The sequence below is a fragment of the Populus trichocarpa genome, chromosome 14 (genome assembly GCF_000002775.5).
Source record: "Populus trichocarpa isolate Nisqually-1 chromosome 14, P.trichocarpa_v4.1, whole genome shotgun sequence".
NCBI lineage: Eukaryota > Viridiplantae > Streptophyta > Magnoliopsida > Malpighiales > Salicaceae > Populus > Populus trichocarpa.
Window position 1 is genome coordinate 45405 of NC_037298.2, and position 71395 is coordinate 116799.

Consider the following 71395-nt stretch of genomic DNA (forward strand, 5'->3'; position numbering starts at 1 on the left):
CGGTTCTTATGGAAAGATGCAGTTGACTCGAGAAAAATATATTTTTGAATTTTCCTTTTTCTTAATTTTTTTGGATTTTTATAAATAATAATAGAAATAAAATAACATTTGAGAAAATCTTGGTGGATCCAAAATTGGGTTACAACAGTTGCCCCCTCTTTACAATGCTTACGGTGCAAAGGCATTGGAAAATTCATTTTCTTTTGACTTTGCATAGTAAGTTTTGTAAAGAAAAACGATGGAAGTGTTGAAAAATACACAGATTTTTCAGTTGGTCTAATTCTTATGGGCGACCTGCCCAAATGAAAAAAACATGAAAGTGTTTTCAATATTGATCTTGTGAAATACATGAAAGTGATTTCAGATTAATGTTGTGAAATACATGAAAGTGAAAGTGATTTCAGATTAATGTTGTGAAATACATGAAAGTGATTTCAACAATGATCCTATTTTCCAGATGACCAACCCGATGATAAAATACGAGGAAACTCGCAAGTGGTCTAATTGTTCCAGGCGACCTGCCCGATGATAAAATGCGAGGAAACTCGCAAGTGGTCTAATTGTTTCAGGCGACCTGCCCGATGGTGAAAATGCGAGGAAACTCGCAAGTGGTCTAATTGTTCCAGGCGACCTGCCCGATGGGAAAATGCGAGGAAACTCGCAAGTGGTCTAATTGTTCCAGGCGACCTGCCCGATGGTGAAATGCGAGGAAACTCGCAAGTGGTCGAGGTGAAAATGCGAGGAAACTCGCAAGTGGTCTAATTGTTCCAGGCGACCTGCCCGATGGTGAAATGCGAGGAAACTCGCAAGTGGTCTAATTGTTCCAGGCGACCTGCCCGATGGTGAAAATGCGAGGAAACTCGCAAGTGGTCTAATTGTTCGGCGACCTGCCCGATGGTGAAATGCGAGGAAACTCACAAGTGGTCTAATTGTTTCAGGCGACCTGCCCGATAATGAAATACTTGAAAGTGATTTCAATAATGTTTTTGTGAAATACATGAAAGTGATTTCAGCAATGTTTTTGTGAAATACATGAAAGTGATTTCAACATTGTTTTTTTTTTTGTGAAATACATGAAAGTGATTTGAACAATGTTTTTGTGAAATACATGAAAGTGATTTCAGCAATGGTTTTGTGAAATACATGAAAGTGATTTCAACATTGGTTTTTTTTTGTGTGAAATACATGAAAGTGATTTCAACAATGTTTTTGTGAAATACATGAAAGTGATTTCAACAATGTTTTTGTGAAATACATGAAAGTGATTTCAACATTGGTTTTTTTTTTTGTGTGAAATACATGAAAGTGATTTCAACAATGTTTTTGTGAAATACATGAAAGTGATTTCAGCAATGGTTTTGTGAACCGACCCGTCTGTGAAATACATGAAAGTGATTTCAACAATGCATTGTGAAATACATGAAAGTGATTTCAACAATGAGCTTCAGGGTTGATGAAAAATTCTAAAGGAAGTCATACCTGTATGGTTGAGATCTGATTTGTAAATCGATCTCAGAGATGATGAAATCTTCTCAAGAAAGTCTTGTATGTACGGTTGAGATTTGATTTGTAATTGGATCCCAAAGATGAGGAAAGCTTTTCAAGAAAGTCTTGTATGTACGGTTGGGATTCGATTTGTGGATCCCAAAAATGAGGAAAGCTTCTTAAGAAAGTCTTGTATGTACGGTTGAGATCTGATTTGTAAATCCCAAAAATGAGGAAAGCTTCTCAAGGAAGTACTGTATGTACAGTTGAGATTTGAGCTGCCGTTCAAAACGATGGTAGGAGTAAATTCCTTATAAATCACGCAGTATTTGGCAAAAGACATCATCAACTTCTTGCATTTTCAATACTCTCAAAGTTCTCAACTTTTGAAGCTTTAACCATGTCTTCCTCTTCTTCCAATGCTAACCCAAACCCTGTTCCTGCAGTAGAGCCTGCAGTTTGGCGTACTACCTTTGAAGTGAATGGTCGTCCAGTTACAATAGAGGATACTGTAATGGACAATGAAGATATTGTTGTAGCTGTGGCTAGAGACATGATCCTTCCTCGTGATGAAATAATGTTGGCAGCCAGGACCGATATTGAAGCAGTGAATCAGTCACTTGCTCTCAGTATTAGAGCTACTTCGTTTTTGGTGAACGTTGCAGAGCGTCTTCATGCCAGAAGACTTGAGTTGAATACTCAGGTTCTTGATCTCCATCATCAGATTGAGAATTTAAGGAATAGACTCCGTGATGAGAGACGTCACAAAAACAACTTGGAGAGCAGAAACCAAGAGTTAAATACACGTGTTGACTTTTGGAGGGACTATGTTAACACACGACACCTCGAGTTCGAGGAAGAGATGGAGCGTATGCATAAGCAATTTGAGGAATTCTGAGGCATGATTAATCATCAAGATGAAAATATCCCTGATCGTCCTCGCACTGTTTAACATTTGTACTTGTAAACCCCTTTTTCCATGAATAAAAATCCATCTTTCTTGTCTTCATTTATGAATTTTGCTTTTGTGGAATTGCCATATTTGATGTGATTTACAAGAACTTCAATTCATGTAAGTCTCGTTGGATCCCAGTGGGAATTTTGTTTCTTGAAATATCTGCAAAACAAATATGCAATGCCCGTGAAGTTAGATGATATGCAATGCATCTTACCTGTTTTTGAAATATAGGTTCCCCCTCTTTGATGCTTCATCATCATAGGGTGGCTTTGTTTGCATTCCAAAGCCTTCTTTGTTCTTTCGATGTATTGGCTCATTCATGTGCTAGCCACCCGCTCAGCTGTAAATGCAGTGCCCATCTTGGGTTGTCTGCGATAATTACTGCTCTCACTGTTTATCAAGCTTGACAATGCCCCCAAGTGTAGTGTTGCTTGATTCATCATTAAGAAGTTTAACAAATCGTTCATCTCCTGGATTCTTTCAAGAATTGTTCTCTGATTGATTGTGCGCACCGTGCCAACACCCATCAAGATTGTCAATCAGTTATGAACTCGACTTCAGTTGAAACATACCCTTCAAGTATATGCGGTCATCCACTTTCATGGAACTGTCATGTCATTCAGACCTGCATTTCATACTTTGCAGTAAAAAGCTCATCTTTGTATGCTCAGCTTCTTTCTCAATAAGTTCTTCTCAGCTCATCTAACCAGATTGTGAAAAGAAATGCCTCAACCTCATCAATGATGTCGCTTTTATCACCCATACTCATGTGGTGCAGTGCACATTGACTTCAAATCAGATGGTCTCACGGTCAGTCTAGGTGGGTGCGGTGCATTCTTCCAACATTCATGCAAAAGCGATCATGTGATAACATCTTTCAATAGTCATAGCCATATTGGAGATGATAAACCAAGATGAAGATATGAAGATGTCCTTCAGGTACATCTTTGCTCTCAATTGTTGTCGGGGTTTACTGGATCATAAACTGTTCTTGAACATCATTGCCCTTAATTGATATGAATGTGCTCATTCACTGATTATCTTTCTTTGAACCATATTGTCCTCAGTTCATTGATTCATCATTTGATCATGTCTATCCCCTAGCTGATTTAAACACTGTTTTTTTTTCCTTCTCGAAGGTCCATTGTATTGCCCCCAGGAGTGTCGAGGAGAATTGATGTCATTTCTGTCAGGAATTTGCAAACTTGGTCGATGTTTTTCTTGTTTGAAAATCTTTCTTATTTTGGAATCAAATCTCACATTTCAAAGGTCATGTCTATTCAAGTATGATTGTTGAAATGAAATCAGAGAGATGTTAATTTTTGAAAGTATTTTTGGAAATCAAGCTTTATTGATTAAAGATCCAACACACGCTATTCAATGTAGTCCTTTGCTTGTCTTGTACTTTTGAGAGAGAAAAAAAATTGACTCGTTGTAAGATTAAAATGGCTTTTTCCATGGTTCTTTGTATCCATTTTAAACTCTAATTTTAGGTATATCTTTTGTTTGTCTGTGATGAGGTGACCTTTTATGAATTTCAAGAAAACAAGGTACCCGAGTCAAAACTTGAGGCTTTATCAAGAAAGATTGTTTCTTTTTCTTAGCAACAATTTTATCAGCATGCATAATAATCAGTAGCTTGATTCATGAAGTCACGACCTGTATGAAACAACTCTTCAAGTTTTGAGATCGCCATTTATCGGTTCAGATTGCTTACTTGATTAAAAAGGACTTTCTAAAGCACGTAATGTAGGCTATGGTTCCTGGCTATGAAAGAAAGGAATTTCACAAGCTCAAAAGGTGTTTGAGGGTTTCAAGAACCTAGGATCACCATCAATTACTCATCAATCTCTTTTCCTCACGTTGTCTTTGTAGAGACAGTGACATATAACCTTGTTAATCTCAAAAATCAAAATTTGTTTAACATAGGTCATAACGCAAATCTAACTTTTCTTTGATGAATAGCCAATCTAATCTTTTGAAGATTGTAAAGGCGTTATCATAGACATACCAAAAGACATCACACTTGATTTTTTTCGGGTTAACTTTTGGCATTTGTTGTGTCTTTATCAATCTTTGGCTTTCTTCTTCTAGCCATTTCTCAATCGTTGGACTTTTGTTCTAAGCCTTCCCTTTGTCCATCGACTCTAACATTGTCTTTGTCTTTTCTAGGAAAAGATTCTCATTGCCCCCAGTGTGGGGTGTGATCCTAGTCAGGGTTTTTTATGAAAGAAATATTCTATCAGCTCAAAATGGGACTGCAAGGGATATATATTTCAAGAATTGTGAAAGGATGAAACAAAAATGACCTTTTTCTCATTTCAAGCAAGGTCGGTTAGAACCGATAAATTTTGATCTCATCCAATGTAATGATTTAGACTTGTACGAATCATAATTCATGAGTCCATAACTAATGAATCCACTACGTGTCATTATGCATACTGCTAAAACATAGCTACATGGTGTGTGGTTCAATTTCATGTGTGAGCTCAAAATTTTCTTGGTCACCTCATGTCATTTCAGTAAGCATTGAGTCATTCAAGCAACATAATTTTAATCTTCAGGATTGACTAATCTTAAACGCATGTTGGAGTTTGATCAAAATATTTTGTCAAAATAACCTTTGAAAGAAAAATCTCATGCTTTCAGAACAACAAAGGGACAAAGAAAAGACACGTTTCGTTAAAAGATGAGATGTGATCCCAAAATAAAATGCAGAATGACAAAACTCATAACTAAAAGGATCAACAGTTTAACACTCTTCTTGGATCAGCTTTTCTGGCGATATCTGTGTTTTGCCAAGCATTTTGATCACTTGTCAATCTGAGGATGTTGAGGTGACAATATGGCCGATGACGTCATTTTGCACAAACTCAACTTGATTCTTGAAATTCTTGCAACTGTTCAACTGAATGGCACAAAATCCCCCAATGATATTCAAATCTCTTTTCTGGATTATACCACCTAGAAAACGATGGTTGTATGGGATTTGACAGAGTCAGTACAATAAGTCCGGAGTCTAACAGATGCTGGTGGACAAACTTGAGTGGTCGAGATATGTCAATCTTGGCAAAGACATTTGAGTAGTTGATGCTACAGTGAGACCTGGTTGGACCACATAATTAGGGCTTCCCATCGTTAGAGTCATCCCTTGATTCATCTCTCATTATTGTTCTAGAATCCTTGGCAGAATCTTCAATCATTCCCCTCTTTGTAGCTTGTTCAATTCTTTCGACAATCCTCACAACATCATGTCAATCTTTCCATGTTGTTGTGGTTATTTGTGGATTGGTAGAAACTTTCCAACAGCCAGGTAATCTTGGTAGCGCACAGAAACATGCAGCACCACCACTGCCAACGTGTGGAATCATGCGTTGTCTCAACTGGAAGAGAAACTGATGAATCTGAAAACCTTTTTATCTCCTCTTCGATTCCTCACTGGCAGTACATCAAACAAACACCTATAGTAGGAATTCTACTTTGTTAAAGTTGCAATGTTTGCTCTTGTTTTTCTTAGATCAGCATCCGATGCTGCTGGACCGGAATGGTGTTCACAATAGAGATGTCTGGAAAGAAGGCCAATGCACCAGGAACAGAAAGCTAGCGGCTATTATGTGCTCTTGGAATATGCGAAGGCTTTGAACGACTATCAGTGCAGTTGAATGAGAACAAAGGTTGTCATTAGTTGATGACTGAAGGCATTGTTGTCATTGTTCATGATGAAAAAAGAGAGGTACAACTTCAATGGAACGTGGACAAGTAGTGTTCCATGCAAGAGACTGTGCAGACGTTCCCTTTCCATTCTTGAAGCTCAACACTTATTCAAACAAATTTATGAGTTGAGCTACTTCACCTTTACTGCTCTCAACTTCCTTTTGATAACGAGCCTCTAGCTAACCCCTGTCTTGATTTTCCATCTTCATCAGTCCATTAGACCTCAGGTAGGGGAACGTATGTTTCAAACGTGTGCATGCTTGATAAATGAATGAAATGCACAAATGGATGCAAAATGCCATATGTTTTATGCATGCTTGTTATTTGTTGCAAGGTTTCCTTATGACGAGGAATAGACCAGATCAGATTCTCTTAAGAAAGTTCTCACTGAGGACTCCAAACCTACAGGAACTTGAACCGATTTGGGGGGAGAAATTTGATTTTTATTGGATATCCTTTAGTTGTTTTTCCTTCTACTCTCTTAGCAGAAGTAACCCTACCAGGATGTTTCCATGCCTTATTCACTGACTCCAATAATTTCTTTGAGGTCTTGAAATCTTCATAAAATGTTGTGAGTTCGGTAGTCCTTGGAATAAACTGCTCATGTTAGATCCCACATCGGAAGCGAACGTCAAGAGCTAGGGCCTTATAAGTGCATGCTCATCTTGACTAGTAAGACGCGTTTAAAACCCTGAGGGGGACCTGGGTGGAAGCCTTAGGAATGGGTGGACCGGGGGGCCTAGAAGGGACAGTATCTGACAGGGTGAGTGTGCTGCACTACTCTGAAAGAAGCGTTTTCAGGTCATGCGTGGCTGCCAAGAACAAACCCGTCAGGGGGACCTGGGTGGAAGCCCTGGACATGGGTAGACTGGGAGGCCCAAAACGAACAATATTTTGCTAGTGAGGTGGGGTGTTATAGCTCAAATCCAAATTGTCGTAAAACCATGTTAGAACAACAACTAATACAGCAGCAGGCTTCTATCAACGGGACCCATGGATACTCACCACAATATGCCAGATAAGATTTGAAGTAAGAGTATCGACTCCTCCAATGAAATTGAGATTTTCTTAAACTTAGAAACATTGATTCCCATGTGGTTCTTCCTACTTCATGCAAGTGTTTTTCAGCAAAATTCTCCAGCTGAGAATAAAGATGCCATGGGGTGCCAACCAAACCTGAAATCTTCCCCTCAATCATATGACTCATAGTCCAGACAAACAATAATTGCAAACAACATCTTAAACGACCCATTCCGGCTTTTCTACAATAATTCAAGGATGAGAAAGTTTCTGCCAATATTGTTGTAGCCGTTAATTTTAAGGGTCACCACATTTTTAAATACATTGACAGCCTCAAAATCGATCATTCCCTCAGCAGATGGGAAAAGAACAAAACCATATATGCCTAAGGCCAAAATTCTCAATCAAATCTCATTGCTTTCATCATGTAATCTCCTCTTGAATATGGCTTCTAATACGTTCCAAAACCAGCCCTGACTATTTGCTTAGTAGCATGTGATTTTGCTAGTTGACAGTCTGTCTGGGTAATCCAAGCAAAGTTAGAAAGTGCATGCTCTATAGGTGTGTAAAAGTACACCTTTTCTGACTTGGGACAATTTAGCAGGGATTCATACTCCTCGATAGTAGGAGTCATATCCACAGTATCAAATGTGAAGCACCGATATTCTGGATCTCAAAACCCTATCATGGCCTGAAAACAAGCATGTTGGACCCTAATCTTCAGTAAATATGATAGATCCCCATATTGTTTCTGAAAAGTGATTTGATCATGAGAGGATAACTTTTCCCAGCAGTCTAGCAGTTGTCCTGTACCAAGTGGTCTATCATCTAATTTAACATGCTCTGACAACTGAGACTTAAATTCTGATGGCAAACAATCCCCTTCATCATGCTGGCTCAATTCTGATCTGGTCAAAAATTCCTCAATAGTAATGGATTTTTCCATCTCACACTTCCTGTAAGGATCGGTGGAGATTTAATGAGCACATGAAATGTATATGAACATGTATGTTCATGCATTGACATTTGTTCGTGTCCTAATGGGTATATCATACTTGATAGGATCTAGCTCATAAGGTTTGGCTCAGTTTAGTCTATCCTTAAAGATATTCTCCGGTTCTTAGATTGCCCGAATTACTCGTGAAGTAATCGGCCTCTTAACCTTATACAACATGAGTAGGGGAGAAAGACTCCACAGTACTAGTTGCATAGGGTGAGTTACAATCCAAGCAAAAGTCCAAATGAGCATCAGTGGACATAAGTCACACTTGCCACTTGAATCTCTCTTTTCTAATCTTAAAAAGGACGAGCTCGGGTCCAGAGCTTTTATGGGTTCACAGTGAAGTGTGTGAATACACAAATAAATAATATATATGTATGTGATGAAATGAAAAATTGAAAAGAATCACAGTAGATATAGCATAAAATAAATAATGCAAATAAAATAAGTGCCCAAAAATAAATAGCGATAAGAAAGAGCAAATGAAAAGCAAACACAAGCAGTTGACTCAACCCTAAGTCCCCAGCGGAGTCGCCATTCTGTCGATACACGATGTCGGGCGACGGCTCCCGTTTTTTTGTTTATTTAACAAAAAGGGTTTTTTTCTCGATTGGGGAAATAAAGATTTTATTGGAGTCGCCATCTAGTAATTTGAGGGAACTAGAAATCCCAAATTAGACATTGGTCCCAGAGATTCGGGTACGGGGTTAGTTATGATTAAGGGAAGGTAGACACCACCCTTAAAACATCCTTTCAAAAGAAAGGTTACCCTTACTTGTGTGTTTTTTATTTGATTCAAATGCTATTATATTTTGGGTTTATTTGCAATTTTTTTTAAATGATTAACGTCGGTCCCTAAAAATAGAAGACACGTTAAAAATGACATCAGTCCCTAAAAATTAGGAGACTCGTCTAAAATATTGACGTTTATCCCTAAAAATGAGAGTTACGTCTGGGTTACCAAAAGAAATAATGGATATAATCCATTATATTTTGGGTTTATTGGTAATTTGTTTTTTTTCAAATGGTTAACGTCGGTTCCTAAAAATAGGAGACGCGTTAAAAATGACATCAGTCCCTAAAAATTAGGAGACTTGTCTAAAATATGACGTTTCAACCCTAAAAAGGAGAATTACGTCTGGGTTACCAAAAAAATAATGGACATAAGCCATATTTGGTATTTATATTTTTGACATCGGTCCTTTTAAAAAAAGAGACGTGTCGACTTTGGTTTTTGTATTTTTTACAACATGCAAGAAAATTTACAAGCATTTATATATAAAAAATATCAAAAATACCAGTAGAAACCCCGAAAAATTACCTATGTGCCACTGTATAGGCAAAATAATGAAATACCCTTGGATTTCTCCAAAATTTACAAAAATGCCACTGGCGGCGCGTGTGGCCCACGCGCGGTTACTGTTGGAGGAGGTGAAACTTTCTGGCGAGATTTCCGACCAAAAAATGGTTGCTTCTGGTAGATCTGAGGGCGAGGATTCTGATGGCGGTGGTCTCGACGGCCGTTGATGGCTGACGAGGGAGAATCGTCGGTTTGAAGCTTCGGTGGACGACGACAATCGCGGTCTTTTTCCGGCCAGATGAGGCGGCGAAAACGATGAAAACCACCGGGGTTTTTCTTTACAGCAGGGGAGAAACCTTTCTGTGGTGGTGCGGAGGCTGGAGACGGCCGGAAAGTGGAGATCGGATGAGAGAGAGCGCGTCGCCGACGAGAGGAGAGAGAGAGTCCGAGATTATGCTACGGTATGAACGCGTGTATGGTACACCGGTACCGCTGAACACTGTGCACCGTTGGATCTCGGATGAAACGATCGGATGGCTGTGATTGGCTAGATCTGCAGGTTGATCGGACGGTCTGGATGAGCGGATCTTTGATCTGGTGTGGCGCGGTGCACCGAAAGATCGGTACACCGGATGACGTGGCGCAACGGGATCAAATCTTGGAATATTTCAAGGGCTGAGATGTGTCGGGATATATTTGGTATTTTCCATATTGTTTTTAATAAAAATCAATATCTTATTCGCATGAAGAAATAGTAAAAAAACGTGAATAGTGTTTGCAATTCTTTTCTTTTTTTTTTCTTTTTCCTCCTGGCGCACTCACTGGCTATTTATAGCCAATGACAGGTACGTTCAAATCACCACCGATTTTCTTTGAAGAAAAAATGAATCACTTGCTTTCGGTGCACCTGCTTCTTTGACAAAAATTTTTATTTTATTTTATTTTTATTTTTTATTATGTATAATAATATATATTTATATAGGTAAAATTAAAAACTCAATTCAGTATTAGAAAAAGCCCGTCTCAACCGCTAAAAATCAATTTTAATGACCGAAAATAACAGTTTTGACCCAAAATGACCTGAAACTCATTTTTTTACCCTGGTCGACATGGTTTGACCCGTATTGACCTGATGAACTCGGTTTTGACCAGAAATGACGGTTTTGACCCGAAAACGGCCTGAAACTCATTTTTTACCCTGGTCGACATGGTTTGACCCGTATTGACTCGGTGGACTCGGTTTTGACCGAAAATGACGGTTTTGACCCGAAAACTCATTTTTTACTTGGCCGACATGGTTTGACCTGTATTGACCCGGTGGAATCGGTTCTTATGGAAAGATGCAGTTGACTCGAGAAAAATATATTTTTGAATTTTCCTTTTTCTTAATTTTTTTGGATTTTTATAAATAATAATAGAAATAAAATAACATTTGAGAAAATCTTGGTGGATCCAAAATTGGGTTACAACAAACCTGTTGGATTTTTTTATCATCATTAATGTCTACATATTAATTAACACAACTACACAATAATTCACTGTTAAACAAAAGTTAGTTGAGTTACACAATAATTCTAAATCTTTCATATGAAATTCATAGCAAAATACACATCAATTCATCAAAATCAAAACCTATTTCAATTCATATCTTATGCATATAATAAGTATGTTGATTAAATTATACTTAATCATTTCTAGATATTTAATTGAGGAACAATGCCTAGTGTATGTGTAAGAGGAATAATGCTTAAAAACCATGCTTTCTACTTGATATTTTAGTAACAAACAAATCATGTGAAAATAAATTTTAATAAACTACTCTGTCAATGCAAGAGATGCCAAGAATAGTGGTTTTGCATGAATATTAATTTATTCCTTTATAATAAGAAAAGAAACACTTAATAGATTAAATTAGCATATTTAAATATTTATTTTGAACATATTCATATCAAAACTCCTAAATTATTATAAACCCTAATGTTTTTAATATCTAATTATAAAAGAATAAAACTAAAATTAGACAATAAAACAAATAGAAAAGATGAAGAAAATTTATCTAAAGTATAAAGCAAAAAGCAAAAAAGATTAATTGCTTTATTATACTTGATGAGAAATTTGCATATGGAAGAGATATGGAACGACAGCTCATGAAAAGAACAAAAAATACTCTTTGTTAGTCAAGGAAAGATAAAAAAAAAAGGAAAAAAGGAAAAAAATTGAGGCAATGAGCTGCACTTTTTATATATATATATATGAGTCAACATTAATAAACAATAATAATTTTCCTTTCGTATAAGAATAATTCACTAAACTAATATATTAATATTTTAATATAAAAAATATTAAAAAAAAGTTAAGTAGAAAATTCCCCCTTTTGTTTTCACGTGGCTCCACCGCTGCAAGAGTATATCGTAAAGTGCTTGATTTACTAAAAACAGTTGGACTTGCGGCATAAATTAGCTTTATGTTAACTAGCTAGCTACTGATCTTGATGCACATGCGGTTAGGTTTGCTTTTTTTTTTTTTTAATGGCTTTAAAATTTGATGAAGCATCCTAATTAAAGAGACCACCCAGTTCCAAGCCAAGCTGTCTCAAATTCTCCTTTTCTACAACTTCCAATTACAATACAAGATGGTGTTGGCTTGGCTAGGTGCTCCTAACCGATGTGGGGTTCCTCTCTGGACACCAATCCCGTGTCCCTGTCGTTTCCACCGGTCAAAATTTCTGTGGCTTGGAGATGTCACTGATCCTACTACCATTAATCTCGCTTGTCTATTTTGTGTCTTGTTAGCTGAAAGTCATGCAAAGAAAGACTAGAGACATGAGACAGCATTAAACAACTTGAATTAATCCAATTTCAATTTCATAATATGGATGCAGAATACACATGATCGGAAGTTCTTGCTCAATTTCACTAGGCTTACCAGCCGATTTAAGTTTTTTAGTATTTTCATTGAGTATAGAAACGAGGCCATGCCTGCTCTGCCGAGTTAAATGACACCCCCTGTAACAACCCTGATTTTCTACATTCTGTTTCGCGATACATTGGAAATTTTCAGGTAATTTTTTTTTTGATATACAGGTTCCACCAAAATTTCGGCAGAGTCTCCCCTATACTGGGAGGTCCCAAGTTATCGACATATACCTTGTTTACACTTCTAATATCTCACATCTCCTCATAACTCAATTACGACCCAATCGTCTTGGGTCCCAACCCAACTTATTATCATCAACACAACACATCTTATTCAATAACATCATATAATGTAGTTCAAATGAAAGATTCAATTTCAACTATAAACATGCATGGTTAAATAGGTACTTAGAGTTTCAACCATTAGATTAAAGGCATACATTCAGATTTACGGATTGATATTACATCTCAAGTTTTAGGAGATAAGTCTTTTAATTTACAAATAATTTACATGGTCAAAAGCAAAAGACAAACTAAACTAGTATCACTCTTGACACGACCCTGATGGACCTGAAAATAGAAATTAACATGTACACATAATTATAAAAGACAGTAACAAGCAATAACAATGGCAGACAATAATCTCTACGGAATTTCTTTTCATATATAAAATTAGGCATAAACCACTTTTACAACATATATTTTCCATCTATTACCAATATCCATCTAATATCCTATCTCATTTGCCAAGAATAATTCCATTTTGGAAATCTCAACACAACTCAACGGTTTGCGAACACCATCTCCTTATAAATCAATTCTCACTTAATACCAAGATATTCCTCTCTTGGTATCATTAGCTTATCTCATTCTTTTGGAATGACTAATCCATATATTTCCTTTCTGAATCTGTTGTTAAAAGGTAATCGCTGAAACTAATAAATCTCATTAGTATCATTAGTCTTCTAATATTGGGTTAGACTAATCAATTATATTCACATGTCAATATCAATACAACCGATCAGTATCATTAACTATTCCTTCCTTAGAATAGTTAATCAAATCTTATTCATTTCTGGTTTACCATCAAAATTGTCGATGTCAAGAACCGTTGACATCATTAGCCTCCTTACCTGGAGTAGCTAATCACACCAGAAATGGTTGTCGATACCAATGTGACCTATTGATATCGTTAACTATTCTCGACCTGGAATAGTTAATCAATGCCCTTTTGATTCTTCCATTCATGCCAAACCCCTTTCATTTTTCTTATTAACATCATATGCATTGTAACCACGGTTGCCAAGTATCATTCGCACACAATCTTAATTATCGACACTACGATCACTAAGCATCCTTCACATAACTTTGGTCACCATCATCACAGTGCTAAGTATCAATTTATGCCCTTAGCCACCGTCATTATGGCGTTAAGTATCATTGTTATGTATCCTTAGACACCAACACTATGGTAACCAATTATCTATCAATTCCCCTCCAATCTCCAAGTCATTGTGTCTACCCAATAACCAAATTAATTAATTTACTCAATATCTTAGTCATATTTTAATTATTTTACACATAAAATTTAGAATTTACTACTTCTAACTTCAATAAATTAATTCACATAATCTCTTCAAAACTTAACTATCCGGCTACTCATCCCGGTTGCCAATAATTCTGGTAATTTCATATAATTACCCACACATTTGGTTAACCTTCCTCGGTTACCAATAAATCTAGTAATTTCCATACGAATTACCCAGCCTCCAGCTAACCTCTTTTGTTAGCCAATCAATCCGGTAATTCCATACGGATTACCCCATATGCGGTTAACTTCCTCGTTAACCAATAAACCCGGTAATTCTCTTAATTACCCAAGAAATCTGGCTAACCCATCCTGGTTGTCAAAATCAATCTGGTCATTCCATACGAATTAACTAGCATCCGGCTAACCTCTTTTGTTAGCCAATCAATCCGGTAATTCCATACGAATTACCCCATATTCGGTTAACTTGCTTGTTAACCAATAAACCTGGTAATTCTCTTAATTACCCAAGAAATCCAGCTAACCCATGTTGGTTGCCACAATCAATCCGGTAATTCCATACGAATTACCTAGCATCCGGCTAACCTCTTAAGGCATCATTTGCTGAGGTTAACTGTTCACTCACCCCGATCATCCACTTCGGATGCCATTAGCCAAAGCTAATCAATCGTTCGTCCCGATCATCCATTCGGATGCCATTAGCCGAAGCTAATCATTCATTGGTCCCAGCCATCCATTCGGATGCCATTAGCCGAAGCTAATCATTCATTTGTCAACATTTAAGCATTCGACGATCTAATATCTGTTCTAACGCAATATGGTAACATTTATGATAAAGTATTTTATTATTCAACGCATATAAAAAAGAGAAGGTGCAAGTCACCTACCTAGAATAGGTGCATGAGCTGCCACTCCGTGCAATTGCCCAGTCCCCACAGCTTTCCCTGTACCACCAGGGATTCAATTGTTATCAACAATACAACCAACATCACATCTTCATTTAATTCTCATTCAACTAGTATTCTCAAACTAATGTTGCGATGTCGCGGTCGCACAAATTAATTACCCTAGCTTAAAACACACAAGATAGTATAGAGCAAGCAAGGGGTCGATCCCACGAGGAAGGTTTAGTTCAGATTTTTATGCTATACGTTATGTAATTGGGGGGGTTTGATTTGCAATGATCTTAAACTATGGTAGAAATTAAACTAACAAACAAAATCAATTAAAACTGAAATATATCAAGAAAACAAACCTTGGTTGCAAGCACACATCCACCTACAGAAATCAGAACCGATCCTTGAAACGAAACTTCAGCTTATATTCTGAATTTTTTATCTTTTCTTAACATTGGTTAATTAACGGATCCGCCGTATAACTAACCCTAACCAACAAATAATCACAGTGTCCGCACTAATGATTTAATCCAATGGCAGCCTTAAGATCTAGATAAATTCATTAATCTTAACAACCAAGTTGTCAGCTTGTGTTGCTTTGATCGAATGTTCTCCCTAAGTTTAATAACGTAGTTCCGCTACAATTACCAAGCTTAGTTGCTTCACAAGTTTATATATCACAACTCCGGTTTTGATATCAAACTTAGCAATAGATTGTTCACAATAATAACTTAGAGTCCGCTCTAGCAATTAAGATAAACAATCATACGAAATATGCATAGGAAAACAAACATACTCATTCATAATACAAACCAAAAATAAATAGAAGAATAAATCTCACAGTTCTTGAAATCTGAAGGTGTTTGCGTCCTTGCAACCAAGAAAACGAGCTTAGCCTTGCATATCTATTGAAAAACTACTCCTAAAGATGAAAGAATACATGATTTCTGATTTGTAGAAGGGAGAGTTTGTGTTTCTTCTCTTATGGCTGCCACCCTTCTTTCTTTGATTCTACTGCACTCCCTCTCCCTCTCTCTTGGCTCTCCTAATATCATGAACTTAGCTGCCTATTTATACACAAATTGCAAGTAAGAAAAATCAAAGTTCAAGTGTGAACATCAAGAGATGGTGGTAGTGTGAAGGCGGCTGGCGGCTGGCGGCTGGTGGCTGGCAGCTGGTTGGTGGCTTGAGGTTGGTGGCTGCCTTCCTTGACCTTCTGGATTGATGTTCTTGAGGAGCTAAATTGCTGAAATTAAAACTTGGATGTCGGTTTTGATGCTTCGGGATGTAATTTGGATTTGTTTCTTCACGAAACCTGATTGCTGGCAGAATTTAGCTGTCATCTTTGAAAAATCATATCACCCTCATATGACATCGTTTTTGGCTGCAATTTGGAGCGTTTATACAAATTTGAGTCAGGAATCCAAAACAATTGAGTTTGCATCAATTGGATATCAACATCTCCAGATATTGAATTTTGAATGGACAAAGGTCAACACTGGCAGAATGCGAGTTTTGACTTTGAAGGATGTGATTTCCATACTCTTTGTCATTTTATTTTTCTTCACTTAGATTTCCAGAAAGGTATGGATGTTATCTTTCTAATGCCACTGGAATCACTTCGTTTCGATTTTTAGAACTCACGCTCTGCACAAAACATCGACTGAACATCAAATCTGCCAATTATCTCCAATTTACTCCTTTTTGCATCTTTCATCTAAAGGTGCCTTCAAAACATAAAACAAAGAATATCAAGGCATTTTATACATAAAACAATAGGCAAAACACTAGTTAAATGTGAGTGAAACTATCGAATAATATGGTTACATCAACCGGTAATTGGGCGGATGAATTAATGCCCGGTAATTGAGAGTGAATTAATGCATGGTAATTGGGTGGATAAATTAGTACTGGTAATTAGGTGGATGAATTAATGCCTGATAATTAAGTGTGAATTAATGCCCGGTAATTGGGCGGATAATTTAGTACCGGTAATTGGACGGATGAATTAATGCCTGGTAATTGAGAGTGAATTAGTACCGGTAATTTAGTGGATAAATTAGTACCGGTACTTAAGTGAATAACTTAGTGTCCCTAATGAGAGAGCAATACCCCATGAAACGGCTAAGATTGAAATTTAATGGAATGAATATGGAGGTGTAAGATATTAATGTTTCATAATAAAGTGTGTGTGTGTGTGTGTGTGTGTAGTGAAATGATACATTGCATTTATTGATAAAATGTTAATCTTATTTTCAGGACCCTCGCAGCAGTAGAATAGATCCTGCTTGAATACATGCTACTTTTGTTTATTTATTTTGATCAACATGTATTTTGAGAATTATGAATAATGTAAAAGAGTTGAATGAACCTTTATATTTGTAGAACAAAGCTTTTATATGTAATTAATGTGTATGCCATACTTAAGAATATCTTTATTTTAAATTAAGTATTTGTATTCTATCATAGTTGTTCATATGATTAGGAATGTTGGGTTGATAAATTAATGGGGGTGTTACATTCATAATCTAAGTTTTACCATTTTCTTTATATAATTATTATTAATTGCATCTTGATTATTAGACAATACCTGTTTTTGTTTTGTGATGCGTTGTTTGGGATAGAGGTCCAAGATGATTGGACCATGATTATGATATGAGTTTTGACAGGAATGAAGATGTCGATAACTTGGTATAGTCCCGTTATAAGAGAAACTCTGTCGAAAGTTTTTTGAAAAAAAAAATTAATAATAATAATAATAATAATAAAAAAATTTACACCACATAAAAAAATTTTACACTTTTAAATAATTATGTTTTTTTTTCTTTTTTTTGGGATATATTTTTTTTTATTTCATACTTGCACAAGTCATATCAATTAATTTACTCAATTCTCAAGACTTTTATATATATATATATATATATATATATATATATATATATATATATATATATTTTTACCGGGGTTTACATTCTCCCCACCTTTAAAAATTTCGCCCCCGAAATTTAAGTCATACCTCAATATTGAAATAATTCAGGATGTTTTCTTCTCATCTCCGATTCCCTTTCCCAGGTCTCTTCTTCTATTTGAGAGCTCCTCCATAGGATCTTAATCATTGGTATCTTTTTATTCCGAAGCTCCTTTTCACTCCGGTCTAACACCTTTACAGGTCTTACCTTCTTAGACAAATCCTCTTTAATTTCCATAGGGACTTGTAATAGCACTCGAGATTGGTCAACTTCTGCTTTACGTAGCATGGATACATGAAACACATTATGTATCTTGACCAAGTGCGATGGCAAAGCCAATTTGTATGCTACAGGCCCTATTCTCTCTATCACTTCGAAGGGCCCAATATATCTCGGTGCCAACTTTTCCTTCATACCAAAACACAGCATATGCTTCCAGGGAGCAACTTTTAGATAGACCTGATCTCCCACCACAAATTCAGATCGGAAAGTTTATTTTGTACACTGTCTACCCTATCCATCAAACGAACCATGTTGTGCATTGCCTTTTCTTTTTCAATCAAGATCATCAGCTTGCACTGAAATATACAGTTTACTATATCTTCCGAGGCTATACACCAATATACGCTATGAAAACTATACAATGGACACGAATCATAGCAAAGGAAACAGAACGAATATGTTTTTATTGCAAGTAAACAGAGGACGAACAAGAAAAACTTTCTCCGAGGGCGGTAGCAGAGAGTATGATATTTCCTTGCATGAAGCATAGTCAGTCAAGTGTTCTTCTCCAAAACAGATAGTGCTGGTGTCAAATAGTTGTTTGCTTTGTCAGGTAAATGCGCCACCTGCACAAGAAATACATATTGTAGTGTGTTAAATTCTATCCAAGCCTACGAATATATATATATATATATATATATATATATATATATATATATATATATATATAGCTTTTTAGTTTTATTCTTTTGCATTAAAAAGCTATTATATTTGTATGTTCCTTACAAGTTCATAGAGCTCCCTCCCTTGCTCAGCAACGTATTCGTAACAGACCTGCACAATCAAAATTCAGTCTTCCATCTAACTTTAGCTAATCTCAAACCTAAACTGAATGTTACCCACATCAAAGCTCTTGTTTCTTGCAGTCGAATCGTGCAATGCCTTCACGCAGATATCAGCCACATCAGCACAACTAATTCCCTAATTTAAGAAAAAAATATTAGGATATTGAATTAAGTTCAATAATGTCCTCTTCTATGCTGAAGAATAATTAGTTCTCACCTGAGAAATCCTATTTCCTTGATCAAATATTAGTGCACGTTGACCACCTGGCTCCTCCTGCGAAAAGCAAGCTTTCATTATGTTTTCCATGTTGGGGCTGGGCTTGGACTATTCAAACATCTAATTTGCTAGAGATAAAGCAACTCGAATAACTATACATTAAAGAATTTACATCTACAACTACCAGTTGTCCATTGATATTTATCTAGGACAACTTTAGGCAAGACATCAAAAAAAGACTGCAATGACACTTGGAGATATTAATTAGAAGCTGCTATTGACAAAAATGATTTCTTCAGATCAGTTTACAACACAGAAAAGCAGCAATTGAACTTGTGTCTTTCTATGTACAATGACATACTGGTGTCACAAACTCTATAACAGTTTCTCCTCTCAGAAACCAAATGCTATTAAGATATGAGTTTGTTGGATATCAACACCATGCTAGTCAAGACAAAAAAAAATAGCAATGCTTGTAAGCACTAATGTTGATCTTAAAAGAGGTCAGTCATCCACTGCTGTATGGCTAATTAATGTTAGAATTCTGTAGACAAGAACAATAATTACCTGTAGGGGACCAGGGCGAATGATTGTGTATCCAAGTCCTGATCTCCTCAGCGAGTCTTCCCCGGCCTGGAAAATGTTTGACCACAAATGTGACTAGGCAAGAAAATAAAAAGAAAGGACAAAATCAGAAAATGGTGCTAACCCTCTTGGCCTTCAGAACTTGTTCCCTTCTTGTGGGTTCCACTCCTAATCCTGTACATGAGACCAAGACAAAGTCTGTTTCTTGCCCAGTCTGCATACCATTCATAATAGTCTTAATAAACAGGAAAACTTCTAGTTTCCAAATATAACTCTTAGAACAGAAAAGATTATCTAGATGTTTTTTTGAGCAGCAGTAGCAGAGCACTTACAGGTAAAGCTTTTATGTATTCCAATATAAGCTTAAAGCTTCTCAGGTCTTGCTTCGCTCCTGCAGGTGCTTCAACAGGTCTCTGTAGCAAGAATATTGAATAGAATCAGCGTAGCTGGACCAAAACAAAAATGCAAATCCACAAGGTCCATGCTTGTAAAGCACATCATAAAAAAAATCCTTTAGACCACATCTTTTCTGGAAAATCCAATTTTTCATTCACGCAAAAAAAATAGAAAAACTAAAATGCAAAGTTCCATTTCTTGAAAGAAAATAGACAAACTAGCAAATTCACTATAAAAAATAATCCTAATGGAAAAACCAAATTATAGTGACAAACAATGCTTCAAACAGTAATACAGATAAGCAATCACATCAAGAAAATACATGTTACCTTGAAAAGGAAGCCATAACTAGCTAAGATGCCTTACATTACCAACACGTACTTATCGTGCATGAAGTATGTATGGATCTGCTGACCTATAACTTAAGCTTTTAAACCAAATTCTCAAGCAACTTCTTAACAAATTATGTAGTGACAACCACAATGGAAAATTGGAAATTGTGGAACCTTAAAAATGAAGAATTCTCCTCCATGGAAAAGTGATTTTCATGTGATTAAATCTTGTCACGTAGTTGCTTTAACTGTATTTTACCCAATTTGGGGCAATCTTAACAATGAGTGGCATCTCATCCCAATCAATTAAGCCAAATTCAAATAAGAATTGAGATATAAAGACCCAAGGCAAATAAAAAAAACCAATCATCTCACAACCATTGAAAGCAAATGAATGCTGAAATCTCATATTAATGTTACTTTTCATTCTAAAACGAAACAGCATAATATTTCTTTAGTATTTTTATGACAATTCACTGATAGACAAACCTGTCTTCGGGGCTCAAAGCGGATGGTCATTGTGTGTACAAGAAATGGGTCCAATGGCAGATCATCTGGTTTTACAGGGCGGAAGGCAGAAAATGGCACTCTTACCTGCCATTTACACAAAAAAGAAGCTGTTAAAAGAAGAAATTGGAATCTGGATCTGCATAGCACTAAAAGAAAGGTATCAGAGATGCTCACCCTACAAAATCCTACTTTGGTGCTAATTCTTGCAAAATACAATTTGCTTTGAGTTGTGTCAGCTGAAGGACCAGCTTCGAGTATCAAAACATAAGATCTTCCATTTCCACCAACAGAGAGCACTAGACCTTCATACCTAACCCCAAGGAAAATTTTATTTTAGGAGTGTGATAAGCATTCAAGGTGGATGCAAAAGAATAAGCCAACAGGAAATCTATTAACATCCAGCTTCTAGTGATATAAGGAGCTATTGATCTTTATGTATCACGTACCTGTCAAGAGTATAACCCAAAGGAAGTGATAGCTTTTTTGACAATTCAACATAGCCTCCCCTAGTGAAAACATACCCTATAGGCGAGATGAATAACAGAGTAAAAGAAAGCATGCATAGAACATTTAGCAGTTGTATATACAAAACTTTACTAAACGTCAATGTAAATGCTGTCTCTCTCAATTATGTTAGCACATATTTCACCTGAGAAAACTGCATCTCCGGCCTCGGTGAACTCAAATTTAGCATCCATTCCTGCATCATACTTCGAAGCAACTGCATCCTGGAAGTAAGTTCCTTGACGAACTTCCCAGCCATTCAATGAATCTGCGGATTTGAACTTTGCAAGCAAGAGCTTGCTTTTGCTGCTTTTTCCGGCTCGTAGTTGAGCTAGTTTGTTGTTGTAGTCCTGCAATTTTGTAATGTATAATTACTCAAAGACATGACAAGGGAGGTTCGATTCAGCTGAAAATGAATGTGAGACACTACCTGAAGGGCTTTGGTGAGATTAGAAACCCCTTGGTGATCAACTCTGAAAAGATCCCCAGTGATGGAAGAACGAGCAGTGGCACAATATATGATTTTGTTGCAGCCCACCACCGCTGCCTTAAGGGTAGAGGGATCTCCCACATCCCCTATCATGATCTCCACTGACCTGGGAAGCATGTTCACAACTTCCTCATCTGCCTTCCTCACCAAAGCCTGCATTAATTAATTAATTAATATACTAAGAATTAAGGAATCAAGAATATTAACCCCAATAATAAGGGGGAGGGAGAAGAAAGACCTTAACAGTGTAACCCCTGAGCATAAGTTTCCTAACAACAATGCGGCCAATGCGACTGGTGGCACCAACAACAAGAACAGTGGTGTTCTGGGCACCAGGGATAGCAAACTCACACATGGGACCTTCCCTGATGAGCAATGCATCAAGAGCTTCCTTGTCATCTGCACGTGTTGTTCTTGATATCTGTCCCAACCCTGAGAACTTCCTCCACACCTCATCGAATATCTGCCTTGACTTCCTTCCAAGTCCAACAGGGTTTACATCCTCCAAATTCAGTGGTTGCTGCTTTGTTGTGCTTTCCTTGTTATGTTCTTTCATATTCTCTGTCTCTGTCTCCGTCTCCTTCCTGTCCTTGATTGCTCTCACCACAACTAATGTGCTCTTCTTGTGGCTGTTCTTCACTGTTGAGATAGGGAGAGACGTGTAAATCTTGCGGTGTGAGGTGAAGTTGAAGTGATTGCTGTTCGTCAAACTGGCACTCGCATTTGTCGTTGGAGTCACACTTGCACTTGCTGCTGCTGCTCTCATCTTTTCTGTAAATTCTTGCTACCACTGATTAATTATTACTGACTAAATTTGGTTTATGATATAATCAACAAATGATTATCCAAGTCTCTTCAACATGCAATATATAGTAGGGTAGCTACTCCTCTTCTGTCTATGGCAGAACTCGGACAACTGTTCGTTTTCTTCTGACAACTTAGAAAAAAATACTTAATTATATGCATATATGCAGAAATTGAATTTATGAGTGGATAATTGTGACAAGAAAGATTACAAAAACCAGGAAAAACAAAAGGGGAAAAAAATGGTTGGTTGGTGTTTCATGTTTGAGGCTTGAGAGATCAAAATCATAAGGGCAAATAAATGATAAAAAGAAAGAAAAAATGGAGACCACATAATATTATTTGAGGTTTTTCCGACAGCTGCAATTAGAGCCACCAAACCTGCCACGTTCACATCCCATTTTCCTCTCATTCTTTTTTTTTTTTTTTTTTTGAATACTGACCTCATTTTTCTTTATCAAATTTTCTCCTGTGGCCTTGATTAGAGTTAGTGAAATGAATCCGTGTACCTTTCATTTCTAGCAGCAGCTACTAATCCCAATAAATTAAAATGTTGTTTTCACTCTGCTCATGAGAATACATTAATACATATATATGTATAGATTTGGAGAATAACGAATTGGTGCAAATTTGGAGAATTCTACTTATTTCAACATCTTTAAATAACATGACGTTCTACAAAAAGGGTGGTCAAGTATCTGAGCTCTCAACTCTGAAGGGGGAAAACTTAACAGGGTGTGGGTAGAGGCAAAGAAGAAGAGGAGGAGAGAAGAAGTTGAAACTAATCTCCTCCTCTGCCTTTTTCCCCACCCACACTCCTTTGTAAGAACATCATTTTAAACAGATTAGAACAATTACATGGGTACAGTCGCCGCCACCGAGAATGGCATTTTAAACAAAATACAAAGATAATAAAATAAAAGAATCACCAAAATGGGCCAATGACTAACACACATCACATCAGTACTCCTATATATTCTGACTCAGGGAAATAGTTAGCTGCTGCTGCTGCTGCTGCTGCTGCTGAACTGGGAAAGCTTTCTGTCAATGAATTTCACTCGCTTTCTTCAACAGGGAAACGTAAAGCAAGTCACCCCACGCATGAATAAAAGAATCATTCCCTAACAGCTGTGATGCTAATCCAATATGTCGTGCTATTGTATATTTTTCCCCTTCTGAACCAACAACCAATATCGGAGGAAGTTTAACTCTCTCACTTCCTCATTTCAAGCTGTGTGACACCTCAGAGCAGCACATATCTATTGTCCCCTTCTCTCCAAAAACAACCATATTATATACAGAAAAGGTTACCCAGAATTGCCAGCAACCTCAGCAGCTCTCTGCCTCATCATCTCCATCACAGCAGCCCTTCGTCGTGAATCAGACTGCTGCTGAAGTCTCCTCAAATGTTCTTTCAGATCCCTGGACAAATATACATACATACATACATTTATGAGAATTTATAATATAATATTCCCCAAGGAAGTTGTAGATTTTAAGATAAGGTTGATGCATAAACCTGCAGCGTGGAACATGGCACTCTGATTCTTTGCAAGCCCGAGCATGAAGTTGAAGGAGATACCACATCTTTTTACACAGAACACAGCCCCCAGATGCACGAGTTTTGCATTGTATCCCATGACGGAAAAGACCTTTCACCTTGCGACAGTTAGGATATTGGCAATGTGGAGAGCGGCATTGCGAAGCATGCACCAGAAGATCAAGCATTTTCCTTAGCTGCAATGTCAAATAAACAATTACATCAGGCACTATAGGACACGAGGATTTTAGCAGAAAAATGACTCAGTACATTGGCAGATGAAAATATCATGGAGTGTTGGATCATCAAGTTAAGTTTCACAGTAGTCAATCCTAACATTCATTCTTCAACATAGTGTAATTATCAGCACCATAACATCTATATTCCACAAAATCATTTGTGATAGAAAATCTCACAACACATAAATGAAGTCAGATTGTTCAGATTCTTCTGGTTATGAATAGTATAGATCATTTGATAGGGTCAGGGAAGTACACTGAATTTGTTTAGAGAAATTGCAATCACTTGTAACTAGGTACATGCCAATTGACAAATACTTCACAACATCTTCCACTGCTTATTCCATAAGATTAAGTAAAGCAACTGGTTCACAGCTCTTCATATATAACAAATTAACAAACAAAGAACCGTTTACCAAGAACAAGCAGCTGTATTTTCAAGATACGAGTCAGAACTCTAAAGACTATAAAAAAAGGTTTTGTACCTGCAGAACCCTCAATTGCCTAGCTTCTTTGTTCTGTGCATCGCGCTCAGCCAAGGATGGATGATTCGTCAACTTATGAGGATGATCCATACCCCCATCCTTTTGATAACAAGAATTGCATACATCATAATCAGGGCAAACCTCACAACGCCAACCTTGACCCGTTTCGATGTCAAGATGGCATATATTGCACGTTGTCACAAATGCAGGAGCAGTTGGATTATGAAGATGGTAAAGGACCATCATTGAGGAATGTTTAGCCCGGCGTAAAGTGTCATATTGATAATGGTTTCCTTGGCAAAGACTCAAAAATGCCTGTCTTGTGTCAAAAAACTCACTTTCAAGAATTTCATCTTTATCCTTTGTGTCAACAGGTACATCAGTGATTTCATCCTGCAGAATTTAGCAGTGTTATTTTATATTCAAAGAAAAGGAAAAGACTTCTGCTCAGAACCCATACAGGATTTCAAAGTAACGACATTTTAATCTAAATTAGATAGAAGTGTTCCTAGGACCAAGCAACTTACAGGATAGAGTGCATGCTTTTCCCTTTGGTTGATAGGATGCCGCTCTCTTTCTTCACGTTTCTGTTCTGCTTCATAACACCTAAGGAAATACAAGCACAGAAACCAAAATTTTAAAAATCATCACAAGAGTTAAGGAAATGTAAAGCACCTTTTCAAGAGCCATCAATTGAAACAAGACTAAAACCTGCTTGTTCTATTGTAACCCACACGAAAAAAACACTACGTAGATTTTGAAATCTGTTTTGTACTACCTGTCAAATAATGGTTGTTTACTAAGGCCTTAAATAGCTTGTACACATATATAGAGCTTATAAGGAAATAATGCTATTGTAATTCTGCATTTATTCACCCAAGTAATTACCATTCATTCTCGTTTACTGTTACACGATGTTAAGGTTACAATAGCTAGTGAATACAGATGTTCAGGTTACATAAAATTTTCACTAAACAGCAATACTGGTGAAGATTAAAGACTCTTACTTGTCACAAATCTGAAAGTTTTTGCACTGCTTGCAAACCCAACGGGTGCCTGATACCATTAGATTACAGCAATGCGAACAGCAATGCTGTAAATGAACCATGATAAAGTCTTCCTTCATCGGGCAAATTGTCTCACCAAGCTGGAGAGATATATTTTAGTAAGAAGAAAATCAATTATAACTGCTTAATATGAAGACATCATAACAAGCTCCAAGGTTCTGGTGGCAGAAATTGCACAGTAACACAAATAACAACATCATGATAAACAGCAGCTGATTGGCAAACAATGTTAAGCTGTAAGAAATAGGGGATAGGAATTACTTTATGCATCAGTAGCAGATCCTTTGATGCATTACCAAAAAGATCTGCCTGGCCAGATGCTTTTAGGGCCCTTTTTGTAATGGTCTTTTTGGTAGTTCCCTTCTTATTTTGTTTTCTCCCATCTTCTTCTTGATTAAGCTGATAAATTAAATCCTCAGCGGCACCAGGCCAATAATCCCCATCAAAGTAGGGCAGCCTAGCTGCTGTAACCTTTGCCTTAGATTCACCACTAGATATGAAGAAATGGTCATACAAATTAATGAGGTCAGCAACAATATTTTCCTTAGCAGCTTTTCGTAACATTGCAAGATACCTGGAAACCAAAAGACATTCAATGAAGCACATTATAAAGTTAGAGAGGAAAAAAGTAAAGCAACCTCTGAATCTCTCCTTGGAAGTTTTTTTTTGCTCACCATTCCCGGAGCTTGTCAGATTTTGGTGTTTTCTGGATTTCTGGATGGCAATACAATATATAATCCTCACCCTTCAAAGGAGGGCAAGCCCATATATAGCAGCTTGTAAAACCCCTTTTCTTGCAGTATTCAAGGTATCCAATCTGCAGAATAAAATAGGTATAATTGCCAAAAACTCCAATTACAATTCCTAACCAAATGAATTGTTCACATTCTTGGATCAATTGCAAAGAAGATAGATAAGTATTTGAAGCTAACCAAAATTTCATGGTAAACAAATGTACGAAGAGCCTCTCCTGTCACTGCTTTAATCTCAGGTCTGAAGTACTTCACAGAATCTAGATAAGAAAGATAGACACGGCGCTGATTTGGAAACTGAGCTTCTGATCCGAATTCCTGAACATACATGCCAAATAGGCATACCTCAACACCTTCAATCTTCTGAAATAACAAAACAACCTGAAAGAAAAAATTCCAGTGAATTATTTCTGAAATACTTAGCACCCAGAGCTTTTCAAAAGCTTAAGTGTGTGTCTCAAACGTGGTATCCTGCAAACCTTAGACTTGTACGGGAATTCAGTTGGATAATTCTCCTCCCGAAATATCTCAAGAAAACGCTGCTTCACTTCCAACTTTTTGTCAACTGATGAAACTACTCGAACTACAAGTGATTCCGCTCCAGGAACCTAAAACATAGATTTTTAAAGAGATTAGATTGTGCCAATTAACATGCATTGATGCTCTAATTTTCAAGCACCTAGGACAAACTCAAGTCTTCAAGGAAGCAAAAGTAGACATTTACCAGAGTGGTGAACTATTTAACAGTCAAAAATGTGCTGTTGTGGGAACACTCATCTAAAGTTTTAAACAAAGAGCAAGAATGTCTGGCAACTAAAAATACTCGCAACAGGATCGGAGACACAGCCACACATTGAAACAACCAGATGGTATTTCTGGAAACTAATTGTTCTTACAAATTAATAATGACATCAGCTACATAGAAACTTGTGTCAATGTCACAAAAAAAGAGCTCGTGTAGTCAATTGCCAGACAATTTCAGATCATACTATTTCCTATAGTATTTGTTAGTCCTGGAATAGGGGCTTTATTCTAGAGAAAATCACAGACTTAGCACCTATGTTTCAGTAGAATTTCTATTAGAATTCTTATGCTTCATTTTTTTTCCCTTCTGAGTTCCTATATTTTTAAGAGATTCAATCAATCAGATACATTTACTCCAGAAACACATTTGATGTGCCATTGTCCAAATACTCTTATACAGGATATTGTCAGAACAAGTGTACTTGATTGGTCTTTTTTTAAGAGAATAGGAATTCGTATAAAATTAAAGCATAGGAACTCAAATAAAAATTTTAACAAACTCTAAAACATGTCAATTTCATAAGCATATACTATATAAAAGTAAAACTCCTTTCCATATAACCTGCATTGCAAGCATATTTTCATCATTACCAGTCCATATGTTAGCAGAATAAAAATAAACTCTAGATTTTAAAAATCAACCAGAAGAACACAGGCCACAGAATGATATGTAACTCACGTCATCAAAACTTTTCCCGTGCATCTTGGCCCTATCCTGTCTTTCCTGCTTCAGTTTCCTAAATAACCTCTGCTCTATATGATCACTAAGTATTGTTCTAGGCAAATCCTTAGCCCCCAGAACCGCACTTTGTGGTAAGGGCTTGCGCTCTCCTCTTTCAACCTCTGCTATGTAGCAATTAGGGCAAGTATATTCAGCTTGCCCACCATCATTCCTTCGACCATTAAATAATGCACATATTTGGTGTTGCCAAGCTTCACATTTGTCACATTGAACCCACTGCACAAACATGAAAGAGTAAATTGTAAGTGATTATTTGAGAGTGCCAAGTAGCAGAAGGACAAATGCAAGACCACAGACAAACGCACCCATTCTTCAGTCTCCTCATCATTTCTCTTCTTCTCGAGTCTTGCCTTTAGAATAGTAGTCCCGTCAGCAACAATAGTATCCCCACGAGCCTCGTTATAGCATGGAATACAGAAAAAGTGTCGTGTATCACCAGCTCCCATGGTATAATACATTGCATTCCGCTTAATGCGAGCACCACAGGGTGTACAGTATATTGGCGGTGGTTCAAAAGTAAGCTTTTCAACTGCACACAATTGACAAGAGTTCTCACTCATTGAATGCTCCATTGCTTGGTTCTTTTCTGCCTTTGCCTTACTCTGTACAAAGCAAAGTGGAAAAACAGAAACAAAAACTACTATCATCCAACCAATATATTTACTATGCGCAGAACAGATGGTAATTTTAAAACCCCATGTGCATGCAAAAGAGAACTGCATCATTACTAACAGCAATAAAAGCCTGTAAGTAAGATCAAATGTTCTTTCATGATGAGCCTGTGGACAACAGAAGGTCAGTAGCACATTAAGCAGCAACCAAGAAAGTCATAAAGCTAGCACATCATATAAATACAAGGAGCTTAACACTCATTCACTATGAACATACACACATAAGTGAAACTAAGATCTCAACAGCAATCAGAACCAAACATTCCAAAACAGTACAGTTTCAGTTGACAAAATGGGAGGACAGGCTAAAAGTCTGAATATTTAAATACACCATAAAATATAGTACAGGTAGTGTATGTCAAAGTAACTTCTAGCTTCATGGTTGAGCAGAAATTACACACCATGTCAGGACAAGCCTTACTTCCTCTAGAGATCATCTAATGATGATGTTTGAGAAAATTGCAGGCAGATATTTTCACAATTGTTTTTACAACATACAGAAAACTGTAAAGTAAATGAACTAAGGAGAAGCATAAAAGTCAGATGCATAATCTTACCTGGCCAACCCACTGCCTGAGGCCTATTATATGCTCCCTCACTTGTTCAGGTGTAAACAGTTCAGTCAATGATACGCCCTTTATTTTTGGCTTCCCAGACTTGGTTCCAGCTGGATTTTCAGGAGGCTTTGTAGCATTTTCTTGCTTAAGTGGATCAGTTTCTTTCTCAACTTTAAGACTCTCCTGCTTGGCTAAACGGGCAGGCTCATCATGTACCATGGATTCATCTGCAGGTATTTGGCTGCTGACATCATCCATGTTGTCCCTTTTCATCTCACTATCACTAGGACTTCCTTGTCTAGAACTTGCAGGAACTTCCAGCTTCACTTCCATGTATTCAGACTTAACTGGCAGTCTATTATCACCATGTTTGTGATCTTGGCGCTGGACATCCTGGGCTATATGAGCATCACTGACTGCAGATGCTGATACAGCAGAAACTTCACTCTCAGGTCTAAGTGTTTGGGAAGATTGCTCTATTTTCATGCGCTTCGGAGAAGGTTGTAGATCTTCAGTGCTTTCAACAATTGGAGTTCTTGAAATCAGTCGAGCTGCATTTTCTCCATTATCAGTGCCTTTGCTTGGCAAACCAGAATCTGAGGCTGGAGGTGTGCGTGTCTTCATTTGTATCTTTATTTGGGCCTCTAGATACTTTCTAACAGGAATACAAACAGGGCAACATGCATCTCTGCAGTGCCTAAAGTGATGAATTAATATCCTGGTGTGCTGACATCGAGGATATGGGCATGGAGTTGACTTGCATCTGTCCATGTGCCTCAACAAATTTTGGACAGTAGTGCAGTTAGGGTCAGGACATTGACCTTCTGGGGCAGGACATCTCCGGGCATGCCGCAAGAACAAAAGCCACTTCTGCTGATTTCTAAATTGCCGGTCACGATTAGCATTTCCAGATCTATAGGTGACACCACTTGAATTTTGGAGCTCTGAAGTGCTTCTAGGAGGTACTGTTTGACTGACAATGGATCCTTCTGAAGCCACATTATTACGCTGAGCTTCACCTTGCCCGGATATTCTCTGGTGGAAATCCTCTTGGACATGCTGCTCATGTGACATGCTACCTGGTACGCAAGTCCGGTCCTGAGATTGTGGATGCCATTGATCCTGCAATGCCGAATCTGATTGTGTCCCAACAGAAAGGCTGTTAAAATTATTTTGAGACTCTGAAACCAACTGATGTGGATGCAACATCTGTTGCATTTGCTGTGAATTTTGCGGCAATGACAAGTACATGTCATGCTGTCCAGCTGGATGACTGAGATTTTGTGCATTCTTAGAATGGTCTCCAACCACATTTTGCTGGAATTGGTTTTGCAATTCAGACATTTGGAAGTGCTCTGAGGTTTGTGAGCGCAAAATATCATTATGGTGCTCCATTCCAGGCTCAAGCTTCACTTGACTGCTAGGATCAGGTGTCAGCTGGGATTGACCAAAAGCATCATTGTTCAACAGATGCTGTTGCTGCTGACCTTGCTGTTTCTGTAAACGATGCTGTTGAGCAAATTGCTGCTGTTGAAATTGCTGCTGAAGTTGTTGCTGCTGGTGAGGATGTTGCGGAAGTTGCTGCTGTTGAAGTGAAGACTGGAAATTCATCTTTTCAGACTGGTCAAGTGATTGAGGCTTTATATGCCCAGCTTGAGGTGCGACATGCAAATTCGACTGATTATTTACAAGAGAAGAGTTAGTTTTGGACATAGACTGCAAGCTTGCAGAACTCAAATTCTGAGCATTTATCATCGATCCAACAGATGTTATAGCACCATATATGTTGCCAGATCCAAAAGAATCAGCATTACTCATCCCATATCCATCCCCTGGTAAGATATTCATCTGCAGTTAGACATTGCTTTCTTCCAAAAAATAAAAAATAAAAAATCTCAAGTTAATTATTACATGATAAATCTCCAAAGAGAGGATGGTGGGGAGAGAGGGGCATTACCTTGCATTAGTTGACGTTGATGTTGATCAAACTGCTGTTGCAATGGTTTAGGAGAATTCGCATATAGTGTGGAAGTCATATAGCCATCAGAGGTACCAGGCTCATTAACAAGGGGCAAATTATTCCCAAGCATCCCCATACCACCATTTAGGGCACCATTTGCAAACCCATAAGATTTCTGCTGCATGCCAGACCTAATATTGCTACCCATTTGACTCCCAAGGTTCTGCAGTATGCGACTGTTCTGACCGCCAATGTACTGCTTTGGCTGCTGTGTCTGTGATACCATAGCAGAGTCAGCAGTCGAAAAGCCACCACTGTTAGCAGTAGATTCCACATTCATGTAAGACTGGTTATTATTGTTGTTATTGCTATATCCGGGTGTAGGAATCATTTGGCTTGTCATTCTTGGCATGCCCATAGATGACATGTTTCCACCAGAACTAATGGAAAAATTGGCTGGTGACTGCTGGTATCCATTAGACAGATTTCCTGCAAACATAGATTGTGTGACATGGTCACAAAGTAAATAAATTGATCATTAACAGGGAAGATTAAAGGAACACAAGGCTTAAAGTTACCATCTGATCTACTGAAGGAACTTCCATGCATGCCACTAGATGGCAATAGGCTCCCTGTGTTGACAGCTGGAGGTGCTATGGTATCACATCCACTGGAAGTAATCATCATGGTATCTACAGAAGAAGTCATCATATTCGAATTCCCACTGTTTGACATACCAGGAGTTGGTATCATGGTTCCAATGGATGAGGAAGAATTAACAAGCTGCGGATGCCGTTGGTTGTGGCTATTTGTAGAGGAGCGCTTGATCAGACTACTCAGACGACTCTCTAAGGTATTCAGGTTCAAATAATCCTCCTACAAAACAAAATCGATAGCAGCGTAAATTGAAAAAAAATAACAAATACAAAACCCTGAAGAACAATCAAGGAATGAAATCCAGCAAATTTGTAAAGAAATAAAGAATTAGTTTAGTGATTTACATTTTAAAGCTGTTCTGAGGATTAAAAAAAATCAGTCTTTTAAAGTAGTTAACATGATTTCAGCAATCAATCTATCCCCTTTCTTACTGAAAGCAGAATAAAATAATATCTCCATTAAAGATTTGACATGTGGACACAAAAACAACAGTCCAAATACACACGTAAATAAGAATCAAATGGATAAGGAGAAAAACCTTAGTCTGAGCAGCTTTAAATAGACCCTCTTCTAAGCGTTTGGCAATACCCTTAAACTTTTGTTTCTGTGTATCATCCACCGGCTGAGAGTGCCGCCGCATTATAATTTCAAATCTAGAGAGAATACATATTAAAAAAAAAAAAATCAGTCCTTCAATATTCCGTCTAGGAAACAGGTATTACAAGGGTGCAAATGTAAAGTGGTAAGTAGAATCAATAACTAAAATATTATTCTCTCAACTTCAATAAATAGCAAAATGTAGTGTGTGTTTGGCAATGCAATGTGAAATTTGAAGCTTTCTTCACTTGGAAAAGCATTACCAAATGGAATGTAGCTGTAGACTGTATTGATGCTTCTAGAAATAGCAATCAAACTGACAAATTTCCGAAACAATTGGAGACTTAAAACTGATAAGGAAAGTCAAAGCCTTACATTTTATGGTGTATATAGTTGCGAGCTCGGCGAAGCTCAGGGTCAATGCTGTACATATTCGCAGGAGCATTAGCTGATGCTGCTAAATTCTGCATCTGCTGATTCCCATTCTGTTGCGGCGGTAATTGATTAGAAACCTGCCCGGACAGATGCGCTTGCACATTCATCTCCTTTCCTCTTTAAATTTACACCAATAGCTTACCACCAAGTGTACTTGTACTTCTTCTCATGCTCTCCAACTGCAACAAACAAACAGAAAATCAATAAAAGGAAACTAATTTGGGAAAAAAATTTAAAAAAAAAAAAATCATTGATTGATGAGTAAAAATCGAAGGAAAAAGGGGAGATTGAAAGAGGGAAAAGATAATTCGAAGAGTGAGGAAGCATAACCCTAAAGAAATTAGAGAATTAGGTACCGAATTGGAACAGAATAGAATCGATCAAATTTTCGAAACCTAAAAAAAAAAAAAAACCAAACCTGAAGCTGAAATAGAAAGAAAGAGATCGCAGCAAGAAGGTTTTGATATTGGGATTCGAGTTCGATAATTGATCGTCCAATCGCTATTTTCTATAATTTAAAAAAATTAAAGAAAATTCAATTATTATTTTTTTACACACCAGGGCAGGGCAGGGCAGAGGGATTGAGGAGAAAGAAATCGGAATTAAAAGTAAAAATATAATGAATCGGAGATTTTGGTGATTTAGTTCTGCTTCTGGTTCGTGTTCTTGTTCGGTTGGGCGAGGAAGAAAGAAAGAAATCAAAAGAGTTGAATTTTCTTTCTTTTTTTTCTTTTCTTTTTTTCTTTTTCTTTTTTTTTTTTTTAGAGAGAGAGAGAGAGAGAGAGAGGCGACAGCGCAAGGTTAAAAAGTCTAAAAGGTTTGAGGGAGAGAGAAAGAGAGTTGGTTATATTAATAATAATAATTATCATTATTATTTCAGTCAAAACAAAAGGAAATATATATAGTTTAGGAGCAAAATTGGTACTACCCCAATAGTTTGGGGGTCTATTTTTGATGAATCATGGTGTGAAGTGACATAAGTACCCCTTCCTTTATCTTCAATTTTCACTGCATTTGTATCTCTTTCCAATGCATGTACATCGCTACTTCAGTTCTCTCTCTCTCTCTCTCTGATCTTTGTCACTTCCTTTTTTGCCCTTTTCTCTTCCCATTTTCTATTGATTGTTTTGTAATAATTATTTTTTTGTATGATAAATCATTGTAAATATGCACCAAGAATATAAGGATTTTTTTTCTCAATATTATGACTGGTTCCATTGTCACAAAGCCCAAGTGGGTTGATTGACACCATATAATTATTTATGAGTTAAGTTTTCAAGGTGCAAGAGTCGAGTTAATGAGAATGTGGTCCTAGTCTTCTCTGTCAAACCAACCTTGGACATCATCATCTCTGTGGAAGCTGTTTTTTATGGACATAATGCTAAAAATAGCTGTTGTTCAGGGTAAATTCTCTTCTAAATCAGCTTATGATCTTGATCAACGTAATTGGAGCAAGCCTTGGATGGGATGACACTCAACAAAACAAGGGTTGTTTATAGCTTGTTGCCCAAAAACTTTAAATGAAAACTGGTTTGTAGCACTATCATTGTTATGTTGTCGAGTCTCCTTGCGTTGCTTATTGATTGTCCAAATATCAAGGAAAATGTTCTTCGTTTTCTTCGAGATTGTTGGCAGGTGAGTTCGGCTTTCATCTTGAAAAAGTTTCATGCTGGGTTCTTTGGAGTGTGAGTTGATTGATAACTTGACTCAATGCTGGGAGGCAGAAGATGACAAGAATCATTGATGGTCACCTACTGTTCATATCTATGGCAGGTACGTCTAATCGTGCTATTACTGTTAGAGAATGGTTTAAAAGCTTGTGAGATGGTGTTTGTAAACACAATCCTGGACTTGTTAGTGTTATTTTTTTAGATGAGTGCAGCACGTGGTTGCATCGTTTTAAAACTAATTTGGGGTATTTACATCCATCAAGATGGGTCTGTAGGCTGGCGTCCCGGGTCTGTAGGCTGGTGTGGCAACATAAGCATGGACAATCTGAGATTGAGATGGATTTGGTGGTTTTGATTAATGTTGCAAGAGGTTCTTCAACTTCTTTGATGGAGGCTAAATCATGTGGTTGATTGAATCTTCACAATTTTCACCACAATGAAGCACTTTCTAAAAAGCACGCCCGCAAGCGAGCGAGCGCGCGCGCACATGCATGTAGGGAGGGAATGATGGGAGAAAACGAGAGACGTGATCTTTTTTCTAACAAATGCAGAAAAATAACGATGATACATCATAAGTGTGGCTTCCAGCCAGAGCCTAAAATACTGGCAAATAGGCTCATTGCTATATTCACCATTCCTGCAGATTCCCTCCGTTCCACTGTATCATTACAATTAATACATCAAATGGATCTCTCTTCCCAGTGGGTTCACCAGTCACAGCTGGATGTGGGATTTAAAGCAAGTAAACATTTCAATTGTATGTTGAGGGCCTCGGTCTTGGCGGTATATAAAAAGAGTTACCAAGATCAATTGGAGTTTGTAACAATGGGTTCCATCTATCAAATACAATTCGCCCACCCCGGCCAATTCTTCCATGAAATCTATATGGTGGCATTGATGTATCGTTCTTCATTGACGAATCTGCTGGTGGTACAATGCATGCAGCTGCCAACTTTTCTGGAACCAGAGGCTTTGTGAACAAAAGCACTGGCTCAAGAGGGTCCTGTGTTTATCCATAAAATAAAAGAATTTAACAGCATATTTCATATTCAAGAAAGGACAGATGGAAGCGCAATTTATCATCATCATATCACCAACTTATTGATTAGTACAAAAAACTAATCAACTAGTGTAGCAGTGACTATTTCTAGTGATTACTGCTTTTGAGAGTTAGTCAAACAGAGAGTGAGAGAGAGAACAGGTGATTCACTAAAGAATCCATCCCTTTACCATTTTATTGAGCCATCCAAGTGGTGTATGCCGCCGTCTAAACTCTTGCTTCACGGTTACAGCTGGAGCTGCCAGCGGATTGGAGTCCGTCACAGGTGGATTTTGAAGTGCAGGTCTGCTACGCGGACGGCTGTTTGCATGGTCATCTGAATCAACAAATTCATCTTCACTTGAAGCGAACTTGGAAGAGAGAGGGAATCCAGGAACAGCCAAGCTGTCTTCAAGGAGCTCAGTTTCATGCTGCACCAATGAAGTAAAGGATTACAAACAAAACACAGAAATTGCATGGCACAACATACATCCAAATAAACAAATTGATATGTTGAATAATAGATGATCCAATAAAAAGAAGGGAAAAAAGGAAACAAAGAACCAACCATAAGGTACATGACATACCTTGTACTTCATTTGGATCCTTTGGAGGCTCACCTCACTCTCCATCGCCTCTCTCTTTTTCTCCTCTCTCTGCATGCATACATGTATAGGCAGACAATGAGAGCTTCCCTTAATATGAAAAATCAATGACTTGCATTTTTCCATATATTCATTGAGTTTTCATCAGAAAAAAGCCCACCTTAATCAGAGCCTCAAGTATGGTCTTGGCTTGTTCAAGGTTGCGTCTGACCTGAATATACAAGATAAAATAAAATAAACATGTTGTAGAACAGATATGGGAAATGATACGACTTATCAAAGAGATTACAACAGAGAGCTGTTCAAATTTTGCTCACAAACCAGATAACTTTCCAAACAAAAAACCTATGTCAGTTCACTTCATCCATTTTTCACAAGTTATGTCGTTTAGAATAAGAAACTTGCAGGCATACCAACCCATTAGACTTCAGAAAAGAATTATTCTGAGTGATTCTCCTTGCATTCAAGGTCAGTGGGCATTTGAAGGCATGGTTAGTGAAGAGAAAAGATGTATCAAGTAAGTTGAAAAGAGAGAAGGAAAAACCATATGCTATGAACTGTTCTTCTAAAATCAGGCGAAAGTGGAATACTGCTCCTATCTATAATGTTTCGCTTACAATAAGAGCCTCATCTGACAGATGTTCCTTGAATCCGCTCTCTCACTAATTGAAGTGATGAAAAATAACCCTGTTCTCTCTCAACAACTTATATTTAATGCCTTGCCTACCCTTCCCATGCTATCCCCAATTCCTCATGTTAGTGAATTACACAGATTCTAACTCCATCCACCATGCAGAAATCAAAAAAGATCATTTGCTTTCCCAGGGGAATATTGACTGATGCATGACCCCGACCTCATACCAACCTTCTTCCATGCTGAAGTGACTTACAGTCACTTATTCAAAAGAGAAGTTCAGTTTCCATTAACACAACAAGGATGCTATGAATGTGTAAGGTTATCAGTACACACACAACAGAAAGATGAAGGACAGGGTGGATAATCTGCCCACTAGCATGTTTATAGTAGGCAAACTTTTAGCAATTCTAAATTTTAGGGATTGTAATTGAGGTGTTAAACACAATTTGAGTTCAAGTTAATTGGGATTTGATTTAAAAAAGGGCCAGCTAGAAAGAGCTGTTAGTTTGGAAATTTGAGCAACAACATTAACTACAATATAGTTATATTTTGGAGGGCTTAATTCATTCAGTTGGTGAAAATTCTGAAGATGATTTAGGATGTTGGTACAACGAGAAGAAAGGGGTACATAACTACAATTCTAATGAATCAATAAGGTAAATGTCGCTAGTTGTGAGCAGTATGCTAAGACATCGTAGCAGTAAAATTTTGAAGCAGGAAAGGAGAAGAGAACTGACTTTTCTTTATGCACCAAGCCTCAACAAAACATCTCAATCAAATACACACAAGGCCTTTCAAAGGCTTAGCAATCCTAACAGGACTCAATTTCAAAGCAAGAAAAATAAATTCCTGCTATTCAGACCAAAAAAAAAACAACTATACAAACTTATAGATCTAGATTAACCAAAGATGAAATTTTCTAACCAGCTAAATACTTAAACAGTCAATTAAACTACCATGGATGCTTATTTTTAGACTAAAGTGAAATCTTAAGTGGCATGACATTACCACATGTTATTTTAAAGAGATCTTGTGACTAATCAAAATTCTTCCCTAAATTTGGTATAGACCAAAAAAAATGCGGGCACACGTACAGCATGAGAGCACATGCTTCTAGCTTAGCCAATAACAGACCCACTACAAGATTCATGTTTATCTCATGGTTCTTTGCAAATATTGGAAGCAAGAATTAGTAGAGTATAAAACACTGGACTGGTGATATCTTCCAAGGAAATAAAAGTGTCAATCTTGAATGGGAATTTTGTATCGACAATAAGTAAAGAAATAATAGAGCTCACCTGGCGAAGCTTGTCAAATGATTGCACATTATTTTCCCTCCTTTGCATCTGCAGAAAAGAGAAGGAAGAGTTTAGGAACCTAGAAACAATTGCCTTATTCTTTAAAGATAATGCAAGGGATATCTTTTTGTAGGAAATTCACTTAAATATAAAAAAACAAAAGCAAAAGTATATACCCTTCTGGTGTGCAGCCTGTGGGCCTTCTCCCTTGGTCTAAACACATTGTAAGGATTGGTATCATTAACTGGCGGAGGAGGCTGTACCAATAAAAAAAAACAGAGATAGAGAGAGGAAAAAAAGCCAAGACTGGACAATCAACACGCAAAAATGAGTCAAACATAAACATTGATCTTAATAAAAACTGATTATTAGCATTAGTTACCACTTGTCGTCTAAACCAGTTTCACTAACAAAATAAAAAAAGAGAATCTTAGCAAGTTAATTGAAGTCAACAATAAAAAGAAATCTATGCGGACAGGATGGTGGGTTTGGTGCCATAATCTTCCAAGTCATCCTCAGAAAAATCTTCTTGAAATTAAAAGTTTCAGCTCTGTTAAGTGCATCTTCAACATTTTTGCAGCCATGATGACCAGACAGGTAATGTTAGTTTATAAAGACTGGCCAGTGTGCTTTGAATGAATTTTACTAAACCTTTCTCCAAAATTTACAATTCCGTAATAATTTTACAACGCTCAATCACATCCACTAATATCTATTAGTTCAAAGTGTCTTGATAAAGTTTCCAGAAGTATTGTTTATCATCAAAAAATTTAAATATTGATTTCATGCAACTAACCTGCAAACGCCGTAGAATTGGTTTCTTCCATCTTTCACGCTGCCAATAGAGAAAGGAAAAAAAGAAGATAAATATTCAATGGTATGAACAGCTATATCACAACTGTCAGCTCTTTCACTGAGCATAACTTGATGTTAAATCTCTACTGGAAATATCATAAGAATTCAAAGCAGAATGCTGCAACTGAAGTTATTTATCATAACTCCAAGCAACCATTACCTTATCTTTCCAATAATTATAGACAGACTGGAAAACTGCATAACGGGTGGACTGAGTTTGAGGTTGAGCTTGCAAGGCCTGAAAATAAAAGGAATGAAAACCAAAAGGAGGTTCAAAAGCAATGAGCTGTATATATATTGATTAGACAAAAAGAAACTCCATATGAAAGCATCATAACTAAGAGACAAGAAGTATCAATATTGTAAACATGAACTTTTAACTCCATTTCATGGCCCAATAAGGTTTACAATCAATTTATTTAGTAGGAAAGTCCGTGTTAAAGGAAGCAATGAAATTGCAAGACAAATGATCAAGCTACTGGCTTTTGCACATGACTAAAAGCATGGCAACACAGAGGAATTGAAGAATGGACACAAAATTTAACCTCAAGAGCTGCATCAAATTGTAGAAGTACAGGGATTGGTGAAGCAAGAGTAGGCGTTATAACCCCTGCTCTTTCCCGAGCTTTATGATCCAACACCTCCAACTTGAAAAGCAGAAGTTCAAACCTATATTATAACATATTTATTTAGATGAAAAAATCACAGTTAGCAGCAATAATAACCTCCTCATTACTAAAAAAGGAAAATTAATTTACTTTTCAGGCGAAAGATTCTTCCTATCCTTTTTGTAGAAATCATGAAGCCAATCCTCATCCTCATTATCCAAATCATACTCAACAAACTCACCAAGCTCAGCTCGAGCTGCAAAAAAGAAAAGAAAGAAATTATAAAATAAATTTGATTTGTTCAAAGAAAGAAAGAAAGCAAAAGGCAATGAGAAACTCACCTCCCCTAGCACGAAGATAGGAAGTGGGGGGAGCAAAAGTGCGACCATAATCCCTTTCATAGGTATCAACAACGACAAACTGGGGAGTAGGTATTTCGGCAGCAACTTTCTTTGAAGGAATAATGTGGTGGTGTTGGTGGACATCATTTTGGTCAATATCAGGAGCAGGAGCAGGAGCAAGTGAAGAAGAGATGCGGAGGAGAAGCTGCTGCTGCTGCTGAGAGTTGCGTGTTGAATTCGGAGTGTTGTTGTCATCTTCTTCAAATTCTTTAACAGATTTTACGATAGGCAGCTTCTTGTGAATGTCCAGCGGACGCGGTCGAAACGAAAGCCTGCTCATTTCTTCCTTTTTTAAAAAAATGATTTGGGGATTTTGTTTTGTTTTCTTCTTCTTCTTCTTAGTATAATTCTAGGGTTTGCTCTGGCCTCTGACGGGAGGAGAAAAGAAGCCGCCTTTGAATAGAAGGAGAAGAGTAAGGTAAGGTAAGGTAAGGTAATGTAATGGATTGGACTGGTAATGAATAATTTAGGGTTTCAGAAAGAAAGGAAGAAGATGGTGAGATGCGACTGATGGACGTCACTGGCTATCGCAAGGGAGGCGTTTAGGGTTCCAACTTCGAATTGGGACCACTTTTTGCCTTTGTTTTTCTCATTCGTCTGGATGTCACGGGTGAGGGCTCCAATTACAAATGCTCTTTGTTTGGGGATCAAGTTGATTTATGGTTGGGTGACAAATATGTTATTTTCCATCCCTTGGATTTTTTTAAATTTCATGTATAGGAATGGTTGTTTCTATTTATTTATTTAAAAAACAAATTACTTGTTATCTTATTCTAGGTAAGTCTTCGCTCTCCTAGAACATCATAAATCAATTAAAGATTAGATTATCTGAGAGTATTAAATTAACAGGTCACCATCTACATCTACAAAATTAAATTAATGTTAACACAATACCAATAATGCCATTTAATAATGTTTGATGGGCTATTCAAAATAATATTTTTATTTATTTTTTATGTTAATATATCAAAATTAAAAAAATATTAAATCTTTTTTTTCAAAAATTTAGAAAAATGCATGGTTAATTAGCACTCCCAAATAATTAAGTGGGTACATTTCAATTTATTTTTTATTTTTTTTTGGAAATAAAACAAAATAATATTTTTTTTATTTTTTCAAAATTAAAAAAAAAAATCTCAAACAAACACACTCTAAAGTTTAGCTACCAGGAGTTTTGAGACATGGTTAAATCAATATTTTCTCTTTATGTTATGGGGTTCTGATCATCAAAGCATTTTCTCTTAAATTGTATTCCATGCCATCAAAGATTAAATAGTGGGGAAAGGTGGAGGAGGAGAATAAAATATAAAACCACCTACATAACATTTTGATATAGAGACTTCAGAAACAAAAGGCTGATTGCAGCGAGGATGTCATGGTTCTATCCCATGCAAGAGCAGAAAACACAAAAGACCTGCAACATTTTTGTGTTCATGCATCATCAACGGTCTACTCCTTTGCTTGAATTCCACAACGTACTTCAACATTTTTAGTGGCTCCACTGCAGTCTGAGTCCATCCATCCAAGGCCACCATTTTCTGGTGCAGTCTCCTCTGGTGCTTCTTCCACGACCCAATCATCCATGGCATCAATCTCTTCACCCACAACATTGTTTCCAACACCATATCGTTTGTTTTGCAGCTGCAAGTTATAATGAACAAATGCCAAGTCATTCAATCTTTGTTGCTCGATTCGGTTCCTTCCATCCATGAGAAGCTTCTCGGCCATACCCTTCTTCAGGTTATACCTAGATGCACCATCACAAGTCTGGCTCAGAATTCTGATGGCAAATCTTTGCAGCTCAGGACATTGTTTCCCATAGGTACACCACCATTGGGCTGCGTTTGAATTTATAGGGACATCAAAGTTAATAAATTTCGTTCATGACCAACTCAATGATGCAATCAAGATTAAAGGGAAGGGGGGTAGATAAAATCAAAGAAGGAATAGCCTTTACCTGGAGAAATATTGGTTCTTTCGGCAATTGCTCTCCCCTCTTCAAAATCACCTCTAGCATGTCTATACTCGTCAAGTTGAAATGTTATTATAAGTTGAGTGCGCTGGTGTGCTACCATACGAACAACACAGCATAACAGGCCAAATGTAACCTCTGGATCACTATAGAAATCAGTTGAATAAAACAGACATGGGTTTAAATAATAACCCGCTGCATGTAGAGGGCTATGGAGATGTGCATCCCATATGTCATCAATTGCTGTCCAAAAAGGAATATAATCTGATTTCTTGTTTTTGAATTCCCTTTTAATCGTCTCTTTTACTTGATCCATGGTTTCATATATGTATCCCACCTGTGGTTTATCAGCCTCATTAACCAAGCAAAGAACAAGCAGCAGCGGAGAAGATGCTTTTGAGGCCATCTCTACTCCATTCCAGAAAGATTGATCCCCAACCAGACGAGCCACTCGCTTTCCCTCAGCAGTGGAAGACCATACTGAGTTCTTCCACTCAGATGATTCAAACATCCCCTTCAAGTTGTTCTTTTCTGATACAATATTCTCCAAGGTGAAGAAAGGCATAGCAAACTTCATCTTGGAGGGCTTTATCAAGTTGCAGTCATCTATATGATTTCTCGTTTGCTTCAAAACTTCTGCATGTCTTTAGAAGAACTTCGCAATGATATTTGTTTTTTCTAGTACGCTTCTGATGGAATCCATTGCCCTGAATTTTTCCAGCATAAGCTCAATGCAATGAGATGCACTCACACACCAGAACACACGCCAGCTCCTTTGCATAAACTGTTCGCCTACAAGCCCTGCCCATCCTAAAGTAGAAAATGCTACATTTTGAACAACATTGTCAATCCCAACCTCCTCAATAACTCCTTCCAGCAACAATTGTAAGGCATTCACATCATCAATGATAGCTGAAACATCAGCTGAGCGAAGATAAGTTGGACCCACAGGGCATTCCACAACAAAACTAACCAGGTTGCGACCCTTCTCATCAACCCATCCATCCAGCAAAACACTAAACCCAGTGCTTGCCCATGAGCGACTAATCTCCTTCACATATGTTTTTGTCTCTTCTACTTCATCATGGAGGATCCACCCTTTTCAATCTTGTAAAGCTGGGACCTTATATGGCAATTGACCATCACCAAGAGTGGCATTTATCATTCTCTGGAAGCTAGGCACAGTGGCAGTGGTTAAATCAAAACCTGTTTCGCAAAAGAATCTGCCAATGCATCTTTGAGCTTGCCTTGACATCTCTTTTGCTTCACTACTCATGAATGTTTTGGAACCTATTCTTCCATTAATTACTGAAACACGTGCAGTCATATCATCTTCCACCACAGAATACATCTCTGCTTGCATTCCACTCCCACAACCTGCAGTTTGATTGGCATCATTCTTCATATGCTTAGCACCATTCGAGCAAAATCTTTCTACTCTCTTGCTGCATCCAATTTTTCTCTTCAGGGGGAGACACAAGTAAAAGAAATGAATTGGTTGACATTTGATTGGTTCAAAAACACTGATACGACACCGAATACGACTCGACTTATTATCAATCAGGAATCTAAGCTAGAGTTGACATCTCCAAAAGCTCAGCCTATTATCAATCAGGAATCTAATCCAGAGTTGACATCTCCGGAAGCTGAAGTAACAGTGTCGACATCTTCAGAAGCAGTAATAATACCCCCCACTCCCATTCCCACTCCCACTCTTTAGTATCCAATGACCCATACCCCCCCACTCCCACTCCCACTCTTTAGTATCCAATGACTCATCTCCTGAGAATGTCATTGAGGTAAGCTCTCCTATCCCACCTCACATTCCTGATGATATGAATACCCTTGTTGGCTATGAATTACCTTTAAGGCAAAATCGAGAAAAACCACCAAACAAATATTCTCCAAAACTAGAGGATCAAAGGTCAAGATATCCAATTGCCAATTATGTTTTGACAAAGAAACTGTCCAAACCTCTTAAGAACTTTGTGAATGAACTCTCCTCACATCATATTCCCACGAGTGTTGACGAAGCTTTGGATGACTCTAGGTGGATCCAAGCTTTACTAAAAAATAAAACATGGACTCTTGTTTCCCTACTAGAAGGTCAAAAAACAGTGGGGTGTAAGTTGGTATTCTCCATCAAGTACAAAGCCGATGGGTCAGTTGAAAGGTACAAAGCAAAGCTAGTGGAAAAGGGTTATACACAAACCTATGGCATAGACTATCAAGAAACATTCTCACTTGTGGCCAAGTTGAGTACTGTTAGAGTTCTACTATCTCTCGCAGTAAATCTTGATTGGTCATTACACCAGTTTGATGTTAAAAACACGTTTTTACATAGAGATCTTGAAGAAGAAATCTACATGGATGTCCCTCTAGGATATATGGCAAACTCTGAAGCTAAGATCGTGTGCAAACTACAAAGAAATTTATACGGCCTAAAGCAATCTCCTAGAACATGGTTTGGGCGCCTGAACTCGGCAATGAGGAAATATGGCTTCCAACAAAGCAATTCGGATCATACTCTATTCTTAAAACATCACTGGGGTAAGGTAACAGCTTTGATAGTTTATGTAGATGATATGATCATTACAAGAGATGACTAAAAGGAAATAGCAAGACTTCAAGAGCAACTGGCCACAGAATTTGAGATGAAAAATCTAGGAGGACTCAAATATTTTCTGGGAATTGAAATTGCTAGGTCAAAACACGACATATTCCTTTCCCAACGAAAATGTATCCTAGATTTATTATCAGAAGTAGGATTACTAGATTATAAGCCTGCAGATACACCAATAATTCAAAATCACAAACTAGGAGAATACCCAGACCAAGTGCCAACAGACAAAGGAAGGTATCAAAGAATAGTAGAAAAATTGATTCATCTCTCTCATAAATAGCTAGACATCGCTTATGCAGTGAGTGTGGTAAGCCAATTCATGCACTGTCCGAGTGAAGATCATATGAATGCAGTGATTCGGATTCTCAGATGCCTAAAGTTCTCTCCTGGAAAAGGACTTATGTTTACAAGAAACAATCACTTACGAGTGGAAGGTTACACAGATGCTGACTTGGCAAGAAATATCTCTGATAGAAAATCGACTTCAGGCTATTTCATGTTGGTTGGAGGAAACCTAGTTACCTAGAGAAGTAAGAAGCAAAAGGTGGTAGCATTATCAAGTCCTAAAACTGAGTTTCGTGGGATGGCTAAAGGCCTTTGTGAACTTCTCTGGCTTCGAAGACTATTAACTAAAATTGGTCTTGCTCCTAAGGGAGAAATGAACCTATTTTGTGATAAAAAAGCTGCAATTAATATTTCTCACAATCTAGTCCAGCATGATCAGACCAAACATGTGGAAGTAGACCGACACTTCATCGAACAAAATCTTGAGGCCAAGATAATTTGATTTTTGTTTGTTAAATCCGAAGACCAGTTGGCAGACATACTTACAAAAGTTGTATGTAGTAGAAGCTTTTACAACTCACTTGGCATCCGAGATATATATGCACCAATTTAAGGGAGAGTGTTGGCATGAGTTATCCCATGCGAGATTATAGGAGGAAAATTGACAATATATTCATTAGCTAATTAAGCTCATAAATGTATAGCTATAATTGAAAATTTACGTTATTTACGTTATGGTTACAATCTGTTATATATATCCTCTTATTCATGTAAATAAAGCATTAAAGAAAAGAAAGATTTTTCTCCATTCTGTCACATAATAGTACTCGCAGTGCCCACGACTCCTTTTCGAAAGAAACGCTAAAAAAAAGAGAACTTATTTTAAAAAATATCTGTATATATTAATAAGTCATTATTGCAAAAATCTCAGTCATTTCTACAGAAGTTTCAGTCTCACCACCTCAGCTGCTGTAGTAGATGAATGGCTCCGCAAGACCCATCCATTATGCCAGCGTCGGAACCTTCAAGGCCGCCTGATAGTTGGTGTCGTTGTCCAGTGGGGACCATTCAACAATCATGAGCATGTACATGCAAATACTCTCAGCTGTTCGTGGGCAGCCGCTGCTTAATCTTCCAACTCTCTATATCCAACACCGTTCCACAGCGTCTTCATAATTTTCTCACGGACTAGAACATTACTTTTGTTAGGATTTGCGATGGCAAAGATAGAAAGAAGTTGAGAAATTCAAGGCATCAGTTGGCGATTATAAGGCTACTTGATTTGAGGAGGTTCTTGAGATCTGAAGATGGAGAGCATATTTATTTCGGCTGCAAAGCATGAGATTGTGAAACAGTTCTCGGGTCATTGAGATTTAACTTGGGAGATGGATATTACTGCAAGTGATTGGGGTAGGAAAGATCTCATTTTTTATCAAATTAGGCAGGCTTCTATCAGTGCTTATGTTTCGTTCAAAATTGGCAAGGACTTGCGTGCTTGCCAATGTGTGAGCATTTGACAATCTACACATGCCAATTAATAGGAGGAGAAAAAAATAATGTAGCAACTAGGGAAGTAGTTTGCACAAGAGTTATCATGTCAGCAACCAAGGATATGTAACAGCCTCAGGCAATTGGAAAGGCTGGTTCTTCTTTTCATTCAAACAGCCAAATGTCATGAGAATTACAAATCAAGCAAATCTTGATTAAATTATATACTATTTTACAAGGGATTGAAGGTCCACAAGACTTGTATTATCTTGGAGAATTGCAAACAATTGAGACTACATGTACAGGTAGCAAGACCAATGTTATTGTGCCGGAGGATCTTCAACTTCAGCCTCTTCTGATTCTGATTCTAACTTTTCTTCAAGACGGATCCTCTTCTCGGATGCTTGTTTTTCGAAATTTTCACTGTCAGTTGCTTTATGCTTCGATGAAGGTAGGGCTGATGACGAGTCGGTTTTAGACTCAGCACCAGCAGAAGGGGAAGGAGGTGGCAGCTCGGAATCTTTAGGTGGATCGGTTACTGATGACAAGCTTTTGGGAGAAAGTAAGGCACTGCCAGCTTTCTGTTGTTCCTCTATTATCTTCTGTAAGTACCTTGCATGTTCCTCTATCCGTAACTGAAGGGTTCTTTGCACCTAAGATATAGAACGAACAAACTGTAGGGAATTCCGACCGGTGATGTACTGATGTTTGCCTATAGGAGGTAAAGCACACTGACACAATATTTAACGTGGTTCGGCAAACCGCCTACATCCACGGGAGAAGCCATTTGATTATATAGGGAGAGAACAAGATTTACAACAATAGAGGAGGAGGAATCATCCTCTCTTTAGCAACTCTCAACCTCACTCTATTTCTCTCTTCTCAGTGCTGCAATGGCAGCTACTGCTGGCTGCCTTGGCAGCCCACTCTCTCCTACATTTCTCACATCTTTGGCTCTTCTTTCCCTCTCTCAACTCTCTCATTTTGCTCTCTAATGTATGCCTCTATTTATAGGCATCCATGGCAGCTCCTCCAGCTCTTTTGTCAACAATGGTGGCTGCCAATTCCAGCTCTTCTTCAACAAAGGTGGCTGTCAACTCCAGCTCTTCTTCAACAATGGTGGCTGCACCTAGCAGCCCTCTTTGACAATGAAAATGGCAGTCATCCTCTTCTAGAAGATAGGCTGTAAATGCTCTATGATTGCTGCACATAATGGCAACAATCCTAACAATCACCCCCTTTGCCATTCATGTGGGCAATTGTCCTCTTGCTTCTTCAGCACATGCTTGCATTCTGCAGCTCTTCCAAGCTTACCATTCCGAGAGCGTCTTTGGCCAAGTTTCCAGGTACTTGCCAAACCTTTCAATCACCAGAGTCATCCAAGCACCCCTTTGCTCACTCCAAAGGATCACTTCAACCAGATGGTTTGTCATATCTCATCTGAAGAGTGTTTAACGCTTGTCTCTGGAACAACATCCCCCTTCAAGCATATCAACCATGCTTGGCCCGGAATGATTTATCAAGCCTTACACCAAGGCTTACAACACCCCCTCAAAAGGATATTTCCAAGTGCGACAGTCATTGAGTATTTTAATGTGATCACGAGCTCACCACTCTTCCAAGAGTCTACTCATCCCGGAGTTGCGTCTGCCCTCTGTTCCTCCCTAGGAACCACGCCTTACTTCTCCGTGAGTCTCCCGCTCTTAGTCTCAAGAGTCCAGGTGGCTCTCCACCTTTAACCATGGGGACAGCCCATTAAAGGTTGATCCATCTCTATCTTCATACTCTGAGTATTACAATGTCATTACTGAGCTCACCACCTTGACAAGAGTCAACTTGTTCCCGGAACCTGCGCATGCCCTCTGCTCCTTCATAGCAGTCGCGTCTTAATGCTCCACAAGCCATCCACTTATTGTCCAAGGCAAATGTCTTCTAGCTCATTGATCTTTAGCATGGGGGCAATATCCATGAAACTCAATCCTGCATTTGTCTCCATACTCATCATAGCCTCTTCATTGGCTATACACTTGTCCACTTATATCCAGCCATCACATTGGCTCTGGGGCGTTCTGAAATTGGGCTCCTATCATGGCCCTCACACCTTCTCCTGAGGTGTCTCTGTCTGTCGTCATGAGACGGTCTGAACTTGGACTCATATCATGGTCCTCACACCTTCCATCCGAGGTGTCTCCGTCTGTCGTCATGAGACGGTCTGATCTTGGACTTATATCATGGTCCTCACACCTTCCATCTGAGGTGTCTCCGCCTGTCGTCATGAGACGATGTGAACTTAGACTCATATCATGGTCCTCACACCTTCCATCCGAGGTGTCTCCGTCTGTCATCATGAGACGGTCTGAACTTGGACTCATATCAAGGTCCTCACACCTTCTCCTGAGGTGTCTCCGTCTGTCATGAAGCGGTCACCTCCTCCTTCATTGGGGATGTCTCTAGTGGCTCCAAGATTCTCTACCACCATGTGGACTTGGGAGAGATCACTGTCACTGATCACATAGAAAGAGAGAGTTGCGGTGCACTCTTCGCAATCCTCCATCTCATTTTCTATGTTTGGAGCTTCTATGTCTTTCTGTTTGATAGCTCCACCCACACCAACTCTCTTTGGTGTCTTCGCCTTTCATCGGCGGTCGCACCCCCTTAATTAGGTGCTTCTGCAACAGCTCATCTTTCCATCCTTGCATGCATTGGAAAGGTCCTCGCTTGTTGCCTTTATCAAGAGCACAAGAGACTTCCTGTTGTACAACTTTTTTACACAGTCTCTGCTCTGAGCTTCATCTGGGAACTCTTCTTCTCCTTGCATCTGTTGTCTCATTACAATACCTCGTTGGATCCTTCGGGTACTCCTGCACAATCTCCGTGTGCTCTCGTGCAATTTCAGTTCTCCAGATTTCTCCCTATTCTTTGCTTTTATGTTTGACAGCAGCTCATCCTGACACAACATTTATCCAAGTCAAAATAGGGTGCCAATCTTTATCCCCTTGCTGTATTTCTCTTCCATTATCAGGGTCTAGGGTGCCAATTTTTATCCCCTTGCTGTATTTCTCTTCCATTATCAGGGTCTTCATTAATTCTCCCTTCGAGAAATTACAGTCACCGAATCTAACTTCTTTGGAGAAATCACCACTCCATCAGATCCTTGAACATACGGAACCCAACTGTTCCTTTGTGCCGTCATCTTGCTAGTCTTCAACAGTTTCATTACAAACTGTTACATATACAAAAATAGTACTGTGTGGATGATCCTTCAACTAAGCAAGTTCCCAGGAAAGATTTGGAGGGGTCACACTGGTCCCGCTTAAAACCCAATCTCCTAGACAGAACTTCTTAGAACGTATCTATCCACCGTACTGCCTTTTCGTATATACAACCATTTGCTAGCTTTGTTGTGACTTTCCTTTACAAGTGATCTGGGGTATCCCGGTTTTATACCTGATTTCTCAACATCTGGCGAGACTACCAGTTCTTAGATTCGTCAAGATTGGTCTTCATCAATTTCCACTCTCCACCTCAAATCGTCCACATGATCGGGTGTCCAGAGTATCCCAATTTTGCCTTCCTTCAAGGCAATTAAAATTTCTCCCCACTTAGCAGTTCAGCACATGTAATTGGGCAAACATGTGCACTTTCTCCTTCTTCATCTCCATCGACCACCATGATGACCTTCAGATGCCTCTTCATCGGGCAATCTCTTTCAATAATTCACCACCACCATTTTCGGTCTCAATCTCAATGATCGGACCGTACCATTGCATCCGGAACGATCAAATTAGCTGGAAACAAGTCTGAAATCATCCAAATCGCATTTCAGACGGCTAAGATTTGATCAAAACAATTCTGGCCTGATTAACGGCCTAGATTCAATCTCAGATCCGGTTGCATATAGGATCAGCTACGCTGAATCCTATCCCTCGGCTCGCGGCTCAGCTCCAACTCGGCTCGGCTCCATTTGGCTCGGCTCAACTCAGCTCGGCTCACGGCTGATGACGTGGCAGGTGGTCCCACTATGCTGACTCGGTGCTGACATGGCATGCTGCTGTACATGCTGATGTCACAATTACATCAGGATGACGTCATCCCTGACATGTCTACTGTACATGCTGACATCATCTTTATCCGGGTCAGTCACATGGGTCGGGTCAACTGGTATTCGGGTCGGGTCAGCCCATCCGGGCGAAGAAGACGCGTGGGGCGCGTCTGCGCGCGTGGGCAAATGCCTTGCCGGAGAGTGATGGAGAGTGCGGCCATGTCCGACGTCCGATTTTGACGCCGTTTTCACCAGTGGCTTCGTCTCTTCCTCCTCTACACGGTGGTATGGTCAAAACACAATTTTGATAACTTTCATTTTTGAGCAAAAATCAAACACCACTTCAAACCATATGCTCTGATACCAATTGTAGGGAATTCCGACCGGTGATGTACTGATGTTTGCCTATAGGAGGTAAAGCACACTGACACAATATTTAACGTGGTTCGGCAAACCGCCTACATCCACGGGAGAAGCCATTTGATTATATAGGGAGAGAACAAGATTTACAACAATAGAGGAGGAGGAATCATCCTCTCTTTAGCAACTCTCAACCTCACTCTATTTCTCTCTTCTCAGTGCTGCAATGGCAGCTACTGCTGGCTGCCTTGGCAGCCCACTCTCTCCTACATTTCTCACATCTTTGGCTCTTCTTTCCCTCTCTCAACTCTCTCATTTTGCTCTCTAATGTATGCCTCTATTTATAGGCATCCATGGCAGCTCCTCCAGCTCTTTTGTCAACAATGGTGGCTGCCAATTCCAGCTCTTCTTCAACAAAGGTGGCTGTCAACTCCAGCTCTTCTTCAACAATGGTGGCTGCACCTAGCAGCCCTCTTTGACAATGAAAATGGCAGCCATCCTCTTCTAGAAGATAGGCTGTAAATGCTCTATGATTGCTGCACATAATGGCAACAATCCTAACACAAACAAGTTATCCTAACGGGAAGACCTCAGAGATCAGCATTCAATGCATGTCTATCGAAGTTATGTGAACAAATTCAGGCACAACGGAGAATATTGATCTGGTCATACAAGAGAAAGCAAAAGCAAACAACAAGCAAGTGTTTTGGGAAGGGAAGGGTGAACAACTACCAGGAGGTATTGGCCTCAACCATTAGAGAAAATTGAGAGGCTTTTTAAGCCCTCGACACAAAACATTCCGCAAAAGCTATCAGATATATTCCCAGGACCCAGAGAAGAAAGTATACTAGTAGGCGCAGATTAATTTTTAAGATTAACGAAGTGAGAAAGCAGATAGAAACCAAATGGTAGTCATAAGTTTGTTGTACAACATACCTCAAGTTGTTCATGTAGCTGCTTCTGGACTTCCATTTGCATGCGAAGAGCCTCGGTGATTTGAATTGTCCTAGACATGAAAAGATGGGGAAAGTTTTATGTGTAAATTGATAGAACAAAATGGCAAGATGTCCACATAGAATTGAAAAGGCAAAATATATCAGTGCTAACCCTTTTTTCTTCCCATCATCATCAATGATAATTGAAACCGCTTTCTTTTCTTCAGAGCAAGAAGCTTTCTTCTCTGTATAGAAAGGGAGTAAAATCTCAACAATTCAGAAAGAAAGTGGAAAAAGAAAAAAAAATCCTTTCATGCATATATAAAAACAAAAACAGATCACTATAGGAATTAGTTTTGAAGTCTAATTCTTGTAGGTTATCTTTAAGTCTCTAAAATAATCTTAAGATTAGCATAAATATGAGTCATGAACAGTTGTAATCTAAGTCCAAGCCATGGGGCTTCCTCTCTAATGTGAGAGTAATATGATATAAGTGAGTCTCAATCATACTTCCCTCATCCTCCTCCCAATTTTACTCTGTGGAAACTTAAAAGTAAATTATAGATAGGGTCGAATTGATTCCCTCTTCAAGTTCTGGATATCCCAGAATAGGATCCCATGATCCTGAACTAATCACGTATCAGCAGAAAAATATGAAGAAACAAAGATCAGGTAACCCAGAAACACTGCCACCCATCTTCAGAATTGAGGTAGAAAATTGTTCTAATGAAAAGAATAAATAAGCATGCCAGATGGAACGAATAAATAGCACGGAAAAAATCATATGAACATTTTTTTAGTTATTCCTGAAAAAGATTTGGTAATGATGATGTCGGTAATGATGATGTTGGCAATGATAAACATGACTTCTTTGCATTATGAATTCATTACCTTCCTTTTTTTCTGGAAAATACTTGGCAAGTCGGTATTTCTGAAAAGAGAAAAAAGTAAGGAGAAGGTAAAAATCTATACAATTAAAGCACGCACAGTTAAGTTCAAAGCTGACTAATTCAGATTGGATGAACAAGTTGAGAGATAATATAGACTGGATACCTGTAGGTGGCTTTTCACATGATAGATGGTCAAACCTTCAACGTTCATAAGCTTTAACACCCCCTTTGGAGTGGCCTCTACATTTCAAAGCAATCCATGAAACATCATACAACAAAGAATATACATATATAACAATATCAAAAGTGCCGCTTGAGGTATTTGCTATGGTTCAGATGATTAAGTGGTTCGAGCCTAATATATATCACAATAGAGTCCTTCAATGAAAAGAACAAAGCCTCGACCTTCGATGGAAAAGGTGACACAGCTTACTTACTTTCAGCCCCATCAAGCTTATTGACAGCATCCAAAAAACGTTCATGAAGCTCAGTTGTCCATCTCATTCTTGGCTTGTGTGCAGTGGATGAACCAAGAGAGGGTTGACTTGAAAGCGCATCAACAGGTGGGGCAATAGAAGGAAAATTCTGATAGCATGCGAATCCTGTGACTGGTTTTGATGAAGTTTCAGGAGTTCCATATATTTCCTAGAAAACAGATCCAAAGAAGGTATAAATTAGTTGAAGATAATGCAGCAGTCCATCAATGGCATGTCTATATAAGGAACAAGAAAAAGGATCCTGTTTTCTTTGTTTTTTATTTTTTTTTTGAACTGCAAAAAAACCTTATCTAAGTCATCCGTTTTTATTTATTTATTTAGCAGAGAAGCAAGTATTGGAAATAAAATAAACCCTTCTAATGTAGATGATCCCTCTGCTTGAAAATACAATTGCAGATTTACAATAAAACTACTTTTAGTACATTCATTCTAACCAGAATCAAAATTGATGATAGATACAATGTGCTTACATCAAGCCTCGGGTTTTCTCCATGGTCTGTGATAGCTATATCAAGTTCATCAGACAAAAACTGCAGCTCCAATTGCTCTGTTAGTTCTAAATTGTCACTCGTACAGTTCATGCCATGAAAGCCACCCTCAGAGGCATCTCCAGACAAATTGAGAAAGTCTATCATAAAACCATCTGAACGCTCTTCATCAAATGGACTGCTCAAATCCTCGCTGACAAGCTGTGGAGATTTTGTTGAATCAGTGGCAGAAACGGACTGGCTATATGTTGGGGGATGTGGTAGAAATGGAAAATTTCCAAGCTGTCGATTAGTTTCAGAGATAGATGAAGATGACAGGTATAAACTGGTACAGAACACAGAAGAGCGTTGAAATGTGCTCTTAGAGAGTTGGACATGATAAGCAAGAGATACAGGGCTGTCTGGTCCAGATTTTGGATGGTACTTTTGATGTTGAACTGTAGACACTTGCATTTTATTTGGAAAACTGAGAGATTCTTCACGTATCAAAGGAGATGGACGTGGAGAAGAAGATTCACCTCTCAATGAAGTTTGACTATCTGATTTGCTACTAAAAGAGCTCTGGATTGGAAATACGGTAGTGCAAAATGGCTGTGTGACTCCTTTACTGGACTCCCCTTTTGTTACTGACACGACAGCATGGTGATAGCCTAACCTTATCTACCATTCCCATAATCATATGCCAAAATCTAGTAAAAAAACCTTTACAGATAGAAATGATGGAACGAGAGATACTGGATTGGAATTTTAATTTCTGTTGAGATTGAGAAATTCTGAGATTTGAGGGCATAACAAAGGAAAGACATATGGTCAAAGTTTAAGGTTTAATCAAGTTCCAAATCCACCAACAGAATCAGTCAGCCGCGACATTTATGTCCGGAACACTTTTCTCTCTTCAATCAGCACCGAACTGTTACATTTCTGTAACAAAAATTAGCTTCAATATGATTCTTAGCTTATTTCAGTAACCAGATCAGCAAATCAGTTATCTGCTAAATTTGACATGCATTTAAGCCATATAATCTACACAGATCTTGATGTGAAGGCATCTCCATCAAGTCTATAACTAAATCATGCAAATGATTCTGTGCTGAGAAACCTGTAAACCAGAGAAGCAGTATATTGATCAACACTCGGAAGAAATTGTAAAGTTCTTTCTTGGTAAATAAAATTGTATACAAGTTACAAGACAATTCAACCACTTGACTGAAAAAACGCCATGAGAATCCATTTTTCTAGCTTAGCAAAGACACATGATGGCCATATCAGTAATTAGCAAGTGCAGCATGCCTAAGTGGCCTCCAGGCAAAGCACAGTTCTATCACAAAATAATGTCTAGAATTACTTGTACATCGATGACCGAAAACAGACTCGCTGTAGGAGTCCACACATACAACTTCTAAGCATCAGAAATTCCTTGCCATTGTCAACCCCTGCCTGAAACCTAAACTAAAACAACCTATATCTCTATCACTAACTGTTTATGCTTAAATCCCATCACAACTGCCACTAAAAAAGCACACAGGAACCAAGCTCTAACACACTCTTTAACTGAAATTCCGACCATATAAAAACTGACACCTTCTTTTTCATCATTGCAATACATATATAGCAAAAGCTTTAAAATTATTTTACAGTTCTTAAACACTTAGCATGAAGGAACAAATCTAATTATTAACCCCAGACATGTCACCATAAAACAGAACCCAAACTTTCTCCCGCCACTAAAAATAAGTAAAGATTTCTTTTTCTTAAACAGGAATTCAAAAAGAAGAAAGAAGAAAAGAAAAGGCATAAACACACAAAATGAGAGAAACCCAGATAGATTTAAAATCCTATAGCAGCAAATGAATTCAAAGTGGACTAATTAATAAGCAAGAAAAAAAGAAAAATATATGGTTAAACTCCCGTTAAAAAACAAATGTCATGAGAGTCAGTCATCCACAAACGAAATTAGATAAAAGAACCTCAAGAGTAGCAGCAGATAAGATTTCATCAGATATCTATGTACATAAGGAAGAGAAGAGAAAAGTTCATCAAGAAAAGAAAAGAAAAAAGACTGTAATTAAACTAACCTGAGAATACGAGATCTTTTTTCTTTCTTTCTTGTTGAAGGAAGAAAAGAAGACAGACAGACAGACATTAACAACAATGTTACTAAGGTGCTTTGAGTCTAACGTTGCATACTGTGATAAAGAAAGAAAGAAAAGAAAGGATCCAGATACTAAAGAAACCAAAAGTAGCAGGGATTTGGCTCCGGGGAATCAGTTTATAAGAAAATGATTGATCGCATTGTGAGGCCTGGAATGTATGTGAAGCACACGCACCAATGTCAGGTGGATCTTGGTTGTCTGTCCTTTCTGAAGACATGTCAAGTGGGGTTTACATCATCTAAAATTGGAAAATTTTGTCTGAAGCTGAGGTCATCCCATCCCATCCCATCCTGGAGTCAATCTTGTCTGTGAAACGAGTAAGCAATGGAATATCTACTGTGATTGTGATTGCCTTCGATGAAATTATTATCCAGTATCTTGTTTTTATCTGATCCAATAATTTTTTTTTTTTTTTTTTTTACCATTTCTAACTCCTGTTAAACTCTGTTGCCCCCAGTATTACTGCTCAAGTGCTATGATGCTTACTACAGTACTATGCATAGCAGACAAATTAAATTCATGGTTTGATCTTCTCTAATTTATTTAAAACCATCAGGGGAATCTCACAACAATGCTTGATAATATATTACTCCATGCAGTCATGTTGGCTTCTTCTTTTTTTGGTTATTGTAATGTAATGTGTTTGTTAAAAATATTTTTTATTTTAAAAAATGTTAAAATAATTTTTTTAAATTTTTGACATGGAAAAAACATTTAAAAATGAAAGCCAGCTCTTTCCCAAACCACACCTAAGTTTTCAAAGCAAACAAATTTCATAGCCACCCCAATGAAGGGCACTGTAATCTCTAGTGTCTATGTATGCAGTTGTTTATACACAAAATCCCCCTACCAAATGGCCAAAACATGAATAGAGTTATAACAGTACTCTTGTTTAAGCATGGAATCTTCAATCAATCTCCCACAAATCAAATAGCAAAATCCAAGTGATTTTTCATAAGATCAGAAGGTTCCAAATTTCACATTGGATTTAGGGTTTAGGGCATGCAGCTCATGGTATTTACACTGTTTAATTCGTTAGTACTAATTGTGTGTAATGGAAAGTAATAAGCAATTCCAAAATATCAAAAGCAAGAAGGGTCCCATAGCATTAATTTGATCTCTAATTAACTTACTAACCTCAATGATTATGTCAACTTGTTGATGGCTTTAATTTATCATTGTTTGTTTTGATCATCATCCTAATTAAGCTAATTAATCAATACCCCGCACCCACTCCACTTCTTAATTTGTTTCTATCATTATGATCTCCTCCATTTTTGCTTTACCATTCCTTATTAATGGTTTCCAATTACCGCCTGCGGTATTTTATTTTTTACTTTCTTGTTCCTTCATTATTGCTTATGCATTTATATATATAATCCTATATATATTATAACCTCACATGCTGGAAAACTGTTGAGAGGAACTAATTTAGCTATCAAATATTACTAAATATTTAACCTATATTATAACTTGATTTTGAAGCCTGCTTGAAGTCCAATAATCCAATCTGTATGTTAAATAGTAGCAAAAGATTAATTGTGATCCCAAATTTCTTCCACCATACAAGCCAAATTAATTCCTATAGTTTAAGTTAGGAAATAAAGGGGAAAAGGGGATAAAAAAAAATGACTACATAACTAAGTACCCACTAGAAAGAAACTAAGTAAGTTAATTATCTAGGAGGTGGTCTAGTGGTAAGAGTTTGGGACTAAAAGATTTGTTCTCTCTGTGGTCTCAGGTTCGAGCCCTATGGTTATTCATATAATAGCCACTAGCGACTTGCATGATCGTTAACTTCAGAGCCCATGGAATTAGTCGAGGTCCACACAAGCTGGCCCGGACACCTATGTTAATCAAGTGGTAGCTAGAGTCTCTATCAAAAAAAAAAAAGGCTATAATTTTGATGGGGATTCCAAAAGAGGTAATAGCCAACATCAGTACTGTCTTCAACTGCAGTGAATGCCATTAAGAATTATTCATTGCCATTCTTCAATCTTTTTAAAATATCTTTTGGTGTGTTTTGATCGACCGATTCACAAACATTCAAGTGTCTATTTCAAGAACCAATAATTCTTTTTTAAAATATAATTGAAGGGTAGATTAAACACATCCATAATTAAGCTTATATGGCTACCTGTTAGGTTATCCCAAGTTCAGTACTGCATGCATTAATTAATTAATTAATTAATTCTGAATGAGATTAATTAGGAGCAACTTGACTTAATTTCTTATGTAATACATTGCACGTTAGTAGCTAGTAGTGAAGTAGAATACACGCACACACATTGGGAGAAGAGGGACAAATGTAGATGAGCCCAAAACATGTATCTCCATGATACATAACAAAAAGAAAGGTTGAGATTTTGGGAGAAGAAGGACAAAAGCGGGTGAGGAAAACGGGAATACAAAGGGGCCGGCAAATAGATAGAGGCCAGCCATTGAGGGAGGTGGCAACAACCAAGTCACTTTGTGATAATTAGAAGTATCACAACAGTTCAAATTTAACCAAAAACAAAATGTTAAAATGAGAAAATCCCATAAATTAAGTAAATGAATGTATATACTTTTTAATTTATGATTACAAATTTTTAAAAAAAAAAATATTGAAAAAACATGTATATTTATCCTTTTTTTCCAAAAAAATTTAAAATAGCTAGTTATATATATATATATATATATATTAATTATATATATACATATGTTGTTTTTGAGATTTTATCTAGAATAATGAATCTTTTAAAATAAAATTATTATAGGATATATATTTTGATTATTTATATTAAAATTAATTTATTTTTATATATTAATTTTTTATTAGGTGTTAACTATTTGGAAAAAAGTTTTTTTTTTTAAATTAAAAACCAATCCTAAACTTAGAAGTGAACCAATTAATATAAAACTGGAATGAGAACATGTAATCCACTATAAATTCGTCACAACCATTGCTTGCCGTACAACCAAAGATACGTAGACGTCAGGGAGAGGAAGAGTCAAAACTCATACCCCACGAAGCCTGAAAAACTAGCTCAAGAAAACAGAGAAACCCTTGTCTACCTAAACTCTAAGAATGTATGCTTGGTTTAAAGATTTGTATTGGTTGATTTGTTGATGCAAATCCTTCGTTTTTGTACCCATCAAAAAGATGAGCAGCAACCAACATGGAAACACAACAACAACAACAACAGACCTATCAGCAAGAAGGTCGCCAACCCCTCAACATGGGTTCTCCTTCTTTGACTCTATTTCTTATCGTTGGAATTCTTTGTTTCAGAATCAAAAGAATAAATTCCATATAGAAGAAGAAGAAGAAGAAAGATCTGCATTTATTAAGGTCTGTTCTTCCTTCTCCACCGGTTCCCCATTTATCTGCTTGTTTTGATGATGCGTTTTATGGTCTTTATTATTCTTAATTAAGACTTACATTGGTTGACTTTGAAAGAACAAATCTTTAGCGTCTATCTCATCGTCAAGAAATTCATTTGTTGTTAATGGATAGCTAGTAATCAATCCTATATTTAGTGAAAGTTAGACACTTGTGATTCAAAATGCTGACCTTTTTTTTTTTTTTTTTACAATGTTTGCTTATAATATAGCATTCTGTCTTTTATATGTATGTATGTATGTTTCATGATTAGCGAGGGATGCACCCAAAAACTGGATGAGACATGGGAAGTTTATATTTTTTTTCTCAATTCAATCTTCTTATGCCTTGAGAGCATCTCTGAATAGACTGTAGGACATAATCTGCTGAATTTAACTACAAAGTTTGATTCCTGCTCCAAGAAACATACATGATCTTCAAAACATGGTAATGATTAGCTCAGTAATTTTCAAATCATATTCATCATCTTGATCTATGTGGTCTTTTAAGGTGTTTTCAAGCAGTAATACACTACCAATTAAGCAGCAAAAGTTATTGATGCTTGTATTAGTTACCTTAGTTTCTTTATATTTTTAGATGACAGATGGAGGTCCAAGGTATACTGTCGATGACGCCATTCTGGCCATGGGGTTTGGAAAATTTCAATACCTCGTGCTTCTCTATGCTGGCATGGGTTGGGTTTCAGAATCCATGGAGATGATGATTTTATCATTTGTAGGACCAGCAGTTAAGTCTGATTGGGATCTTACTTCTCAGCAAGAGAGTCTAATAACCAGTGTGGTTTTTGCTGGCATGCTGGTTGGAGCATATTCATGGGGTGTAGTTTCCGACAGATGTGGAAGAAGGTTGGCCTTCTATAATTTTCTGCATTTCTGTTTACAACCCTTTTTTTACTTGAAGGTCATAATAATTATTCACAGAACTTGGAGATGCTTCTGCTATCATTTGTATTGATTGAAAGTCACAATAAAAGCTTTAAACAGATCTCCCGTCAACTCCAACTATGGTTTTAGTGGCTTTTTTTTTTTTTTGTCAGATTACATAAGCTGTGCCTCTTTGTTGAACTACAGCTGGAATATTTTTTCTGTACTCCCTCAAATGTGCTCTACTGTTTTTTTATTGTATTTCTTCAGGAAAGGTTTCTTGGTTACAGCAATAATTACTTTTGGAGCTGGTTTTTTAAGTGCTTTTTCCCCAAACTATATCACATTGCTTATTTCTCGTTGCTTGGTTGGTCTTGGTCTTGGGGGTGGTCCTGTACTCCTAGCTTGGTTTTTGGAGTTTGTACCAGCACCAAATAGAGGTGCTTGGATGGTGATTTTCTCAGCATTCTGGACATTTGGAGCAATCTTTGAGGCTGCGCTAGCATGGGTATGCTTATGATTTCTTATCCTAAGATTTCGAAACTTTCTTGCTTTTCTCTAATGGACACTACGATGTGTCATTTGACGCTATCATTTGCATATCCATGCTTCTATTGGATGTGGTTTCATCCTTGCTTCATTCTCTGACAGATTATCATGCCTAGATTAAATTGGAGGTGGCTGCTGGCGCTATCTGCTCTGCCTTCATTCCCTCTCCTTTTATTTTATTTCATGACACCAGAATCACCAAGGTATTTTTGCTTGGAAGGCCAGAAAATTGATGCCCTCAGCGTCTTGAACAAAATAGCCAAACAAAATGGAAAAGAATTGCCTCTCGGTGTTCTTACTACAGATAACGAAATCGAGGCACAAGGAATAAAGAATCTTCCCACAGAAGGCACAGAAGAAGTTGCTATTCCTTCTGCCACTCCTCTTAACTGGAAGGATTCTGACATGGGGGTCTTAAAATCCCTGTTAATGCTTCTTTCACCAAAACTGATTAGGTCAACCGTGCTTTTATGGGTGGTATTCTTTGGGAATGCGTTTTCATACTATGGCCTTGTGTTGCTGACAACCGAGCTGAACAATAGGAGCAATACATGCCATCACACTAAAGCGCAGTCACAGGGGTCTTCTGATGTAGATTACAAAGAAGTTTTAATCGCTAGTTTTGCAGGTGAGTTTTCACAGATATTACAGCAGTGTTTTTATTTACACGATAATCCTGATTCTGTGATCTGTTCAAGGAAAAGCTTATAACATCTGACTTTTATTTGGATCCAGAGTTTCCGGGGCTCATCGTGTCAGCTCTCATAGTTGATAGGATTGGTCGTAAGCTTTCATTGGCGGTATTGTTCTTTGTGAGCTGCATCTTCCTGCTGCCATTGGTAGTCCATCAGTCACCAAGTGTCACAACAGTTCTTCTCTTTGGTGCTCGAATATGTATCACAGGAACCTTCACCATCGTCTTTATATACGCTCCAGAGGTGAGTCATGGCAGTTGAATCTCATTTTATTATCTCATAATCAAGAACCTTCACAAAAAATAAAAATAAAAATAAAAAATAAGATTTTAGCTTACACCAACTCCTCTGGGTCATCTTGTGCTAATAAGGATGTCAAGAAATTTATTGAGAAAAAAGAGAGAAATTTTTTCATTAAAAAACTAATAAATATGTCAAGACTATAACAATTTTCTTATAAGAAATCAAATTAATAATTTATAATACTGATCTTAATATTTTATATCTATTATAGTCTAATTTAATTTCATTTGATTTAAATTAGAAATTATCATGAATAAGAAAAATATGAAAAGAATTTAATTTTTTTAATATTTTATATTGTTAAAAATATTTGCATATAAGAGAAAAATATTGAATTGTTCATTTGTTTTTCAAAAACTTCTAAATAAAATTATGAAAAGCTTCTAAAATGTGTTTTTCATACTTGATAAATTTGAAAAACTAAAAAACTAGTTTTTTTTTTAATTTTCTAGAATGAAAAATATTACATTTAAACATAAACAGAGAGTTTCAGTTCTTTTTTTTTTTCCAAATTTTTTAAAAATCGAGTTTTACTTGATTCCTTCTAACATGACCCATCCATCCTCCCTATTCATCCATCTTTACGTGCAGACTTGTGCAGTCCTGTAAATCACTGCAGTGATTGTGTTACTAGCTATTTAACTCACGCAAGTTAGATATTTGATTTTTATAAAAAGTAGGTTTATTTATGCATTTTGTATATAAAACATTTTTAAGTGTAATTTAAAAAACTCATATATGCATGTAATTAATCTAATAAATAAAGAACTATGTGTATTAATAAACGGAATGAAAAATTATTAATGACAACTAAAAATTAAATTAGAAAAATCAAAAGAGATGTATAAATCAAGATTTGAAATATTTATTCAGTTGTGTTTACTTAATTTGTTTATTTAAAAAAATATTAAAAATAAACACATATTAAATTGATTAAATAAAATAAAAGTGATTAAATAAAATAAAATAAAAATAATATTATGTAAAGCAGCACATATTAGAAATATTATCTAAAAATAAATATTTTATTAAATAAAATTCTTATATACAAAAGATATATAAAAAAAACTATAGTTGAATTAAAATAATCTTAAATACGCACAACACCATAAAAAAGTCCCCCCTTAAATTAATAACTAGCCTTAAAAAAAAGAGGGGGCAAAAGAGCCTAGACTCGCGAGCCTATGGGCCATCATTTTTTATTTTTTTAAAAAAAAATTAAAGGTGACATGTTGTCCGTCAAGGTAAATGACGTGTTGTTTGCAAGCCTAGATTCCGGTCACCACAATGGTGGCAAAAAATCAGGGCAATGACTCTTTTAACAAAAAAAAAACCAATTTTAAAGTTATTTTAATCCAAAAACACATCATCAACACCCTTATAACACCCTCAAATCATTCCATCAACTCTAAATACCAAAAAATAGCCCAAAACCTGAAATTAAACCGAATTAGTTTTTGCTATGTCGGCTTAAATCCAACATTGAGGTTCCAAACAACCACCATGAAGCCCTAGAGTGGATGATGACTTTCTCTCTCATCATCGGAATCCGGCAACCCCTCTTTATCATCTCTTTAACCAATGATTGAAAAATAACATTGTTGCACGTGTGTGACGTTGGCGATATCGTCAACTCTCAGGTATGGGTATTTGTCTATCTGGAAAACATAGAGAGACAAGAAATTCTTGTCTTTTATCAATGGAAAGCAGAAATGAGAATCGCCACCTAGTTTTTGGTCATTAGGAACTCTAATTGGTCTCAGAGATCGGGCACGGGGACTAGTTGTATAAAGGAAAAACATTAGCATCTCAAATACGTCCTACCTAAGGTAAGCTGTATTATTTAATTGTCTGATAAAAATTAAGGTTTTGTCGTGTTTTCTAATTATTGGTTTGTATATGGTTTAAGAAAAGTTCTCCTCGGTATGGAGATTCTTGTCTCATCAAGTAAAACCTAACCGTTCTATGTCAACTAAAGAAAACTATCTTTTTAATATCAAGAATACGTCTTAAATCATTAATATTAAAAGAAAACAAAATGATTTTTTTGGAATTTTTGAAATATTAGCCTAGTTCTCATGACTTTGATAAATTGGTTATTAAAGCCAAAATGCATTCTAAAACATATATTTTTTTTAAAAAACTTTGTATAAAAACATGATATATATTTTTTTAAAAGACTTGGTTGCATGCATGAAAACAAGACTTTTTTTTTAACATTTCGGAGAAAACCAGGTGTTTTAATACCGGATTTGCATCTTTACAGTATAAAAATACAAACTAATATTGTGCAAAATTGATAGGAAAATACACGGGAAAATCATAAATTTTTTTAAAAAGATATTTGGATATTTGGATTTTTTTTACTAGGTTGGGCCCGGCCCAACCACTTTGGTCTAGGCCGACACTGTCTGGCCTAAAAAACTAAAACAAACAGTGGAGAGACTCTCCACTGTTCACGCAGAACAGTGGAGTGACCTAAAGAAGACGAAGAAGAAGAGGAGGAAGAGAAAAAAGCAGACTTGCGGCTTAGCGGTGCTGCTGGTGGCGATGGACGATGTTGCGGTTGTGGACTGTGGCGCTGACTGGCTGGTGGTTCTTCTTTCTTTCTTTGCGTTTCCCTTATGCTTTTTATTTCTTCTGCTATGTTCTTTCTCTTGTTCCCTGTTTTATTCTCTCTCCCTCTCTAGTCCTCTCAAACGTCCTCTGGTTCAAAATTCAACTATAATTCTCTGTTTTTTTCTCGTTCCCTCTGTTTCTCAAACATTCTCTCCCCTGTTTTCTCTTCTTCTGCCCCCCTTTGTTTGCCTCTATTTTTTAATTTCTTTTTCATTTATGTTTCCTCTCAAATTTATCGTTTTTCCTCGAAATCCCCCCTTTTTGTTTTTTTTGCTCTTCACCTTCTCTATATCTCGAACATTTATTTCCCTTCTCTTACATTCATCCCCTCTTTTTGTTTGTCCCTCTCCTGTATTTATAGGAGGTCAGGGGAGAAAGCCACCCCTACCCAGTCCAATCGCGCTGAATGGGTAAGGTGGTTGGGCGGCCACTGGACAGTCGTTCCAAGGTGCCACAGAGCTTGTCTCCTTTGCCTTTTCATCTTTGACAGGTCAATGGGTGTGGGTCGTGTCGGTTTTGGATCTTCAGGAGAGAGAGGGAAAGCGGGAAAAAAACAGGGGAATAAACCTTTTCTTCCCTTGCCTTTACGTGTGCAGGGGAATAAGGAGAATAGTATCGTTCAAAAGGGCACTGTTTCATTTTTTTTTTAGGTTGGGAAAAAAATTGAATTTGGGGAATAACCCAAAAATAGGTTATGAAAAACACAAATGAACTTGTGCATCAAAATGGATTTTTTAAAATCTCAATGAACCTAAATTGTATAAATTGCTTTATTTTGAAAGATTAAGGACCTATGAGTATTTTTTATGCAATCTCTGACAAGTCATCCATGTTTGGCAACTTTTTTATTTTGGACCCCTTCTTTCAATTTCACGTATGACTAAGAGATTACAAGTAATTGGCCTTCAATTAGGATTAATTGAACAAAATAAAACTAAAATGAATTGTTAGAAAATGAACAATAAGTCTAGTGTTTTGTGTGTGTGTATGAACAATGAAAATCAACAATAACTAAGCCAAGACTATTAGTGTATTAACAAAAAAAAAATTAAAAGGGTTCAGTGTTTTACTATAGGATGTGAGGAGATACATTGTGGATTCAAACAATATAATTACTATTTTGCTCTTCATTCTTAACAATTGCCTTTGAAGTGAGGGTAAAACCGTATTTTCCATGGGATTCAAATGTCATTTGAGAATGGATTGGGGGCAAGATTTTTGTTTTGTGTATTTTATGTATAGGAAAAATAGTATATTATCCCTGGGGGCTTGGAAAAATTAGCCTTTGGTCCAGGGGATTTTGCTTCTTTACAAGTTTATTTGTACAGTGAAATAACTTTCGAGCCCTTCATGTCCAAGAAATATTGACCTTTAAGTGAGGGGTTCTTATGTCTTTACACATTTTATGTACAATTAAATTTTGTTTTTGCCCTTTGACTTCGATAAATTAAAGGCTCTTAAGAAGGTATTTTCGTATTTGCATCATGATTTTTTTTTATAATATTTGTATGCCCTTAACGTTGTTTTAGTAATTTGCAATATTATAATATTAATAAATTGATAAAGTTAGCCTACGCTTGCCATGCACGTGTAGGCATGTCGTCGCCCCCTGCTCTATTTGGGTGGCGCGTTGAGGCACGTATAGTGGTAAAAAAAGGTTGATTGCCTACTCATCTGACATGAAAGATAGCGACACATCTTTCAGAGTGGTGCATATTGGCATATGAGCGGCGGTGCAGCAACGATCGACTTTTTTTCTCCTCCACTTATTTTCTCTCTCCCATGCCTTGGTATACGTGCAAAGCTCTTTGTGTCCTCCAGTTTTTATTTGTTTTGGGTTTGGTCTTCATTCTTTTGATTTCTATTTTTGTTAGATTCAATGCTTTTTAAGTTTGTTTTGTTTTTAATTTCATCTCTAATCATTTAATCTAATTAGATCTTCTTATATAATCTAGTCCTTCTTCTTTTTATTGCTATTTTTTTATCCTTTTTTTATGTTTTTTTTTTAATTATGTCATTGGGAGTTTGATTTAATTTTGTTTGGTTTCCATTTTGGTCCTTATTTTTTTTATCCTTTTCTTTATTTATTTTGTTTTTCAATTTAGTCCCTAATTAGTTTCTTTCAATTATTTTTGTGCATTGTTTAGTCCTCATTATTTTAATTTTAGTTATTTTAAATTTTTATTTTTTTATGGTTTGAAATTTTTTGTGTGGTTTTTTTATGTTTGTTTTTTACAGTGTATTGTTAATCTTATAACTTAGTCCACTCGTTTCGATGATAAATATTATTTTTTTAACCTGATTTGTCTCATGTTATTAATCCAATGAATATTATTTTTTAACCCAGTCCACTAATTTTGAAAAAATTTAATCTAATATGTTTCATGTTATTGTTATTTGAATATTATTTTTTTACTTTTTGAAAAAATTTGGAGAGGCCTGCGTGGCACGCGAGTCCCGTCTGTACTATAACTAAAACCTGTACTTCATCCCACTTATGGCAGAAATCTGCAAGCAATTTTACATTTCGCACTCAATAGTACACATGGCCTATAGGAGTTGAATCTTCACGCATTGAATATCCCACCATTTTGTTTATCATTGAACTCAAGTTACTTGTCTGTGATAAAATATGGTTGTTTGTTTGCCAGATTTACCCAACATCAGTGAGATCAACAGGCATTGGAGTTGCAAGTTCGATGGGAAGAATTGGAGGGATGATTTGCCCGCTTGTGGCAGTAAGTCTGGTGCAAGGATGTCATCAGACAGCAGCACTTATTCTTTTCGTGTGCATAATATTTGTAGCAGGATGCTGCGTTATGCTGTTTCCGTTTGAGACCAAAGGCCTTGAACTGACTGACAGTATATCGAGTACAAAAAACGAAAAACCTAAGGCTGTGCGCGCTGTGAAACAAGAAGAGCCTTAGCTTGATCTGTCAGATAAGTCCTCCCTAACATATTAAGGCTGTGAAACAAGAAGAGCCTTAGAGACCATTGCTTTATGTATGAACTTAATTTTATTTTCAGGGAGACTCTTCCTTCCTTTGTACAGTGTTTAATTATTAAGAGTAAAGATACAATCTTTGTAATTTGGCAAGTATATTGCTTGGTGGATTCTACAATTGCATTTATTGCAATAACCTTGTTTGTTACTTGTAAGATATATAATAACAAAATTGTAATAAAAAATACATCTTGCTTGTACCTTAATCTTTCATGGTGAAAGGTTCGGATCAACTATGAAGCCGTAATTAATTAATTAATTGCATGTGGTGATTACTGAAACAGCATATAAACTAAAATATAATTTATTCAAGGACTATATTTTTAGATCTAAAATAAAAATCAAGTAAGAACTTGATTAAGTTAATTTCTAAAATTATCATGAATTAATATATTAATATTATTCAAGGGGATTAATATTTTGTCAATTTATACGGTTTTTTAGATTTTTTTATAAATAGTAAATGATAAATTAATTTTGAAGATATAAAAATAAATTTTTGAATTATAAAATTTTATAGGGTTTTTTGGATTATACTATTGACATCAAAATCTAGAATTATAACATGATAAATTAATTTTGAAGATATAAAAATAGAAGGTAGTATTTTTATCATACGTTTTCAATAAATTCCCTAATTTTTTTTATCTAATAATCCTCCATTGCTAGATGCAACTTTTTACCAAATTCTACAAAATAAAAAAGTAGAAATATTAGATTGAAAATGCATTAATTAATAAATCATAAAATAGAAGGTGTAAGTTTATAAAAAAAATTACATGACTTAAGGTTTTTATAGATTTCAAAATCATTCATCAAAGTTCTAATAATGTCGGTTATAACTGGTACATGATACAATTAATTTTGACAATAAATAAGTGATTAAATTATTGTTGGAGAAAGAAAACTTTTAAATTGATTGAGTATACGAACGTCAGTGTTAAAAACCGATTAAAAAGTCATTGTAGATGTAAAAATAACTAGCACATGTTGTATAACCATTGAAAGTATATTATATTATATTTTGAAGTATTACTTTTTCATAAACTTAAAATATTAAATTTATAATCATTAGGATTCTTACTAGAATCAATGAAATACCTTTTAATCTCATTTCTATTTTTCAAACTATCTTTCAAAATACCCATTCAAAACAACAACAAGTCTAGCTTTCCCAACCATTTATTAAAAGACAAAACAAGCTCTGATAATTCCAAATTTATAGTTTATAAAAAGGTGATGACTTGCATTTTAAATAGCTAGTTCAAATTAAATGCATCTGGAGGTTGTGTATTCACAACAACTATACTAATTTTTTTCTTCAAAAAACCAAATACTATTTTAATATTCTAATCTATTTATTCAATTTTTTTTATGGTTTAATTTATCATTTAATTTTTTTTTTTTTTGTAGAATTTTCAGTTTTATTTGTACCCATACCAACTACGATCTTTAGAAAATTTCTAAACCTGTACGGTTGTTGTTTGACGTGGGGCAGCACACATGCTTTGTTTACTCCAATTATCAAAAGATGAGGATATTCCAGCTGGTACGAGATTCAGTCTGTGTTTGGTATTGCGGTAGTTTTTATGGTTATGGTTTGAAAAAAGTTGTTTTATAAAAAGTACTTTTAGTTGAAGTTGGTTTGAAAAAATAGGTGTTTGGTTAAAACTGTGGTTGAAATTGAGGTTGAAGAAAAAGTAGTTTAATGTGTTTGGTTAAAAAAATACTTTTTAAATTGAGGTTATAAAATAATTAAAATATACATATTAAAATTGATGATTTTTAATTTAAATATTGTAGATTTAACTATTACTATTACTTCATGAAATAAATAATACTTTATATAAAATATTTTTTATTATGCATTTAAACCATCTACAATTCCATTATGTATAAAATTCATTCCACAAGAACTACAGTTTCTATAATTTTTTGAGCGTGCAATAAAATTAGATAAAATATTATCATGAATAAAATTAATTTGATATACAGTGCGAGTGAATTTAATTCTTTCTATACTAGTTTTTCAGGAAAGAAAATATTGTTTACATGACAATGTAAAACTAGTTTTTTTTAAAAAAATATATACAAAAACTATACACACTATATAAAAAAAAAACACCCGAACAGTGCAAATTGCACTGTTCAAAATATACAAAAACTATACACACACTTAAAAAAAAAAAAAAAAAACCCGAACAGTGCAAGTGAATTGCACTGTTTGCGTGCACAGTGCAAATGAATTGCACTGTGCACGCGAATGCAAAATTTAAAAAAGCAGTCAGGAGCTGCTTCGTGATGAATGTAGCGTTTTGAACGTGAATTGTCATGGGTCCCACCAGTTAATTTTAGCGTTTTTGATATTACCAAACACTTGACTCCTGCGTTTTAATTGAAACGCAATCTCAACCGCGTAAACAACGCACTCTGGCTAGCTGGAGAGGGAAAAAAAAATGGCATTGTCATGATGCAATGGACGTGTGAATCACGATTACTGTAAGAAGAGCATGTAAAGTTATATAGGAGCATTATACGTACATACCTTGTTTGTTAGCAACTTTGGAAACATCGAGTTTTAATTATATTTTATTCAAATTTATATGTTTGATATTTGTAAAACAATTATGAGTATAAAATATAAGCACTTGATATATTATTATCCTTGAAAAATAAAATAATATCAGCTTAGATTGGTGATTTCATAGAGAATCGACAGCGAAATCAATATTCCAGTAATAAAATTGATGTAATTGATCATATTTGATGAGTGCAATCAGTCAAATAAATTGAAAGAATCAGCGTAAATACTCAAATAAATAAAAAATTCATAAAAGATAGTTCCTTATATAACCTATTAATATATTATCTCTTAATTTAATCATTCCTATTCATAAGTAATCCATGTTTTATTCAGAAAACTTAAATCAGTATACATTCAAGATTGTTTTGGGATCAGTATATTTATATTTAATTAGTTGTTGTCATTTTGGGATCAGTGCTATATAGTATTGTAAGGATGTTAAGCAAGTTTGTTTGTTTTCTTATGAAGAAAACTGAAGTGAAAGTTTCATCACCAGTCCCTGTTGAGCCAATTGCATGCATGCATGTCTCTTCGAGATTAGGAATACGACTAGCTAGCTAGCTAGTAATATTTTCTATCTTCTGCCTAATTCACTTGATCTTGAGGTCCACAACATGTTTAATAATTCATTCATTCTTTTTGTGACGGGGGTGGGGTGGGGTGGGGGGGGGGGGGGGTCATAATTAGAACTCTCCAACAGGTCTCCCAAATAGACTTAAATAAACACAGCCCCAAAATGACCAAAAACGAAACCCTAACTAACCAGAAGTTTACTTGGTAAAAGCATGCAGGACAGTTAGATGGGAATTAAAAAAGCTAAATAGTAGTACAAAATTTTCAGAAAGGAGAGGGTGACGCCAAACCAGCATGGATTACCTCCACCTCCCAGTTGAAAATCAAGAAAAGATCGAACACAAAAACAAATGCAAACACTGGCAGTACTAATTGCCATTATCCCAATGTAGAGGAGCCATGCTTACTGCCCATTTTTTCTGGAGGACAAGGGAGGGAGATAATAATAATAATAAAAAAAAGCATTGCAATGTGTGAATCCACAGTGTAAATGTCTCTGGATACACAGTGAATTAACAAAATCTTTCAGTTTTTTTGTAATAACCATGCCTCAATCGCAATCTAGTTGGGATCGGCTATAGGGATCCCTTTGTGCCATTCCATGCAATCATAGATCAAAACTCCTCAATATCAAGAGATCTTGAATTCTTTTGCTCTATGAGAACCAAGATACTCATGTTAAGTATCAGAAAATCATAAGGAACTTCAGTATAAATAGATCAACAGATGACCACACAACATTTTTAACAATGCTTAA

At 36.8% G+C, this 71395-nt stretch overlaps 5 protein-coding genes across 10 annotated transcripts; 1 reads left to right on the forward strand and 4 right to left on the reverse strand.

Annotated features, from left to right (window-relative positions):
* Nucleotides 1-18326: 18326 nt before the first annotated feature.
* LOC18104727 (protein HIGH CHLOROPHYLL FLUORESCENCE PHENOTYPE 173, chloroplastic) lies at nt 18327-23012 on the reverse strand. The gene is made up of 13 exons (XM_024584895.2): nt 22146-23012; nt 21848-22060; nt 21563-21767; nt 21360-21435; nt 21088-21223; nt 20893-20997; nt 20008-20088; nt 19800-19889; nt 19658-19723; nt 19091-19147; nt 18932-19009; nt 18815-18862; nt 18327-18654 (listed from the first exon to the last, which is right to left on the reverse strand). The coding sequence occupies exons 1-13, from the start codon at nt 22671-22673 to the stop codon at nt 18583-18585; spliced, it is 1755 nt and encodes a 584-aa protein (XP_024440663.1). The 5' UTR covers nt 22674-23012; the 3' UTR covers nt 18327-18582.
* Nucleotides 23013-23330: 318 nt separating this feature from the next.
* Nucleotides 23331-34018, reverse strand: LOC18104728 (histone acetyltransferase HAC1). Of its 2 annotated transcripts, none has more exons than XM_024584894.2 (17): nt 33776-34018; nt 33158-33396; nt 32724-32838; nt 32107-32404; nt 31526-32017; nt 29569-31400; nt 28646-28942; nt 28278-28556; nt 27274-27402; nt 26975-27175; nt 26717-26859; nt 26304-26616; nt 25983-26122; nt 25503-25581; nt 24976-25368; nt 24231-24448; nt 23331-24133 (listed from the first exon to the last, which is right to left on the reverse strand). In XM_024584894.2, the coding sequence occupies exons 2-17, from the start codon at nt 33322-33324 to the stop codon at nt 24019-24021; spliced, it is 5211 nt and encodes a 1736-aa protein (XP_024440662.1). In that variant the 5' UTR covers nt 33325-33396; nt 33776-34018; the 3' UTR covers nt 23331-24018. The 2 variants fall into 2 exon arrangements, with proteins under 2 accessions (XP_024440662.1, XP_024440661.1); XM_024584893.2 differs by having other exon boundaries at nt 33636-34018.
* Nucleotides 34019-35488: 1470 nt separating this feature from the next.
* On the reverse strand, nt 35489-41022 carry LOC18104729 (enhancer of polycomb-like protein 1). Its single transcript, XM_006374667.3, has 11 exons — nt 40271-41022; nt 40080-40185; nt 39867-39990; nt 39482-39559; nt 39263-39301; nt 38643-38723; nt 38467-38514; nt 36692-36742; nt 36514-36582; nt 36118-36357; nt 35489-35890 (listed from the first exon to the last, which is right to left on the reverse strand). Exons 1-11 carry the CDS (start codon nt 40608-40610, stop codon nt 35639-35641), a joined length of 1428 nt encoding a protein of 475 aa, XP_006374729.1. The 5' UTR covers nt 40611-41022; the 3' UTR covers nt 35489-35638.
* A 493-nt stretch (nt 41023-41515) lies between these two features.
* On the reverse strand, nt 41516-56239 carry LOC7497295 (uncharacterized). Its single transcript, XM_002320623.4, is given in 9 exon segments — nt 41516-42168; nt 42288-43764; nt 52037-52106; nt 52208-52280; nt 52927-52966; nt 53089-53165; nt 53363-53570; nt 53893-55009; nt 55986-56239. Coding segments are annotated over 8 exon segments (2805 nt in total). The 5' UTR covers nt 54364-55009; nt 55986-56239; the 3' UTR covers nt 41516-41779.
* Nucleotides 56240-59010: 2771 nt separating this feature from the next.
* LOC18104730 (organic cation/carnitine transporter 7) lies at nt 59011-67687 on the forward strand. Of its 5 annotated transcripts, XM_052446735.1 has the most exons (8): nt 59012-59397; nt 59830-59874; nt 60025-60293; nt 60582-60819; nt 60963-61488; nt 61596-61798; nt 67129-67376; nt 67442-67687. In XM_052446735.1, exons 1-8 carry the CDS (start codon nt 59209-59211, stop codon nt 67446-67448), a joined length of 1725 nt encoding a protein of 574 aa, XP_052302695.1. In that variant the 5' UTR covers nt 59012-59208; the 3' UTR covers nt 67449-67687. The 5 variants fall into 5 exon arrangements, 4 of the variants coding, with proteins under 4 accessions (XP_052302696.1, XP_052302695.1, XP_052302694.1 ...); XR_008057182.1 differs by lacking the exon at nt 61596-61798 and having other exon boundaries at nt 59011-59397; XM_052446734.1 differs by having other exon boundaries at nt 67129-67687.
* The last annotated feature ends 3708 nt before the right edge of the window (nt 67688-71395 follow it).

What these genes read in the sequence shown, in the direction of transcription:
- LOC18104728 (XM_024584894.2), bottom strand. Translation starts at nt 33,324, where the DNA reads ATGAATGTGCAAGCGCATCTGTCCGGGCAGGTTTCTAATCAATTACCG. An exon ending in TTCCTTCAGTAGATCAGATG is followed by an intron (nt 32,018 to 32,106) that starts GTAACTTTAAGC and finishes CTATGTTTGCAG; the next exon opens with GAAATCTGTCTAATGGATAC. An exon ending in AACTTTCAGATTTGTGACAA is followed by an intron (nt 25,582 to 25,982) that starts GTAAGAGTCTTT and finishes GTATTTCCTTAG; the next exon opens with GTGTTATGAAGCAGAACAGA.
- LOC18104729 (XM_006374667.3), bottom strand. Translation starts at nt 40,610, where the DNA reads ATGAGCAGGCTTTCGTTTCGACCGCGTCCGCTGGACATTCACAAGAAG. An exon ending in CAATTCTACGGCGTTTGCAG is followed by an intron (nt 38,724 to 39,262) that starts GTTAGTTGCATG and finishes TTATTGGTACAG; the next exon opens with CCTCCTCCGCCAGTTAATGA. An exon ending in TACTTGAGGCTCTGATTAAG is followed by an intron (nt 36,583 to 36,691) that starts GTGGGCTTTTTT and finishes GTATGCATGCAG; the next exon opens with AGAGAGGAGAAAAAGAGAGA.
- LOC18104730 (XM_052446734.1), top strand. Translation starts at nt 59,209, where the DNA reads ATGAGCAGCAACCAACATGGAAACACAACAACAACAACAACAGACCTA. An exon ending in TCCGACAGATGTGGAAGAAG is followed by an intron (nt 60,294 to 60,581) that starts GTTGGCCTTCTA and finishes GTATTTCTTCAG; the next exon opens with GAAAGGTTTCTTGGTTACAG. An exon ending in TCTTTATATACGCTCCAGAG is followed by an intron (nt 61,799 to 67,128) that starts GTGAGTCATGGC and finishes TTTGTTTGCCAG; the next exon opens with ATTTACCCAACATCAGTGAG.
- LOC18104727 (XM_024584895.2), bottom strand. Translation starts at nt 22,673, where the DNA reads ATGAGAGCAGCAGCAGCAAGTGCAAGTGTGACTCCAACGACAAATGCG. An exon ending in TCAGGGGTTACACTGTTAAG is followed by an intron (nt 22,061 to 22,145) that starts GTCTTTCTTCTC and finishes TAATTAATGCAG; the next exon opens with GCTTTGGTGAGGAAGGCAGA. An exon ending in GGAGGGAGCTCTATGAACTT is followed by an intron (nt 18,655 to 18,814) that starts GTAAGGAACATA and finishes TTTCTTGTGCAG; the next exon opens with GTGGCGCATTTACCTGACAA.